The sequence below is a fragment of the Camelina sativa genome, chromosome 1 (genome assembly GCF_030686135.1).
Source record: "Camelina sativa cultivar CO46 ecotype springtype chromosome 1, ASM3068613v1".
In the NCBI taxonomy this organism is placed as follows: Eukaryota; Viridiplantae; Streptophyta; class Magnoliopsida; order Brassicales; family Brassicaceae; genus Camelina; species Camelina sativa.
Window position 1 is genome coordinate 14,636,846 of NC_141880.1, and position 71,581 is coordinate 14,708,426.

General features: G+C 38.1%; 4 protein-coding genes, 2 long non-coding RNA genes, 1 other non-coding gene and 3 pseudogenes across 10 annotated transcripts in view; 3 read left to right on the forward strand and 7 right to left on the reverse strand.

Moving 5' to 3' along the window:
• Positions 1-547: 547 nt before the first annotated feature.
• LOC104792082 (uncharacterized) lies at positions 548-3,451 on the reverse strand. 2 transcript variants are annotated; one of them, XR_769006.3, is made up of 7 exons: positions 3,253-3,451; positions 2,936-2,998; positions 2,526-2,753; positions 2,325-2,416; positions 1,993-2,114; positions 1,093-1,808; positions 548-812 (listed from the first exon to the last, which is right to left on the reverse strand). It is a non-coding gene; the product is annotated as an uncharacterized LOC104792082 (long non-coding RNA). The 2 variants fall into 2 exon arrangements; XR_769005.3 differs by having other exon boundaries at positions 1,993-2,118.
• Positions 3,452-5,353: 1,902 nt separating this feature from the next.
• Positions 5,354-10,442, reverse strand: LOC147949934 (uncharacterized; annotated as a pseudogene).
• Positions 10,443-11,644: 1,202 nt separating this feature from the next.
• LOC147949935 (uncharacterized) lies at positions 11,645-12,303 on the reverse strand. The gene is made up of 2 exons (XR_015596133.1): positions 12,045-12,303; positions 11,645-11,907 (listed from the first exon to the last, which is right to left on the reverse strand). It is a non-coding gene; the product is annotated as an uncharacterized LOC147949935 (long non-coding RNA).
• A 2,151-nt stretch (positions 12,304-14,454) lies between these two features.
• LOC104708548 (putative F-box protein At2g16290) lies at positions 14,455-16,378 on the reverse strand (annotated as a pseudogene). The gene is made up of 2 exons (XR_015596135.1): positions 15,824-16,378; positions 14,455-15,387 (listed from the first exon to the last, which is right to left on the reverse strand). The product of XR_015596135.1 is annotated as a putative F-box protein At2g16290 (transcript).
• A 5,524-nt stretch (positions 16,379-21,902) lies between these two features.
• Positions 21,903-23,796, reverse strand: LOC104792090 (putative caffeoyl-CoA O-methyltransferase At1g67980). The gene is made up of 5 exons (XM_010518136.3): positions 23,389-23,796; positions 23,069-23,154; positions 22,670-22,814; positions 22,454-22,582; positions 21,903-22,316 (listed from the first exon to the last, which is right to left on the reverse strand). The coding sequence occupies exons 1-5, from the start codon at positions 23,443-23,445 to the stop codon at positions 22,023-22,025; spliced, it is 711 nt and encodes a 236-aa protein (XP_010516438.1). The 5' UTR covers positions 23,446-23,796; the 3' UTR covers positions 21,903-22,022.
• A 7,692-nt stretch (positions 23,797-31,488) lies between these two features.
• LOC104708559 (putative caffeoyl-CoA O-methyltransferase At1g67980) lies at positions 31,489-52,833 on the reverse strand (the record flags this gene model as incomplete). Its single annotated transcript, XM_087511419.1, has 7 exons — positions 31,489-31,915; positions 33,695-33,751; positions 40,082-40,321; positions 40,449-40,570; positions 43,031-43,046; positions 44,203-44,281; positions 52,809-52,833. Coding segments are annotated over 7 exons (966 nt in total), but the record flags the coding sequence as incomplete, so codon positions are not given.
• LOC147949936 (small nucleolar RNA Z159/U59) lies at positions 33,386-33,472 on the forward strand. The gene has a single exon (XR_015565605.1). It is a non-coding gene; the product is annotated as a small nucleolar RNA Z159/U59 (small nucleolar RNA).
• Positions 52,834-65,305: 12,472 nt separating the features above from the next.
• On the forward strand, positions 65,306-67,891 carry LOC104792099 (subtilisin-like protease SBT1.6 pseudogene; annotated as a pseudogene). Its single transcript, XR_015562241.1, has one exon. The product of XR_015562241.1 is annotated as a subtilisin-like protease SBT1.6 pseudogene (transcript).
• A 1,441-nt stretch (positions 67,892-69,332) lies between these two features.
• LOC104792106 (actin-depolymerizing factor 5) lies at positions 69,333-70,489 on the reverse strand. Its single transcript, XM_010518159.3, has 3 exons — positions 70,309-70,489; positions 69,974-70,233; positions 69,333-69,763 (listed from the first exon to the last, which is right to left on the reverse strand). Exons 1-3 carry the CDS (start codon positions 70,327-70,329, stop codon positions 69,613-69,615), a joined length of 432 nt encoding a protein of 143 aa, XP_010516461.1. The 5' UTR covers positions 70,330-70,489; the 3' UTR covers positions 69,333-69,612.
• A 71-nt stretch (positions 70,490-70,560) lies between these two features.
• Positions 70,561-71,581, forward strand: part of LOC147949937 (uncharacterized) — a 4,090-nt gene continuing 3,069 nt past the window's right edge. The window contains exon 1 of the mRNA XM_087511429.1: positions 70,561-70,568. Within this exon, the coding sequence (XP_087367555.1) occupies positions 70,561-70,568 (8 nt within the window). The remainder of the gene's footprint in view (positions 70,569-71,581) is intronic.

Consider the following 71,581-nt stretch of genomic DNA (forward strand, 5'->3'; position numbering starts at 1 on the left):
TCAAGTTCTTGCAAAGCCAGATCTTCTTCCTTAAACCCAAAAATAAAAATTTTAGTGAAGCAATATCAAATCAGCTATAAAGTCATACACAAAAACATGTTTTACACCTCATAAGAGATGTAAAGCACAAAGAGAGATAAATAATATATTTTCAAGATATTAAGAAATCAAATATATAATATTTAATAATACTTAAATTTTAATTTTTAATAGAGTTTAAATCTATACTATGAAAGAGTTAACTCTCTTCCTCCTTTCGCCACATCAGCAATAGAAAGAGTGCCATATATGCATAACTAAAATCGTCCAATTATCTCCAAGTTTTATGTGATTTGAATTGATCATCTTCGTTTGTCCTTCCTTTGAATTTTGTATTAATTGCTGCTTTGATCCTCTTCGCATTCGTCTGCCCCATATATTTTCGAAAGAGCTATAAGGACCTGATGGAAGTTTTGTTGGTGTAAGTTATTTTGCATTCATATGATGCGTTGATTGTTCTGTGTGGTAGGTTCTTTGTAATTATTATATATTATTAAACAATTTGTGATTTTTGAGGGAAGGGATTTATTATTAAAACTTTTGACCGGAGAATATTGTATTTATGCTACAAATACAATTTAAGGACAACGTGGAATCTATATTAACATTTTTACAGCATTTTTCATAAGAAGACTTTGAGTTCAGACTTATTTATAGATAATGTCATTCTATTTACAATTAATAAAAGATTTAAAAAATAACACAGCTTTGTTGGCTGAAAATATAGAAAGTATAAGACCTCTTAACTTTTTCCTTCGACTTAGCAAAAATTTCTGCGAATTCAACAATCAATCATAATCAATTACTATTACTTTGATATCAATCTCCAAAGATATCGCACCTATAACATCCCCGTATTCCTAAACATATGCAAATTACCGAACGTAATAATCTAAATCCTATCAGCAAAAAAATCTAAACTTCCCAACAATAGAGAATCCCATATATTCTTTATTTTTGATACGCAATCATAACAATCTCCAATTGCAAAATGTATAAACATAGTCTCACCAATGATAGAATCAAAACAAACAAAACTAAATAAATCCATACCTAAAACAATGGCGACTTCTTTTGCTTTCCTCCGAGACCTTCATAATTGGCGCAGTATAGAGCTACCACAGGAGAAACACTTGAACTCATTTTGGTTGACAAGACTGTGAGTATCACTTTCATATATAATCTATGCTTTTCATAAGTTTCTCTTCCCTCACTATTTTATATTATATATTATAGGGAATGAAAATACACGGGTCCGTGAAAAAAGACTTGGTGAACCGTTATGTCAACCACCTTCCCATTGGCTCATGGAGGTTCATCGAGACCTTTTCACTCACTCATGCGGTTGGACAGTTCCGTCCGACTACTCATTTGTACAAACTTAGTTTTGTCAATAGGACCTATGTTGCTGTTAGTGATCCTAAGTCCGACTCAAACTTCCTAAGCTTGACAAAGTTTGAAAGAGTTGAAGATCCAGCGCTTAACACTAACATGTTGATTGGTAATTGTTATTGATTTCTTATTATATTCTTAAAGTATGGACGATTTAAAAACATTAACTTCCTCTAATGGTTTCTATATGTGGTACAAAATTTACAGATGTGATCGGTCAAGTGGTGAACATTGGTGATATGGAGACAGTTGAAGTTAACAACAGCCACAATCTGTAACTTTGGGACAGATTCACGGAAAGCGAGAGACAGACCATCATTCCAAGGAAAAACCATTGGCTATAATATTCTCTGTTAATGAGGATCGACATATACAACCTGCAAATTAGACAAAAACATACCCCTTTATCTGGTCTGAATTGGTGTTTAAACACAAGCATAAACTCGTGTTTGAGATGCGGGACGAAATGTTACATTTGTCTGCCTAATTCTAAGCCTTTATTCAAAAAAACATGAACTAAAATCATATTTTGATTGACAGGGACGAGAGGGTATCATGTACCTTGTGGGGCTTATTCGCTGAAAAAGTATTCGGAGCCTGCCAGGCATCTAATGGTGTCATTGTGGTTTGCGTCCTCCGGTTTGTCAAAGTGAAAACATAAAAAGGTAATATTCGGCTCCCACCTTCCTTAAAAAAATATACAAATGAAAATATAGATGAATTTATATCTAATATTTTTAAAAATATGTAACAGGAAGTAGATATCTGTCTAATTCTTATGATGCATCACAAGTACATCTCAACCCTGCTAGGATAGAAGTTGATAATTTCATCAAATCGTAAGTACTTATATCGTTGAACTAAATCTGATATATGATAATACTTTTACGAACCTATAACACTTTGTATCTGATGTCATACAACCTTCCAAATGATGGTCTGTCTCTCGCTTTCCGTGAATCTGTCCCAAAGTTGCAGATTGTGGCTGTCAAATCAAAAGACACCAATCAGTATCCAAGGAAAAACCATTGGCTATAATATTCTCTGTTAATGAGGATAGACATATACAACCTGCAAATTAGACAAAAACATACCCCTTTATCTGGTCTGAATTGGTGTTTAAACACAAGTACCATAGATGATTAGTTTTCATTAACATGTTGTCTTTGAATTTAACCTACACAACAAATATGTAAAAGTAAGTTTTATCATATATAAAGTAATGTTTGATCAGATTCAATTTATAAGAAAGACTGGAGTGGATTCTTATCTTCTCTGGCAAAACTTCTATATTATCCATCATTGATATTCAGGTCCAAAACCTGAACAGAGACATATTAATCTACTTTGAATATACTCAAGAACATTATAAACTGTTACTAGAGATGGTCATACTAAACTTCTACTTTATAAGGTATGTTTTTTTGTTTGGAAACCAAACTGACCTTAATGCATCTAAAAAGGAAATAAAAAAGAAATAAAAAGAAAAATTCACTTATCTTACACTATAGACGATTATTTATTTGAGTTTCAGGAACTCTGTTAATGAGAATCGACATATAAAAACCTGCAAATTAGACAAAGATCCGTCAGTTTTACAGAAGTTTTTGAATAAAACACAGAATGCAGTTGGAGTAATAAGAATGTCATTTAGAACTATCAAATTTCTTAGTTAAACAATATCCAATCCTACCTAAGCAAAATTCCCAAAACCCGATTGTAGAAAACATAAAATTGATTGGATCAAATTTCATAGTAGCAAACGGAAAGACTAAAAATCAAACCCCAAGATTCACGGTACAATTTTGGATGAAGAAATACCTTTGTGACTTTATAATTCTGGAGATTATGAGATCTAAAACTGGACAACTTCAATCTCATCGCGCGTTGTATGAACTTTAATCGTTTCAGGGGAAATAAAACGTCAGATTTCGAAGGACATCCAGACAGCCAAAAAAAGATCCGGATATGTTCTTCATATCCAAAAAAAAAAAACGATACAAACAAAAACGAGAGAGAGAGAGTGAGAGAACATGGGTCAGCGTATTATTTTTGTTAGGAACTGGGCCACACAATTTTGGAATCATTAATATTTGATGGTCAATTGGTCTTCTTTTTAATGGGTCTCTATTGATCCAATGTGATTTTTTTTTTCTTTTTAAAAAGGGTGTACAAGTAATAAATTAAGTTATAAAAACATAGATTTTATAGGTTATACACTAACAGTAATAGGAAACAATGTTGGTCTGATGAATCAAAATTAAAAATTAAAATTATACAGTCATTATTCATAAGCGCCAAGAACAAGTAACTGTATGTCTCAAATTAACAAATTTTACTAATTTCAAGATTATACACTATATAATCTTACATTTAATAATTTTAAAGACTTAACCTATTTTTAAATCAATTCATTATAAAATCGGCCCGCGGTGTACCGCGGGTTAAAATCTAGTTAAACTACTGAAAATAGGAGATAATTCCGCCATTGTTGAAAATCAAATGAACACAAAAGTTGTGGCAAATATAAAAATATTCACGAGACTCTTTGGATGGGGTGCGGTTGTTGAAATTCTGTCCTGATCCTACAGCTAAATTGTTGTTGATATTAATTTCTGAACCGGATAGTTGGTCGTTTGGGGATGTATAGAATGAATCTTGTATAGTAGTTGATAAGTATGTTTTCCCAAATCTTTCAAATTTGAGCCTTCAATAGAAAGAATTAGGCCTACTACATCTAAACACAGAAAGAAATAGAGTAATTAGGTGACTGGAAATTTATATGGCATTGCTTTTTAGAAGAATATTAAAACTGATATAATGGTTCTAATGGAGGCGATTATTTTAAAAGGAAATAATGAGACATAAGGTGAGTTTGAGGATATTACAGGGTTATTTGTGTATATATTTAATGGGGAGGAAATGACCAGGTAGCGCTAGATTGGTGTTGGCTACACCAAGTAAGTGGTCATGATTGTAAACCTTGAATTTGTCTTTCTCAATCTTCAAGTAGGAATAGTGTGCCACTGTTAAATTTGATGACAAACGGATGGTCCGTCATTTTGAGGTGTTGGATGGATGGTGCAACTTCAAACCCCTACAATGCCCTCTTTTAAGATACCGTAGTTTCCTTCAGCTCATGATGCATGAATGAAGCAATGGATTACAGAAGTCTAATGAAAAATAAAAGGGGTGAGCTTTTGGTAGAGGATAATAAGGATCTAAGAGTGTTGTAAACATATTTGCACAGTAAACAACAAATACCATTACCTTTTCATCGTGCAGGAGTAGTAATATTCCAAGGAAGTGTCGTCGGTCATGGACGGTGCATATTTCAGAGTGAACTTCCAATATTAAAATTCTACATGTTGCGGGTGATAACCAAGGCGTAAAGCATCAAAGGCCACATATGTACCTAGAATGTGTTGAAAGGTTTTGATGAGAGACATTTTGTTGGTTTAAAAAAAAAAAAATGGAGATGTCAGGGATCAATAGTAAAATATTAGGTGGAATGTTTTGGTGCGAGCAAATGATTATGTATTTATAGGTATAAGGTACTTACGAGGGTGACAATTACTTTTGAATGGCTATGGTGAAGACGAGAGAGTACGGGTAGCCTATGGTGAGTGGCCATTTTCGAAGAACAGTAAATGACACAATTTATGTTAAATTAAAGCACGCAACATAGGTCTTTCGACAGTTACAATGTCATTTGGCAAACGTTTTGAAGAGAAGGAGTTCGCATAAAGGAAAAAGTCTTAGTAAAACCACATGGGTTGAGACTGATTTTTTTTTGTTTTTTTTGAATAAATGTTAAATTATATTCAAATAAAACAATAGCGTGTTACATCAGCGGTTGGATAAAAAATATTTGTTTGTGCCAAAATTTTAAAAAAGTGCTAGCATAATGTAGTCTTTCTCCTTAGTAGCGTGTGGCGAGCCATCTCTGCATACCGAGAGCATAGTGTCGGTCCCCCATACGTTTAATAGCGAGAAGTTGAGCTCTAATTTGCTTGTCAAGCCAGCCAATAAGAGTTAGCTCAGGAGTAGGAACTTCCCCATACCGCCTAGCATTACGTTCCCGCCAGACAGAGTAAACGGTGAGTTGAAAAGTGTAACGAATAAAGAAACCATACACCCGATCAGCTTGAGTGGCAGAGATGAAATCAATAAGCGGAATTCAAGAAGTAGTAAAGTGGGTGTTGTATAGTGTTTGCACTATACCGGACCAAACTGCAGCTGTATATGGACATGAGAAGAACAAGTGTTCTCTCGTCTCCACCTGAGTAGAACAAAAAACACAACTCACATTACTGCCATTACGCCAATAAACCATTCGATCACATGTGGATAGTCGGTTGTGTACTGCAAGCCAAGTACAGAATGAATATTTAGACGTTTCATGAGCAAACCAAACATCCTTATGCCAAGCAACCAGGTTGGAGGTTGTTCTAATATGGTTCCAAGTATCCCTAGTCGAGAATGTGTCCTTATAAACATCCCCTTTACCTCGCCATAAGACCCGATCAGCCCGAGAGGTAGTTCGAGTCTGAAACGCTTGGTGCAGAGCATCTTCAATTTCATTATACAACGCCACTCGGTGAGCCCGTCATCGCCGACCATACCAAGCCTCATGGAGAGACATATGTTCTCTTATCCCCAAGTCAATCATACCTCGTGAACCAACTTTATCCAACAGATAACCATGAGCCGACCAGTTGTCATACCAGAACGATGTGAGAGTTCCATTGTTGACCTCCACTTTTGCAAAAGTTTTAGCCAAGTCGCGATATTTTAGCAAATGTTTCCACATCCAGGAGCCTGAGAGAGATGCAGGTTTAACAGACCAGAAAAAGCCACCCTTAAATAAATTCATGTGTGACCATTTAACTCATAACGAATCCCCACCAGAGACCAACCACCATATTAACTTTAAGCAACTCACATCATTTGTCTCCTTCAATGATCTCAATCCTAGTCCACCCTCACACTTAGGTTTACACACATCAGTCCATGAAAACTTTGCCTTCTTAGCATTCAGAGCCAGGCCAGACCATAAGAAAGCTGAGCATATACTATCTAATTCTCGAATGCTTTCCCGCAGAAGCCTAAAAGCACTCATCCAGAAACTTGCTGTACACCACAACACCGAGCGTATGAGATCGAGACGACATGCAAAGGAGAGATTGCGTGCTGTCCATGTTTTTACCCTGTTACGAATTTGATCAAACAAAGGGGAGAGGTCCGTTGTAGTGAGTCGTCGAGGGACTAAAGGGAGTCCAAGATATCAAACAGGAAGCTGTCCCAATCCGAAACCATACCGATTGCCCAAAAGTGCAGTATTATCCGGGGAGACTCCTCCAAGATACAAAGTTGTTTTCTCCATACTAATGGTTAGGCCTGAACGCTTAGCAAAAATATTCAAAACCTGGACAATACCATCAACAGATCGGACCTTACCATCCGATAATATCATAAGGTTATCCGCAAAACAAAGATGCGTTAACCGTAGATTTTTGCACCGCGGGTGATATCCAATGTCCTGCGAAGCAGTAGCTTTATCCAACATCTTGGATAGAACATCCATACAGATGACAAACAGGTAGGGCAAGAGCGAGCAGCCTTGACGCAGGCCCCTAGCACTACGAAAATAGCCCGCAAGCTCTCCATTTACCTGAACCGAGAATGAAGCCATAGTGACACAGAGAGAGATTCAATGGATAAATGTAGGTGGAAATTGCAAAGCAGTTAAAACATTGAACAGAATAGACCACTGAACGGAATCAAAAGCCTTCGAAATATCCACTTTCACCGCACACCTTGTTGAGATATTATCTTTGTGATAGTCCTTCACCAGCTCTGTAGCAAGGAGTACATTTTCAATAAGTAACCGATCAGCCAAAAACGCGGATTGGTTCCCAACAATGAACTTAGGAAAGATACGCTTAAGTCTGTTAGCTATAACCTTCGAGATAACCTTGTAAAGAACATTACACCAGGAAATTGGCCGATAATCTCACATCTCTTTGGCATCCTTCCTCTTCGGTATTAAGACTAGTATCGTGGCATTGAGTCCCTTTGGTAGGAAACCTTTGGCAAAAAAAGACTGGACCGCAACAACAAACTCAGAAGTAATAATGTCCCAACCAGCTTTATAAAATTCAATTGTATAGCCATCCGGACCCGGTGACTTATCACTTGGCATAGCAAACAAAATCTTTTTTATCTCCTCCCCTGTGATAACCCTATTGAGCCAGCGACAATCTTCATCTGCGCAACGGAATGACAACAAATCAGCAAGACAATCCACTGACATCCCCTCATAGTCAGCATGTATAGTTTGGAGAAAGGATTGAAAGAAAGACACATCCTCCGCTTTGATATCCTTAGTGGTCTTTAACAGTCGTCCATCTTGAAATACAATTTCCCTCATCATATTCACAGCCTCTCGAGTAGCCACGACACGATGGAAAGCCTTATTGTTTCGATCTCCCACTTGGAGCCAGTTCAATTTTGAATGTTGTTTTAAAAACTTCTCCTCAAGAACAGAGACATGGTCCCATCGTGCGTAAGCCTCTTTCTCTTCTTCCGTAGCAGAGACAGAGGGGGAAGCTAGGTTGGCCTCCTGCTTCCGACACAACTCCTCCAACGCATCTTTAGTCCGTTTTGACAAGTTGCTCAGCTTCTTCCTTGCCAAACATCGGATATGCGGTTTTAAAAACTTGAGTTTCTTTGAAAACCGGTAAAGAGATGAGGTTGACAAATAGATCCCTTCCGTGTCCTCCCAGAACTCTTTGACAAGAGGCTTAAACTCCTCCATTTCAGCAATTCCATTCACAAACTTGAAAGGTCTTCGGAAGATACTAGTACCAGCAACCCCACTTAAATGAACTCTACAACGTAAATTATCAGATATTTCTCCAGCCTCGAACACACTGTAAGATTGAAGAAAAGAGGAAGACCAGTTGTCATTGACCAAATTTTTTTGAAATCAAGTTACCATCCTGTTTATTGCTCCATGTAAATAACGGCCCATGATAAGCCAAATCCTTGAACTGACAATCATTTACCAGTGAACGAAAATCATGCATCCCCGGGAAGAGAGTTGGACGAGTGTCCACCTCCGAGTGCTCATCTAGCTCCAAAGTCACATTAAAGTCTCCCAAAACCAACCAAGGCCTGTTACAAACAATTGGAGAAGCACGATGTGCTCTTAAATCTGTCCACAACTCCTTCCTACCTTCAACATTGTTTGCCGCATAAACAAAAGAGCAAAAAAATTCCTCCTCCTGCTCTTCTAGTTTTACTGAACACGTTATAAGTTGACTAATTTTATAGAACGGAGTAACTCTCACATTACCCCTCCAAACAACCCAAATACGCCCCAAAGGATGATGCTCATAATTAGTCAATAAAGACCAGTCCTTGAACACCTTATTCCCCAGTCGCAGAGCTTTTCCTTCTGTTACTCGAGTCTCTAACAAACCTCCAAATTGAAACTTTCCATCATCCACCCACTTCTTTATTACGGAATGCTTTGTAGATTTATTTATACCGCACACATTCCAAAAGAACATGGACATTAATTTGATTTATGAGTATTTTTCTTTCTCTGATCCCTAGGAGGAATCCTAGATGATTGAGAAGAAGCTGGTTGAATCACCTTATGTGCCGTCTTAGAGTCCCGCGGGAGAGAGGGACAAATCCAGGATGCACTGGTTGTATAACGAGTCTTATCCTCTTGCTCTGAGTCCATCGGAAACTTGATGGACTCACCAACGAAATGAGACTGAGCTACAACCTCCTCTTTGTTCCGCCCCATTTCATTTTCCGTATCCTTACTCGGCATCTCTGTTTTCTCTGTTTCCTCCACATCCTCTGCTTTCTCTGTTTCCTCTGATTCCTCTGTTTCCTCCAATACCGCAAAAGTATTAGAAGAGCGAGTTATCGGATCAATCTTTAAGACAACCTGCTTCTTTCCTGGGCTCAAACTAGTATGTGGTGTTATCCAACCCTACTCGTTCTCTACAGCGCCCTTAGCCAATTCCCCAGCTGTGTTGGGAACAGATAGAACTGTAGACAGGTCTACTGGTGCAACCACAACCGCTGACGAAGTTGTGGTTGTCGTTGTAATCGTTACACCCTCCTCCATTGAGGGAAGAGGATCAGAAGTAGGTTTAGCAACAAGACAAGTCGAACATAAATGTCCCCATTTTCTGCAGACAGTACATCTAGGAGACAACCAAGGGTAAGAATATGTCACTGTTGATTCCAACTCACCATCCTCCAACTACAAGAAAATGTCGTAAAGATAGCACATGAATATAGCGTTTTTTTCCTTTATGCTATAGTTAACATACTGGCGTATTTTAGATAGCGTTTGGATAATTGTAAACACTATATTATGTTTTTAGAAGTTACAGTTAAGCAAAATATAACAGAGCTAATTAATATAAGAAAAACAAAATCTGGGGTACAATCAAAATAATAATACAAAACAAATGCTATGAAACAATAAATAATAACGAAGATTAATTGCTATTATAAAGTATACAATAACAATAAAGAAAACACAATATAAAAAATAACTGATATAACATAAGGTAAAACCGCTATGTAAAGTGCCATATCTATTATAACGGGCGCAGACACAACGCTTGTCATAACGCTATGCGATCCTCTTATAACGTTTTCCGGACGCTATATATGTGACATTTTCTTGTAGTGTCCTCTCCCATAAAAATATACTCACGTGGGAGTTCTCTTGTTAAATCCGCCTCAACTAACATTTGTGCTTCGTCAAAAGTAGCGCAGGCTTCTATCTCAGGATGCAAACGAATGGGTTTCTCCACTGCACTAAAGAGATATTCCAATCCTTTCTCCGTGAACATCGTTGGTGGAACATTTCTCAAAGTCACCCAAAGTGGTATGGAGCGCATTGCTGGTTGTGCTTCTTCCGCAAAAGGTGTCCACTTAGACACAAGCATGAGAATTTCCATGATATTCCACATGCCTCTATTAAAGAATCCGACGCCGCATAGCCTCATTACGAATTCGAAACTTAACAGTAGTGTCGTTAACTTCATACACATCAATAAGAGAGGACATGTCACCCAATCTCCAAATCTTATTAACTATCATATGAATTTTCTCCATATGCGGCGCTTTCAAACTCAAAAACTTACCAATCAGAAAGTCTTCCCATAGGGGTTTTGCATCCACAAAAACCTCCTTCGGAACCACTACCCTTGTTTGACCTTTCACTTCAGACAATTCCATAGTTTGCTGAGTAAATTCACGTCGCCGCGAACACTGAGCAGCCCGAGCGTAAGATTTCTTCTTAATTTGAGGTTCTCCAATATCCATTGAAGAGACCCCCTGACTAGATTCAATAGCCCCCGCCAAAGTTTGCGACACCAAATCAATTCTTACACCCTCCAATCGATCCTTGTCAACCTCCAAACCAGAACTGCCCAACTGTGGCAGCCCCTCTTTCTGCGTAGATACACCCCCCTCCCCTAGGAGTGGAACAGTCACCGGCCGGCTAGGAGAAGCCGCCGTCATCGGCCAAAACGTGTTGAGAAAGTCAAAGAAACCCTAGATGAGAAAAATCGCCTTTTGAGTCGCCAAGCCACGTCAGCCAAAATATCCTTATCAACCTCTGTTGAGACTGATTTTACTGTGAAGGGCTGCAGTTTTGTAAGGCCCAAGAATATTTTGTTTTGAAAGGCGAAGTTTTATTCAAATTATTGACCAGAAGGCCAGTGTCAAATAACGATTCAATTTTTTGAAAAGCATAAGATAAACCAAACCAAACACACCAATTACAGGACCACTCTAAAGGAAAATTACTTTGTAGAGTTTTAAGGATCCATATGAGGAAATATATTAAGGAAGGGGAATACCTGGTAAGGATCGTTAAAGTAACAAATGAACCGATGTATATTTACTGATATGCATTTGAATAAGAAAAAAAAAATGATAGAACAGAACCCACCATCTTTGTGAGCAATTCCCGACGGTTTGCCATCCATACAATCTTGCATTTGAATCCATGCTTAAATTTTTCTAAACGCCAATGATTTCGTGACATAAGCAATTTTGTGAATTTACCAGTTGTTGAAGTAGCTGAATCGGGTGGCTTAATGAGCTCATCCTCGTTGCCTAAACTGGCTGGAGAAGGGTCTCTTTTATAGGACAAAATCACAAGCTATGATTTAATCAACGATCAATAATAAAACCTAGGTAAAGTATGATCTTTTTTTAATATATTTTTGATCAATCCAGTAATTAAATTCACCACCACCAAGATAAAGGAAATTGAAGCCAAAGTAATTCTTTAGCAACATGCATCATCAAACCTAATCAAACTGTTTTTTTTTTTTTTTTTTTATTTTGGTTTACCGGAAAATAAAAGATGGTGTGTCGGGTCCCCAGTACTTGAGAACAGCCAGATCGTAGTGTTGTCATATGCTCCTGCTATTAAAAGTGAAGCAGTTGATATTCTTCTTCTGACCAAATTCACCGTCTCTTATCACTCTTGTTTTCAATTTGGTACAAGAAAAACAAAATTACAAAACTGATATATGGTTTTAGAGAATTAGAGAACATACCCATATAAAATGATGAGTAGAGTAAGGATTTGAATGACTGCTACATCACCAGATCTTGTCACAGTGTGAAGATCCGCGGATATAACCCCTTCAACTTTTTTATTTATTTATGAATGACGGTTGAGTCCTCGATGAACATATTCTAGGCTCGACTAAGAAGATTTGAAGAAGAAACACATGGATTATGGTGGTTCGAAGAAGAATAAATCGAGCATGATTGAGTAAACGCACATACACAGTCGGACCATGGTTTAACGACAAAGAAGACATCGACAATTTGGAAAAAATTTTAAAAACTGAATCGAGCAATTGGTTTAGCAGTAATGGGCTGCATTAGAATTAGGTCCAAGTTTGTTATAGTTTGTTTTCTACATAAGTTGTTTTTTAAACAAGTTTGTTTTTATAAATTAGGATAGTACCCACGCTACGTCGTGAGATTATTTTATATTTTGTTTTTATTTTTATTATTTTTAGATAATTTTGCGTTTGTAATTAAAAAAGTCATTATTAATATAGTTTTTGACAATGTTATCGGTAGTATTTTTGGTTTTAGATTTTAATTATGAAGGTTTGAGGAGAAGTACAAATTGTTTGCATGGAGGATGTCCATCTTTATTTTTCCAAGTTATTGCTTCTTAGTGAACCTCACGACATAAAAGGGTTTATTCAAGATCGATTGCAAGTAAACACGATGCAAGAAACCCCACGAGTACACTCTTCCCTTTCAAAAGGTCTGCATACTCTTCATCATCTTCTTCTTACTTAACATATTTGCCACAATGGTTTATCCATCCTAATGACCTTCGCCAACACTTCAGATCCATTCAAATTACTGCAATCACAAAAACTAACAAAAAAGCTTCAATCAATAAATTACAACACCAAAATCCACATAAAAACAATGTGCAAGAGTCATCGAAAAAAGAGCTTCAATAACCAATAACAAGAGTGGTACTTCTTTGATCTTCATAACAGCAAACGAAAAACCCTGATTTACTAGTCCTCTTGTCTTGAATAAGATTGGCATCAACAACTTTATAATATCTACAATTTGTACAAACAAAAAGGCATAAGAAAAACCCATTTAAAGATATATAAACTTCAGAAACACAAACTACACTTACTATATGAGAAGACAACGTGGAGATCACTCTCGGAGGGATAATATGGTAAGCCTTCGCCGTAGCCATAGGCAAAATTTCTGAAGTTAGAGTGCCACGAAGCTTCTTCAGAAATCCCTAAATATGATTCCTTAATATTTATGCTTTTTTTTAGCTTCAACCTGCATGCTCGATCAAGTTCTTCAAGGTGGGTTTAGGTTTGAGTTTAGAGTCCCTAAGCCAGTAATGTCTAATCATCGCTCATTCCTTCAACTCGATTCACTATATATTTCCAAGACCATCCATAGCCTTAAACGCCTGAAATCGGGGATCCATTTCGGGCCAAAATCTCGTTAACTCCGACATGACAGATATCACGATACAACTCGAGATGAGACATCGCTGGAAGAAGTTGAAAGCTTTCGATTTCTAACTTTTATCGACATCTTTGTACAACTAACAAAGGAAGAGTGACTAGGTTTGCTCAAAAGAGAGAAAGTGACATGGAATAGAAAACGATTATTACTGGTTAAAAATGCTGATGTGTATTATTTGTTATAATTAGAGGTGTCAAAAAGGCCAGCCCGCGCCCATATGGGCCATCCGCAGCGGGCAATTTCTATTTTTTGGACTGGAACGGGCTGGCCCGCTAAGCCCGCAAACATAAAAGTTATGTCCAAGCCCGCCCGGTAAGCCCAGAGGGTTAGCGGGCTGGCCCGCGGGCCTAAATAATATTTTAATAAATAAAATAAAATAAAAAAAATATATTAAAATAAAGTAAAAATAATAAATAATAATTTTAAAAAACAATTTTAAGTAAAATTAATGTTTATATTAATTTTTTGTAGATGTTTTAATTTTTTTACATTAAATTCTTTGTATTACCACATCCTTTTAAAATATATATATTTAAAATTATATAAAAATAGTTATGTATCTATATTAAATATTTATTTTTATTTGATATTTGAAGACCACGGGCCAATCCGCCAACCTGTGGATATAACCCGCTAAAACCCGCAATCCGTTTGGGCTAGGCCCGCAAGGCCCGCAAGGCCCGCTTTTTAACGGGCTTAATATTTAGTGTCCATACCGCCCCGCTAAAGTACTATTTGGGCTAGGCCCACAGGTATGGAGTCCGCTTGACATCTCTAGTTATAATTCTATTGGCTATTGATTTTAAATGATGTGTCAACACCAGCTTAAATTTTAAAACTAATGTGTCATCCTCTCGTGAAACATGAATAAAATATTCAGATAGACAACCACAACAAAAAAAAACGATCATATTTTAAGTGGGCAATGAAAACTGAGTCCAAACCAAATTATTTGAACCGAACCTTAATCCGATTCTCAACGATGTCAGAAAGCTTACAATTTTCTAATCTGTTTTTCTTCACACTTATTCTTAGTAAGCCAGATAGAATCACTTATTATATCATAGATGCTTGTTGATGGATTTGGTAAAGTCAAAACTCCACAAGATACGAGAGATTCAAGATTTGCACCAAATGCGCCCATGTAGCCTTTGCATTCACGAAAGGCAGTACTAGTCCTTTTGGTTCTTAAGTCAAATAAAAGGATCGATTCACTGTCATTAATAATACCATTTCTCGAATCAATGAACACAATGCAATTCTCCTTTGCACCCGGAAGATTTTGTACCGAGCAGCAGAGATTGATCCGATCTCCAAGAAAGACCACTCGGTCGTTCAAGTCATTAACTTGAACCCACTTCTTCCTCCCGCCTTCTTCATCCAGCCTAAAGACTCTGAACCATGTATACATATGTTCAAGATGAGACACTTCAAGTGGGAACCCATTATAGATGATATATTCTTCTTGATCAGATTCTCCTGGTGTGAACTGTTGCACTAGCGACAACTCTTCTCCTGACTTCACCAGATTCTCTTTTGAAGACTTGTAAGTCGACCGTGTGACCGATGGGATCTCTGAAACTTCGAAAGAGGGTTCGATTACAAAGACATGTCCCATCCACTTGTATCAACCACATAAAACTTTCCTTTAAAAGAAACTATATCTTGACATCTCTCAGGAGTGACCGAAATGTTCGTCCATCTCAAGTCGAGGCTGTTAAATATGATCATTTCACCGTCTATTTCAGCTAGCAATCTGAAATCTCTGCAATCTTCAGTATTCAGTTCAAGATATTCAACCATTTTGTAATAACTTACCCATTCACCAACGAATCCCAAACAATAATTGTACACCTCCAAGCTTATCTACATCCAAGGCCATGTAAGCTTAATCGAAGACCAATAAAAAAAAATAAAAAAATCGTGTGCATTTATTGATGGGTAATAATATATATCAAGGCAATTTTTATGGCTAATTTAGATCTGGTACCGCTCTTAGATATGAAGATATTATTGTATCAATGTCTAGTATGACTTGGATATTCATTTACTGAATGTGATTTATACAACATTGAATCCCGAACACGTACTTTAGCAAGATTATCACAAAAACGTAATACAATGAATGACATGAAACTCATGCAATAACTAATTAAATTAAAGAGAAGTTCGACATATCAAATTTAACAAACTTTAACCTCTGTTAGATCTGTATTTGGTGTGACACACATTAAAAAAAAAAAAAAAAAAAAAAGAAGAGAACTCATGCTAAAGAAAAAGAGTATTAGGGATCAAAACTAACCTTGTATTGATGGCACAAAGGGATGATTTGAGTTGAAAGAGAGTTGAACAACATTATATTACATTCGGGAGTGAAAAGACTATAACATCCTAATGGCGACGACATCAACATTGGTTTCCCAGAGTTTCGCTCACACATCCCTGCCAATAAATAGTCATCACCAAAGGGAGTCTTGAATCTCACGAGATTAACTGGAACCTTTTTGAATGTCCAATACTTATCATCGCTACCAAACCGAACTTTTCCCCTGAAGGTGTATAAATAGTGGAGAATTGGAGGGATATAAGTTTTATTGACTAAGCGGCCGGGATCACGCGGCGAAGGAACAACAGACCGCCATGAGCTGCAGACAGACCGGAAGACGACAATCTCGAAAGATGTATCAAAACGGCCAACAATTAGTTCTAGTAAGTCTATGGGAAGCAACGGCCAATCTGCCATGGTTAGACTCGATGGGAGAGTGCAAAAATACTTAAGAGGTAAGGATATTGAAAATGAAGACATATAAGTCAACTGAAAATATAAAATCTAAAGATGTAGTAGTTTTTTTATGAAACAAAGAACGATATCTTACTATATATATAAATTCAAGGAAAATGAAGAAACATATCATGGTAGAAAATGATTATTGTTTATTTATATTTATTATTAACCTATTGAAAATATAGTAAAATTAAATATAAAGTAGAATATAATGCAAAATTTAAAATAACATTTAATTTTGTGAAATTGAGTAAAATAATGAAATATGACAGTTATTTGTACATACATTAAAATTTCTAAAAGTTGATATTGTTGGGACACCCTCGAACCAAAACTTAGCGTTTTGGGGGTAGGTGTCGATCGACACTCATGGTGGTGTCGATCGACACTCATGGTGGTGTCGGTCGACACCACTTATTCTGGTTCGACCAGATCGATTTAATTATCGATTTGAACTGGTTTGGTTTAGAAAAAACCATTGGACCGGGTTATATAAGGGAATTGTCGACCAGAAGGGTTTTGGAGTTTTATTTTGTCTGCCGCTTTGTGTTTTTTTGAGAGAAAAAGGAGAGAAACTGTTCTTGAGGTTTTAGAGAGAGTTTGTGAGATTTGAAAGTGTTTTTGGAGAGATCTTGCTGTGAGAGTGAAGATCCATGGCTAGGAACATGGTGGGAAGGTTTTTGTGGTCGTAGCTTCGTCTTTTGGGCTTAGATCTCTTTGTTGGCTAAGGTGAGTGCATGATCATGGCTTATCTAAGCTAAGATCTCTGTTTCTGTGATATTGTGTGTTGTTTGGTTGTTTGTTTTGGTTGTATGTGAGTTTTTCGTAGCTCTTGAGGCTTGGATTCGTTCCTGGGATTGTGTGGGACGAAAAGGAGCAGTTTGGAGGCGAGATTCGGAGGTTCTGTTCGAAGGAAATCACTGCTCGACAGTGGTGTCGGTCGACACTAACGTGAGGACGGCTTGGGAACTTAGTAAGTGTCGGTCGACACCATGTGGAGGTGTCGGTCGACACCGTTAGGGTTTCGGGGGTGTCGAGCAGGTGTCGGTCGACACCCAAGTGGTGTTGGTCGACACTAGATGTCCAGTGTTGTGTTTGTGGTGCAGGTAAAGGCAAAGTGTGATCATGGAATCAAGGCAATGAAGAGGAAGATGTTCTAGGGACTCAATTTGTTGTTGTCTGGCGTTGCTAGGTTGCTAGAGTTGGGTACTTAGAATTTGCTAGGTTGCCGGTTACTTGTTTCCTGTTGTTTGACATTGAAATGGTTAGGTTTGGTTATTGGTTATTTAATTATGGTTTATTATTGGTTATTGGTTTGTTGGTTATTTAATTGGTATTGTTATTTCGCTGTTGTTTGTGATTGTGGTTTGGTGGCTAGTGGATATGGGACCACTAGTCATAGTTATTATTATTATTATTATTTATTATTTAAAAAAAAAATTGGGTCAGGTCGTTTCAAATAATATGTTATTAATTTATAGTGATCTTATAATATTATCTATAAATTAATCTTTAATATTTTAAAATATAAATTAATAATTATCAATTTGTAGGTTATTCTATAACTGTTAAAAAAACGTTTGAAAAATATGAACTGAGACAACTTTACGAACTAAGATTATTTTTTTGGATGTTAAGTTTTTTTTTTTTTTGAATTTGACCTTTCTCTGTAACTCGCAAACCAACTCCATTACAAGTGAACCAAAAACTTAGGAGAATTTGTTATAATTTATAAATACTCTTTTCACTATATGTTTTTCAAAAATACTCCCTTTTGGTCATTTTCATTTTTGCCATTCTATCATTTTTAATGACCATTTTACCTCTATATAAAAAATATTTTTGTCAACAAAATGAAAAACTAAATTTTCCCGCCAAAACATTTTCGGCATATTTTCCAGTCAAAAAATTTCCGGAAAACATTTCTGCCAAAAATATTTTTGATAAAAAAGTTTATGACAAAAACTTTCCAGCCAAAAAAAAATTACAACCTTCAAAAAAACCTTTGAAAAAACCTTCTAAGAAAACTTAGAAAAACCTTAGAAAAAACCTTATAAGAAACCTTATAACAACCTTAAAAAAACCTTGTAAATACCATATAAAAAATTTATAAAAACCTTATAAAATCTTATAAAAACCTTATAAAAGTCTTTTAAACAATCTGTTTCATATCTTTGCTGCTCAGTGAGTTGTCGCCGCTGTGCTCTCTGTCAAATTTGTGGTCTCTCCTCCATGCATATACATCATGCCACCGTCCACCATCAGCTGACCTCCCCAAACACTCAACGATGAGCAAACGGGGCGTTGATGCACGAACATTATAATCAAATTTCTCTACTACGCTTAGAACCTTCAATCTTGCCACCAACGTAACTTTGCTTTCAAACTTTTTCCCAACCGCTATATCACTAACTCCCATTTCTGTTTTGCGAACCTCCTTCTCAATAGCAGAGTTAGTGTTGCGGGTACAATAGTCTTCATCTCCTAAACTTGCACCATCGCTGTCGTCACAATAATCAAATCTCCGGATCTCCTCATCATCTTCTTCTTCGTCTACTACATCATTTCCTACATTATCTTCACCGTCTCCCTTTCGACTCTCATACTCTTCGTTTTTCTTTCCCATTTCCTCTACCTCTTCAACGAAATCATCTAGAACGAATTTTGGGGTTTTGGGTTTAGCCTCAGTGTTGTTCGGTTTAACTTCCTCGAACAAGGTTTCACCAGATTTTTCTTTAATCACCACACATATAGCCGGACGGGTTCACCTCTGCACTGTTTGAGATAATTTTGAAATTGTCGACCATTCGTAACAAACACCGTTGGCATATCACATCCACTTTTTTGAAATCTCTCTAACATATAGCTCATCTATAAAGCGCAAACGGAGATAAATAGGATATTTTCAAGATATTTTAAAATCAAATATATAATATTTAATAATACTTAAACGTTTGATTTTTTAATAGATTTTTAATATTTCAAATATTTTTAAAATTTATATGTAAATTAAATATTTATAAAATTTTAATTTTTTTAAATATTAATGATTGTTAAAATTTTCTGTAGTTTTAAGTATTTATAATAATTTAAATATTAACATGTTTGATCTCGGTTGGTCGTTTAAAGAAATTCAATATAGAAAATTCTGAAAATTTTAAAATGTTAATCAGTGATATTTTAAAATTTTTGTGGAGGTATTTATAATATTTTTAAATATTCTATTAAGTTTAAAGAAAAGTATAATTTCACAATGCATCTCTTTCTCTTAATTAAAGACATCTCACTTGTAAGAAATCTATACTAGTATTTTTGCAGCAGTTTTTGCTCAAAAATATTTTTTTGGAAAGATTTTACATTGAATGCTATTTAATGCTTATATTCATTACCAACCATGTTTAGTTAACTTTTTCTACTATCTTTATAACCAAACACAATTAACATATTTTAAATATCTATATATAATGTTTTATAATTAATAAAGAGATTTAGAAGATTTATTCCAAATTAAAAAAATATTCTCCTATCATCTCTTTTTGATTTTAAAATTTAAATGTAGTGAATCATCACATAATACATAAAATTAATTAAAAAGGTATATTTTTCCTGCATATATTGTGATTTGAATTTTTTTAAACAAACATATATTACTCAATTAATAGAAAAAGTGTGTGTTCAACATACATATATAGTAAATTTACTGTATATAGTAAATTATAAAATTTTAAGAAGTTTATAATTTATAACTAATAAATCTAAACTTAAAAAAAATTTAAAAATTATAAATATTTAAACATATTAAATTTTAAAATTACACAAACGAGTTATATGAATATTTAAACATATTAAATTTTAACAACAGCAATATAAAATATGTCGAATCAAACTGATTTCATTAAGATTGTAGTAAAGAAAAATTATTGTGCGGTATACCATGATTTATATATTAAATCACTAAAATTAACAAAAGAGTATATTAGCAAAATTAGTATTAAAATAGTGCATTAACAAAAAAAAAATTTACTCCCGCGGGTTATAATCTAGTAATAATTATAAAAATAGCATTCTTTTCATTAGAAGAAAACTAGCAAATCTAGAAAAAAGGAAACATGTTTGATTTGGTGGTCAGTTTCAACCACGACGATAACAAATTATATAAAGAGATTATTGGCATTTTAGTATATTTTCCAAACTTAATTAGAAATATTGTACATGTACTATTCTTAATTGGAGAAATAGTCAGGGTCCCAGTTGTGAGATAGAATTTTTGTGAGATAAAATTGTGAGAGAGAAAGAGAAATGAGATGGTGTGTGTGGGAGAGAGAGAAATAGGGAAAACTATTTTTTTATTTTTTTTTATTTTGTCATTACACCCATCATATCTATTTATTCAAATATTTTGGTAATATGACTTTTCAAAACAAAAAAAAAATCAGATATATAAAAATATATATTTTTTCTTTATAATTTGATATGTATTTTGTTTGATGATTTTATTTGATAATGTTAAATTTTTTTTACAAATTTTGTATCCGTACACATTATTAAGTGTACGGATGTCTGTACACCTTATTAAATGTACAAATATATGCACACCTTATTAAATGTACAAATGTTTCTATACATTACTAAGTGTACACATTACATCTACACACTTAATAATATGTAGAGACTTTTGTATATTTAATAAGGTGTGTAAATATCTGTGCATTTAATAAGGTGTACAGACATACGTACACTTAATAATGTGTACAAACACTTAATAATGTGTACACACTTAATAAAGTGTACAGGTACAAAAGATATATATAATATATTTAAAAATTATTAAACAAAATGCATATCAAATTATAAAGAAAAAAATATAGATTTTTTTTGTATTTGAAAAATTCCTAAAAAAGATTATATTAACAACTATTTAAATAATTATCACAATTTTTCAATCCCACAAATGGATCCTACATCACTCTCCTATTTCACATACACACTCACACAAACACTATCTCACCTATTTTGCCAATTATAAATAGTGTTTGTACTACAACACTAATTAAATTTCTAAAATATACTATAATGCCAGTAGACAAGATGTGGATTGTGACAGGACGCTGTGGTGTGGTCAATGATACTGTTGAAGAGAACAATATATAATTCATAGCAATAATGGAGTATAAAAGTTTAGTGTTTCTAAACCAATTTCGACGTGGAAATGTAAAATATTACATTGTTAAGACAAAAAATATTAATATGTGAAACAAAAAAGGCTACGCTATATGCAAATCAAAGCAGGAATACGTACAAATTCAACTATAACTTATGTTTGTGTAAGTAAAGATATATTTACATACAGTAGTATGGATTTAATAATCACACAAAGAGCGTAGTTACTAGTACGTCGAGTAACAAACAAATAAGGAATTAGTACGTATTCCTACTTAGCTTGTGTACGAAGTACCATCACCTTATTTGTTTGTGTACCTTTAATTCCTTATTTGTTTGTTACTCTGCTCTTTGTTTGCATATTGGGTTTTCTGAAATAGATATATATATATATATATATATATATGATTTAAATACATGCATGCACTCATATATATAAAAACTGCAACGTAAGGTACTGATCAAATTAAATGATTCAAATCACATCACAAGAATCACTGGACGATTCAAATCCCAAGCAAAACAAACTAAGAACATTTGGTATTTTGATTTAAGTTCATGCAAGGCGTCTACAAAGAGTGACTCCATCACCAATGGAGACTTGAGAGAGCTCGATGCGAGGATCAGCAGCAAGCCGCTTGTTCAATTCCATAATGGCTGTTCTGTTCTCCCTCATATGCTCTGGCACGCTATCTTCTTTCTCCTCTGCCACAAACCCAAACAACAGTGTGTTATCAAACGCTATGATTCCCCCTACCTTCACCAGCTTCATTAGTCTCTCGTACATGTTGGGATAGTTTGGTTTATCAGCGTCAATAAATGCGAAATCAAACTCCGGTTTTGGATTCTCCTATGCCCAATCATCACGCATAAACCAATTTCATCAGATTAAAATAAAAGCCTAAAGAGAAAAAGAAAAAAAAAATGGGTGATATATGATAAAAATAAAATAAATAAAATGACTGCTAATAATAATGGATTACGTACGGTCAACAACTTCTCTAAAGCCTGAAGAACATCAGATTGGATGAAATTGATCTTGTGATCAACACCTGCGTTCTTGATGAACTCTAGACCCACCTCGTAAGCTTCTTTGTCGATGTCTATTGCAGTAATCTGTGAGTGTCATAGATGTTAGCTAGCTTCCATCATATTTGCTTATTTGATTTTTGAGTAAATCAAGGAGTACTGCTAGGTACATACATGTCCATCATGAGGCAATGCAAGAGCCGTCGTGAGCAATGAATAACCCGTGAAAACACCAAGCTCTATCGTCTTTTTGGCGTTCATTATCTTTAGAAGCATCGATAGGAAATGCCCCTCGTCAACCGGTACCTCCATCTCGCTTCTATGCATACAAAAAATCATTTTTTTCAATAGTAATTTTAATATAATCCTAATAAATGATTCGATTAATATAATCGATTAATATAAATATTCTATCAGTCTTAGCAATGAAACTGTGGTTTGGGGACACAACAACTCCTAGTGAAACTGTAGCTAGTAATCATTGTTCGAAAGTTTTAAGAGTATGATCCTATAAAACTCTTGCAAAATATCAGCACAAGCCAACTTATGATTATAGAGGTAGAGCCAACTTACAAATTGCCATACTTGTGCACCGTAGCTTCTCGTAATTTCTTGAGTTGTTGATGCTCTCTTGGATAAGCCGTCGTTTCAAATATATACTGTCTCACATAAACACAAGTTTGATACACAACCACAAACCGTATAAATATAAAATATGTATTGGTTGATTTAGCATTCACGGAAAATATTAATCGTTAAACGGTAATAAAACTTCATCTCATCGGACAAAACTTAGTAAACTTTAATTTTGCAGATCAAACAAGACTGTGGGTGGGATCCGAAAAAAAAAGAAAACAAGTAGGGAGAAAATATATAGAAAGTGACTAAAAGACCTTTTGGAGAGCCTCGCTCTTGAGAATCCCTTTGCGCGGAAGCAGCTTCTCCTCCATAGCTCTCTCTCTCTCTCTCTCGAGATGCCTTAAGAAATGCTTTTTAACACGGACATGATGAGTATGATCCCATCTTATATATCTTGATTATCTTTATCATCGCACACTAGCTACTGTTATTTTATATTGCCGGTCGCGGGTTATAATGCTTTCATTGGCTTATGTTTATTATTTATATATCCCCCATTCAAACTCATGAACTATATCATCAACTATATATTTTCTTAACGGAGTATTGTTTCATGGAAAAAGGTATTTAATTACTTAATAATGAACGAGAATCAAACTTTTTCTAGTTAAAGAGAATCGTTTGCTCCAAATTGTACATCATTATTATTTCCCAAATTAGTTAATTATAAAAAACAGAAGAACAGTTCGTGTTGTACACTTTTAAGACATTATTTAAGTGAAAATAAGAAACGTTTCAATATTGCTTTGGTTAGGTGAAAAATAGCAGATATAGATGATTTGGTGGTCGTTATCACTGTGATTCAACGGCTGTGGAGGAGCGTCATTAGCTGTACTGCACTGTTGAATAGAAAAAAAAACAATATTGAAAGATCTATAATGTTTGTGTTTTACCAGCCGACTTCCACGAAGAAATGTGAAAACTGTGGAAAAAACAAACAAATCGGAGAGAAGATCTCTTAGCAGGGACAGAGTCCACAATGGAGATTATGCGTATTCCATCTGATGTTTTGGTTTGTTTTACTGACAGGTCTTGGCATGCGTCAGATTCACAAAGTGGACACGGTTAGATTATGACTTTTGGAGGGAGAATGAGGCATTTATGATTGAAGGGCTCGCATAGAAGTCTTTCTCCTATTCATGCCGAGTTGGAGACTCTTTTATGGGCGATGAAGTGCTTATTGACGAAATAGAGCCAATAAATTTCATGTATTGCAGGAGTTTATTTTTTTCGTTTATTATTAGATATATCCCTTGTAGTGGTAATATTTCTGCTGATCATCTTGCGAAATGTGCAAGAGATCACGAATTCTGTTTTTCCCATGTAAGTTCCTCACTGTATCTCTTTATAAGAGAGTTCTCAACTGTGAACTAGTATATGGAATTTAGACGACAAAAAAAAATTAATCATAGAAACAGTAAAAAGCATATGATTGAGGTTTTTATTTAAGGTCTTGAAATTTCATCATCTGAGCTAATATGACTAATAAAATAGTCTCACGTCTATACTTTCTCATAGCATGATCAAAATCTTGAATCTCAGTATCTATTTAGTCTTTAATTAGGGACAATGACATAAGTAAAAGATTTAAAGTCGAAGAAGAGATACAAATATGTAATCCTATTAACATCACAAAGCCAAAACAAACGGGTGAGAACATTTTGATGAGTCTCTTCTTAAATCATACAAGGATCAGAAGCGAGTCACTTGTCAGTAACTCTATATCTTACTAGGTTTTGAATCCACGCTACGCGTGGCTATATTTGATATGTTTTGATGAAAACTATATATGATTGATGACGGTAGTAAAATATTATCTTATAAAAAATTTAATTTAGTATTAAGGAAAAAGTAAAATTTCAGATACACAATTTTTTGAAATATAAAAATCAGTTATGTTATAAAATCAAATCCGACTAAAAAAAATCATGAATTTAACTCGACATCAAGGCCAAGCGAATTAAACTGATGACTTCACATATCCTAAACCATTTCTTTGACCACCAGAAAAACAAAACAATTTTATCATCATGAAATTAACTCGTTTTCATATTTAATTGATCGTTACCACCTATGTTTTCGTGTTTTTTATTCAATGTTTTCTTATTCTTCATATTTTTTCTTGTCATTTCTATTGTCAAATTTTGTGGTAATCGTCATCATTACTTTTACCGTCTGGTTCTTCGCTATACTCTTTTTCTTCTTCATCCTCGTCAACTTCTTCACATTCTTCCACTAAAAAACCTTTTTTTTAGACTATCACACAACTTGTTAATCCATCAAACTCCAAGAACAAAATCATTTTTTTTCTCATAAAAATAAAAAATAATATAAAAAATAAAAAATTAATGAAAGAATATCAACTCATCTATAAAATCATACACAAAAATATGTTTTACAGCTCATAAAAAATAAAAAGCACAAACGTAGATAAATAAGATAATTATGTTTTACATAAATACTTATAATATTTTAAACTTTTAAAAGGTTTCGAAATATAAATTTTGAACCTTTTAAAAAGTTAAAATAATTATAATATTTTAAACTTTTAAAATTTAAAAATTATAATATTTAAAAACTTTTTAAAAGCTAAGAAATTTTAAAAGTTTCAATATTTATAATATTAAAACTTTTAAATTTTTTAAATATTATAATATATTTTTTGAAACTTTTTAAAGTTTTAATTTGATTAAATAAAAAACTGGATCGAACTGAATATACTTTTTAACTTAGACGCCTAATAAATCAAGCTTTCCTGCTCATTCGTTGTTGGAAGCATATTAATCTTATTTATACTGGTTCTGAATCATTGTTTAAAAATTTTCTAGCCGATGTGGGATATTGTACATAGTTCTTTTATTTCCATAAATTTAAAATTTTCCTTTTTTAAAAAAATTCTGGAAATTTAAAAAATGTAAATGAATGACATGTCAAATCCTGATAAGTTGTTGAAAATAATTCTTAATATAGAAAATTCTGGAAATTTTTAAAAAATTAATTAATGAAATATCTAATCTTTATTGGTGGTTTAAAATCCTAGGTGGACGCCTTTAGGAGCTTATAGCTTTTACTTTTTATTAGTATAGATTCTAAGAAATCGCATGGGCTAATTTAGAGAGATCCATTAACAAAAATGCCCATTATAATAAGGCCAGATGACGGCTAGGGTTTAGTCACAACGACAGCCACCCTCTCGTCCAGTGTGTGTATCCATATAAATAGCAGAGTCATGAGATTGTAACATATTAATCACTCGGTTTAAGTCGGTTTTGTTTTTAATTGTTTTTTTTTTAGTTTCTGTATTGAATTTTTTTCACACGTAGTGATTCTTTTATCGGTCTTTTTGTTTTCTTTTTGATTGATATGCTCAAATTAAACCTCTACTCTCTCAAATTAAGAGATCATTGTAATACTTAGGAGTCGATTTCCACAAGGATTCAAGTCTGCACAATAAATTATAAAGTTTTGTTATTACGCTAAACAAGATTATTTAAATTAAAAGGCAAAGCAAAATATTTAATTAAACTGTTGTAAATTCAAGGGATGAAAAAGCTAGGTCTAGGGAATTTCTCAGGTAATTATGAAATATTAAATCAATAAATAAATAGGATTCAAGTAATTAAGATCAGATCTAAACTCTAAACTCTTCTGTAAAATAAATCAGTTTTCACTGCAAATATTATCTAAATTTAAAACCAGAAAATCCAAATCTCTTTGTAAAATTCTAGGTTAAAAACAGCTTTGAAAACATGTTTAGATTGTTCACAAATTTATTAAATCAAATCTCAAGAAGTAATTTTGCTCATCAAAAAGTTTTATCAGAAAAATCAATTATATTCTCATATCAATTTATTTTCCTAAGATATTAATTCTAGATGGCCAATCAAGGATTAATATGAAGAACAATCTATGATGAAGATCTAGAAAGATAATGAATCCTAAATAAACAGATCTAATAAACCATAAAAACCCTATGAAAAACCCTGAACCTAACAATCAAACTACTCAGACATATTCAATGAAACATAAAATATCATCCTGAATAATAAGCAATTGAAATTCAATGAGTAAAGAGGAAGTTTATGAATTCTTCTCTTCAAAGCAATTCAGATCTCTCTCTCCCAAAAGCTCTCAAAATCTCACAGGGTTTCAGAAAATAAAACTTGCTAGAAAATCACTTAAGGGTTTTTAAAACCTAAAAACACTATATATATGTCTAAAAACACGTCAGGAACTTGTCTTGCAATTATGGAAAACTTTGGTAAGTTTGTGAAACTTCCAAAACTGGCTTATCTCATAGACAAGCAGGGGTTTTAACTGATACCAAGGGTGGTGTCGATCGACACCATCACTCTGAATCGAATCCAACTTCTCTTCCTTGATGAATTGCTCCAAAATCTCTCTAAATCCTCCATTTTGCTCCTTTCATGCCAAAATCCTTTAAAACCTGTAAAGACTCTCAAAGAACCTAAAAACACATCAAAAACTCTAAAAGACTCCTTATATCATGGTTAAAAACCACAAAATCCATGATATATCACCTCCCCCAGACTTAGTCTTTGCTTGCCCTCAAGCAAAACATAAACTCATACCTGTGAAAGAGGTTTGAAAACACATGAACTCATTTTCTTTTAAGGTAATGCCATGATCATTCAAACCATAATCCATATGCTTAGCAGACAAATCCAAATCGAACCACCATGTACTTCTTCGTTGACATTCGTAACATCCTAAATTCAAACCAAATTCCACTACTTCCTCCATTAAGCCTTCATCGATGGGTCTCATCAGTTAGATCAATGTCAAGAACCTTCTAGACTCATTCCCGTACTATACCATAACAAGCAAGATATAACTTTACAACCTATGGTATTCTTCCTCTCCCCTAGACTTATTCGATTCTTATCTTCCTTTGAGTTTTGCTTTGCTGTTTTTTTTTAGCAACTTCTCTTTTTTTTTTCTTCAAGGTGTAGGCGAATAATGGGGTCATCGGTAATTTACCTACCCCTCGCTTCCAGACTTTGTGTGATCATTTGACTCAATAATAAAATAATGAGGTCACAAGTAATTTACCTCCCTCTCTAAACTGATCAAAATTATCTCATCTTTTATTCTTTTTTTTCTAAACAAAGCTCTCAGGAATAATCTTTTCAACTTGAATAAGGGAGAGGAGTACCATTTTCTTTTGAAATCTTACTTGTCAGGTATGAACAAAGAGTTAAGCTCTATGAGCATCAATCTCCTTGATGAGGTAAAAATAAAAATGCAGAAGTTACCTCAGGCTTTTATGGATTCAGTTGGAAATTGGGATGTCTCTGGTTTACTGGTCAGCCATTGGATTTTTCATTAGTCGGATTAGTGGATTCAATCTGCAGCATTAATCAGTCAAGGCAAAACACTAAAGAGAAACATCATTGTTCCCAACATAATTTTGAAAAATTTGACTCAATAAAAACAAAAATACGGTTTTGACACACGAAAAACCAAAACTATGTTAGTAGTTAGTACTAACCTCCCCCAGACTTAAACAACACTGTCCCCAGTGTTTTCAAGTAAGAAGAAAGCAAAAAGAAACAAAAATGTATTGAAAATTTTAATGAAAAGATGAACTGATTCTCGGGTTACCCAGTGGTGTCGACCGACACCATTTCAGTGTCGATCGACACTCATCACAAATGGTATTTTTGGCCGTAACTCCTTGTTAGTTGCAGTTAGTTGTGTTGATGGATCAATCCTTGGATGATTATTCTGTTAAGAAACACTCAAACACAAGTTAAAAATAACATGATAGATAGAAAGTTCATGATTTCAAACAAAATTCAAACACAAACTGACTCAATGTCAAAAGAAAAATGACTCAAAAGGAAAAGAAAAACCTAGAAGTGGGTTGTCTCCCACTGAGCGCTTGTTTTCAGTCATTAGATTGACTGCGTTGAAGCTCAGGCGCCCGGCAGATAAGAACATGGCGGTGAATGCCTCCAAGAAAATGTCCTCTTCATCCAAGATGGTGTATAAGCTTTAGAAGAGTGAGGTCTACCAAGGACATGGGGAACAGGACCAGGGCGACACTTGGGTATGGTTTTGCTTCTTTTATGTCCTGCAAAATCATCAACAGAAGAAACAAGTGCTCTACGATAATCTTGTGGCTTGGTTAACTGCAAAACAGTTTTGTATTTTTGAAGGTCTTATTGATGATAGGAGGGGGTTTGGGTGAAGAAAATGCATACCTTTGCCATACCTGCAGACTCTGGAGTGTGGAGTGGTGACATTTCTGTTTGGGAACAACCTTATGGATTGGAGCATAGAGGATGTCCTGCGAGACCTGAGTTCTGGTTAAGGTTCGGATCAGTCGTGGAGGGGTGTCGACCGACACAGAGGAGGTTTTGATCGACACTGAGCCGGTTGCTCTTGTTGCAAAAACTTTCTCAACAGAAAAAATTTTGTCTATCAATAGTAGGAGCTCTCCTCAGCTTATTCATCTCAAATCTCATACTCAAATCTTCTACATTCAGTGTTATGTGTCCCTTCTTCACATCTATGATGGCACCAGCTGTAGCCAAAAAAGATCTTCCTAAGATGAAAAGATCCTTAGGCTCTTTATCATAATTCAGCACCTTTAAGTCTGTGGGAATCATGAAGTTTCCAATCTTGATTGGAAGATCCTCTGAAACGCCTTCAGGAATTCTTCTAGATCTATCAGCTAAGATAAGAGAAATCTGAGTTGGCTTGAATTCTATCATCCCAAGTTTCACAGCAACAGAATATTGCATCAAGTTAATACTTGAGCCTAGATCACAAAGTGAGTGAGCAAACCGTTTTGCAGAGATCTGATAATTTCTCTGCAGTCCTACACTGAACCATTGCACTTACTTCCTTAGAGACAACCACCTCCTACTTTATCTCATTCTTCCTCTGTGGAGGCTGGTTCAAAAGAACTGCACTGACATCCTTGGTAAGCAGTGCTCCTTCTTGAGGGCTCAATCCATTTGATACCATTCTCTTCACATACCGCTTAAGTGGTGGTGAAAGCTTTACTGCATCAATCAAAGGCATCTCAATCATCACCTTTTCCATCATTGCCTTTCATCTAGCTTCCTCCATCTATTGCTTAGATCTTATTGGCTTAGGAAAAGGGACTTTAGGCTTATACACCCTCTCAACAGCTGCTGGAACCGGAGATTTTGTAATTTCAGGTTCTGTCTGAGATGAGTGTCGATCGACACCATCATCTAGTGTTGACATCTCCGGCTCGGATTTGGCCGATTGCTCTCCCAGTTTTGTAGAAGCAATTTCACCATCATCTTCACCTCTCACTGATATGATATTACAAGAATGTTTGGGATTTGACTCAGTTCTTCCAGGAAGAAAACCCTCTTGTCATTTGACAGACCCAGCAGTCTGTGCAACTTGACTCTCCAGATTCTTAACATGAACACTCAGTGCATCAATCCTTCCAGTAAGCTCATTGTAGACATTGTCGACTTTTCCATTGAATGTCACTGTCATATTCTCCTGTCCCTGAAGAATCTGATCCAGCATGGCTTCCATTCTACTCTCAGAAGGAGTCTGTGGAGGCGGAGACTGATAGGATGAGTTCCCATAAGTTCTTGTATAACCATTGTTTTGTTGCTGCTTTTGGTAATCCGGTTTGGGAGTATAGCGTGAAGAGTTCCCACTGTAAGGTTTGTTGCTTTGCTGATTACCGAATCTCTAACCCTGATTTTCATAGACAATGTTGGCATCTGCTTCTTCATTCCTTGTCTCAGGTTGTGGCTCAAATGTCTCAACTTCAGCAGCAAAATGAACTGACTTTTTACCTAAAAGAAGATTGTGAACTGAATCAAGATTACCATTGACAGAAGCTAGCTGGTTTGCATCAAATCCTCCATGCAATCTCTTCCTCTCAGCATCTGCTCTCTTAGTGCTATTGCTGGAGGCCAGATTCTCAATCAAATCCTCAGATTCATCTGGATATCTTGTCTTGAATTTGCCATGGCTTGCAATATCCAAAGCTAACTGATACTCCCAATCGCACCCTCTGAAGAAAATTCTCAGCAATTGAACTCTTGAGAAACCATGGTGTGGACAGTACCTCTGATAAGTCTTGAATCTCACCCAAGCTGCCATGAAAGCTTCATCTGGTCTTTGCTTGAAGGAGGACAGCTTGACTCTCAGCTCATCTGACATTGCATCATCATAAAAATAATTTAGGAAAGCCACCTTGATGTTCTGCCAATTTGTCAATGAATCGGGTGGCAACTGCTTCAACCATTGAGATGCCTCTCCTGCAAGTGAGTATGGAAAGAGCTTGCAGTAGATGTAGTCTTCAGTCACTCCATTGGCCTTAATACTGGTCACCAGATCTTCAAAATGCTCAATATGATCCAGAAGCTTCTCATTTGGCAGGTTTGAGAAAGGCTCTGCCCAACTAGCTGGAAGTAGGCGGGCTTCAGCTCAAAGTCATTCCGCTGGAATGGAGGTGGAACAATAGCATCGCGGTTCTCATACATCAATTCAGCTCTGTTGAAGTCCGCAATGGTCCAGATCAAGTCCCGGTTTTGATCATGTCTTCGAACTGGGTTGTTGTCGGGGTTGGCAGCTCCACATACGTCTGCTGGAGGAAGGTGTCGATCTACACCAAGTTGGCGTCGATCGACACCATCGGCTTGTTCTTCGTCAACGACAATCTCAGCAATCACATTCCCCTCAGCATCAAACTTTTGGCCCTTCTCATTGTGCAAGTGGCCCTCTTGATCTCTCAACACACCAGCTTTATCAACTCTTAGAATGACCAGATTGACAATCTACGCTGATTTAGCTGCTTTTCGGTTCTCACTCTCAAGTTTTCCTAGCTCTTCGTTCGAAAGCTTCACAGTAGGACCAGTCTTGTTGCTCCTTGTGTGAGGTCTAGGAGGCATGCACCTGAAACACCAAAGAGAAGAAAAACAAAACGTGTAAGTAGAAAATAAAAAGAAAAATTTAGACGAAATTAAAAACTCAAATCTAATGGTAGATCAAAGAGTCCTCGGCAACGGCGCCCAAATTTGATATGCTCAAATTAAACCATAGAGCTACTCTCTCAAATTAAGAAATCATTGTATTACTTAGGGGTCGATTTCCACAAGGACTCAAGTCTACACAATAAATTATAGAGTTTTGTTATTATGCTAAACAAGATGGTTTAAATTAAAAAAGGCAATGTAAAATATTAATAAACTGTTGTAAATTCAAGGGATTAAAAAGTTAGGTCTAGGGAATTTCTCAGGTAATTATGAAATATTAAATCAATAAATAAATAGGATTCAAGCAATTAAGATCAGATCTAGAACTCTATACTCTTCTGTAAAATAAATCAGTTCTCACTGCAAATATTATCTAAATTTAAAACCAGAAAATCAAAATCTCTTTGTAAAATTCTAGGTTAAAAATCAGCTTTGAAAACAGGTTTAGATTGTTCACAAATTTACTAAATCAAAACTCTTAGCAAGAAGTAATTTTGCTCATCAGAAGGTTTTATCAGGTTCTCATATCAATTTATTTTCCTAAGGTATTAATTCTAGATGGCCAATCAAGGATTAATATGCAGAACAACCTATGATGAAGATCTAGAAAGATAATGAATCCTAAATAAACAAATCTAATAAACCATAAAAAAAAACCCTATGAAAACCCCTGAACCTAACAAGCAAACTACTTAGACATATTCCATGAAACACAAATCATCATTCTGAATAATAAGCAATTGAAATTAAAAGAGTAAAGAGGGGGTTTATGAATTCTTCTCTACAAAGCAGTTTGGATCTCTCTCTCCCAAAAACTCTCAAAATCTCATAGGATTGCAGAAAATAAAACTTGCTAGAAAATCACTTAAGTGTTTCTTAAACCTAAAAGCAATATATATATGTCTAAAAACACGTCAGAGACTTGTCTTGCAATTATGGAAAACTTTGGTAAATTTGTGAAACTTCCAAAACTGGCTTCTCTCGTAGACAAACAGGGGTGTCGACCGATACCAAGGGTGGTGTCGATCGACACCATCACTCTGAATCAAATCCAACTTCTCTTCCTTGATGAATTGCTCCAAAATCTCTCTAATTGCTCCATTTTGCTCCTTTCATGCCAAAATCCTATAAAACCTGTAAAGACTCGTAAAAAACCTAAAAACACATCAAAAAAAAACTCGAAAAGACTCCTTATATCATGGTTAAAAACCACAAAAACCATAATATATCATTGATTAATTAAGAAATTGCCAGCGATGATGATCAAATCATAACTTTCGTTCATCCGAGATTTTAAATCATGCGGAGAAATTATGGAGACCTGAGCTGAGCTTTGAGGCAATTTATTATTAATTATCTTTGTTTTCGTTGTTTTTTTTTTTAATTTCTCATAAGTTGCTGATTAATTTCTTGGAATTGACGCATTTTGCATAAGTTTTGTGTGGTCCAACACCTCACCAAAATAGAACTTAACCAGATAATCAAACCGGAGATGGTTTTAAACACTTATTGAAACAAGAAAATATTGCGATAGATAAAAAGATAGAGATGGATGGACTGTGATTTAGTCTTATCACTGCAGAGAGTGACACCATCACCAAAGGAGACTTGATGAGAGAGCTTGTTATAGGAAAATGAAGAGTAGTGAATAGTAGCTGACATGAAGGGATGGTGAAAGATGATTGGCTAAGAGGTCAATGATGTGTTGGCAGAAGCTTAGTGATTGGGAGGGTTTGTTAGAAAAGAGGATGAAATCGAGAGATATATAGAGAAAAAAGAGTTCATTAATTGTGAAGTTTATGCAAAAACAGAATCTGAGATTTTTAGTTTGTTTTATTTTTGTAACATTCATGTTTGGGGAATAAAGTTCGGATGTGTTGAGTAAACCAACAGAGTGGATTTTTAATTAATTTTTGGTTTAATTAAATTATGGTTTAATCAAATTAAACCAAAAACATTTAATCTCCCTCAAAGTCACGCTTCCTTTCTCTTCTTTTGTGCTTTTGTCGACATTGTCGTCAGAGGGAGGGAGAGATTAAGAGATAATTCTAGGTTATTTTGTGTAAATGAGAAGGCACAGGAGATCAACCTTTTCCTTAGAATAAGAGAGAAACAGAACTGTCATAGTTTGGTAGAAGGAGGATCCGACGGGTAAAATCCTTTCCAAAGGTACTGATTTTTGGTAGAGTTGTAGCTAGGAGATTTTCGTACACTCTCCTTTTTACAGAAATTAATTTCTGTTAATATTCTAGGAGATATTGGCAGTTTAGTGGGTCGTTTCGTCTCAGTCGCGGTGTTTCGGGATCGATTACGGTTTTACCTGAGATCTGATCGTTCTGAAATTTTGTGGGAAGCTTCAGGACATGTAGACCTTGCTTCTCACCGGAGCAATTAGAAAGCTAACAGTTTGTTTTGATTTCGTAGTTTCACTTGTTAGGTTGTCTTTTTCTGTTTTCTTTCTAGCAGTTTGTTTTCATTGTTTGTTTGTCGTTGTGATTGGTTGTAGGAGCGAGTTTGGTTGTTCTTGGATATTGGAGAGCCTCTCATTTGGTTGTGGTTATTTTCATGAATTACTTCTTAAGGTGAGTGCATGACCATGGCTGATCTAAGCCTGTGATTCCTTGTTCTTGCTTGTTTGTTGTTGTTTTGTGTGTTTTTCTTGTTGGGATTGGATGCTACAGGTTCCTACGGACGTTTATTGCTTGGGTTTTGAGTATTGGACAATTTGGTGGAGTTTGAGAGCGAGATTCAACTCTCGGCTTCGTGCGGATCATAATTGTAGAGATAGTGTCGATCAACACCAGTTGGTGTCGGTCGAAACCAGTAAAGCGGCATCGATCGACACTGTAGGGTAGTGTCGATCGACACCAAGAGCTAGTGTCGGTCGACACCTCCCTTCCAGCGAGATGATGTTTGCTTTTCCTTATTTGTATGCTTTGTTTGTTGGTTGTTTGGAACATTGGTATCACAGTTGCTTGTGTGTATAGCCCAGTAGATGGGAGGATTGCCTCACTGAGTGTTTATCAAATACTCATGCATCTCAATGTATGTTTGTGGTGCAGGTAAAGGCAAAGTGTGATCGTGGAATAAAGAAATGAAGAGGAGGATGTTCTAGGGACTCCATTGATTGTTGTCTAGCACTGCTAGGTTGCTAGAGTTGGGTCATTAGAACGTTGTTAGGATTTGTTGGACATGGGATGTGTCCATTATGCCACTCGGCCCAACAAGACTCATTAATTGTGATTTCGGCCCGACAAAATTGGGAGCAGGTCATTAACATTCCGCAGAGGGTAATCTCGGCATTTCGCGTTGAGAACCCTAGGGAACCTTAGTTCTACAATCGCCTATAAATAGCATCATATATTTATTGAGATGATGAGCTGGACCCCTGGACAAGATCTAGAGAGCAATACTTTGCATCGAAAACTGTTATTCTCTTCTGTAAAATTCTTTTCAGCTTCCGAGCTCGTCACTATTAGCTGGTTAGTTCTCCTATGGACTGACGAGCTCAATCTTGACTCGTGCTAAGTGACGACCTCAGGTTTTTATCGTTAATAAAAGAACCAGCTTCACTCTTTCCCTAAAACCTTAATTTACTTAGTGTTGTGCAAATTCCCGGTACAAACAGGATTGCTAGTTCTACGTTTCCTGTTGTTTGGTTATTGGAATTGTTACACTTTGAATATTGGTTAATTAATTATTGGATATTTATTGGATTATTGTTATGGTTTATGTTATCCGCTGTTGTGTGTTGTGGATAGGTGGCTAGTGAGTATGGGACCACTAGCTGTAGAGTATTTATTATTATTATTATTATTATTATTATTATTATTATTATTATTATTATTATTATTATTATTATTATTATTATTATTATTATTATTATTATTATTATTATTATTATTATTATTATTATTATTATTATTATTATTATTATTATTATTTATTATTTTAAAAAAATGGTTCAGGTCGTTTCAGTTTGGTACCATAGCCCTTACGGTTCTAGGTTTGGGTTCACTAGGTTTCTGTTGTTGATGTTGGGATTGCATGCTTTGATTGATTATGTGAGTTAGTCAATTTTGTGTGGCATGGAGTCTTAGAACATCCTCTTCGAGCCTACAGTATGATTCCATGGTGAATTTATGTTTTTGTGGTTTTGTGTTATGTTAAGATTGCTTGTTAGCCTCTGTTCTTGGAAATGCAGTGGTTAAAGGTGTTTGAGTTGTTGGTCGTTGACGTGGGCGATGTCGTGGTCATGGCTGGGCGGGTTTCCGAGGCCAGCAAGTGTGAGGTTAGAGTTCCACGAGGAGGTACGTCGTAGGATCGTAAGCGTATCAGGAGGGACCAGAGGGGATTAGCCGGTGAGCGTGCCAGGGTGTTGGGAACCCAAGTGTGGGGTTGCAGCAGGTGGAGCCCAGGGTCGAGATAATCGCTTGGCAGATCTGTTGGTGTGCTGTGGGAGCGGTTACCTAGAGCGGTACCAATGCAGATTCCAGTTGTACTGCATGTTGCGGGGTGCAGCTGAGGGCTGCAGATGTTGAGGACTATCCATATTTTGTAAGGAGGATGGAGCACTTGTAGATGACCGATACGAGATTCTTATCGAGAGGTATCGAGCCTAGAGGGGCAGGTAGGTGATCATATGTAGTTGGATGAGATACTTCTCTATTTGGTGGGTAATCCATGTTGATATGAGAATTTGAGGGGGCAGGTGTAACATTGCAATGTTATACTCGGACCACTGGAGGTACTTTGGTCGAGAGATGTTTAAAGTTGTTAAGGATTGTTGCTCCTGAGGGGATGGTGATTCTCTTGAATACCGATAGCTCGAGGGGCTGAGGGCTCCGAGAGTGGCAGAGGGGATGATGTTCTCCTGAGGGGATGAGTAGTTCCCCTCATACCAATATCTTGAGGATTGTGGTCCAAGAGTGAGATCGGTATGGCTCGAAGGTTGCGACCTAAGGGTGGAGGTTTTCGGAGCAAGCAATACCTAGGACGTGAGTATAAACAAACCGATTGAATGTAGACCTCGAGAGATTGATGGTGGTTTAATATCGGGTTTTGGATGTGTTGACCAATTGGTCAGGGTTTTGTGATCGGAGCGGTTGTGAATGTGTGGCTGTTGCGCCAGGATTGTGAGGCCGGTGGTGTTGGACTCCCGGGAAGGGGAGTTGCAGCAGGTTTGAGCCGGGAAAGGCATGTTTTCCAGGTACATAAGTTCACAAGAAGCCTTCATGGCAGGATAATCTAATCGTTGCGACGATGTTGAATTAAGTTCATTGGAGATGGACAAGGTTGCTAGATTCAAGGTTTTGGTAGCTGAGGGAAACAGGACAAGTGGTTTGAGTTGGCGGCTTGCAAAGCATTTGAGATGGTGAATCAGTATATGCGAACGTATGGTACTTTTTTGTTTTATTACGCTCGTATTGATGATTTGATGTGGAGAATTTCTAAGTGGAACGTTAATTTTGTAATAAGCTATCTTGTGGAAGTTTCCCTAAGAGATAAGTTACTAGAGGTTCTTGGGTGGACAAGAGGTGTTGATATCCGGGTGAGGTATTCCAGTGAGGGGATATGTGGTTGGTAGGGCATTGTGTTGTTCTACGCAAGCCATGGGAAGGAAACGTGGTTAGGGATATGACTCAAACATGTTCAGAATTGTTTGCTCACGACTCTTGGAAGAGTTCGGTTCTCCTAGTACTGATATATTCTAAGACTTTGTGGCTTGAGAGTATAGTTGGTATATCGACTTCGGATGACGATCTGGGGGCGCGCTGCAGGGTGGCAACCCGAGAGACGAGTATTGGACTTCCTTACATTACAGCATGCGGGCTTAGGCCCGATGAGGAGCCAATATTATGGCATGCAGGTTTCAGCGTGATGAGGAGCGAATATTATAGCATGCAGGCTTCGACCTGATGAGGAGCTAATATTATGGCATGCAGGCTTCGTCCTGATGAGGAGCCAATAAAAACTCAAGGTTTAGGCCTGTGAGTAAAGGAAAGTCCAAAAGTCGAGAGAATATTGTCTGGAACGTGAGTCTATCGCATATAGGGGACCTTCTGTAGATCGTTCAGAGGAGTGTGGGCCGTGGAAACGGTTGCACAGGAGTTCTTGGCTGATGGTTATTCGAGATTCGAGGACGAATCTATGTTGGTGGGGGAGAATTGTAACATCCATGTTTCAGGAATAAATTTGGGATGTGTTGAGTAAACCAACAGAGTAGATTTTTAATTGATTTTTGGTTTAATTAAATTCTGGTTTAATCAAATTAAACCAAAACCCTTAATCTCCCTCAAAGTCACGCCTCCTCTCTCTTCTTTTGTGCTTTTGTCAACATTTTCATTAGAGGGAGGGAGAGATTGAGAGATAACTCTTGGTTATTTGGTGTAAAGGAGAAGGCAAAGGAGATCAACCATTTCCTTTATAGTAAGAGAGAAACAGAACTGTCAGGGTTTGGTAGAAGGAGGATCTGACGGGTAAAATCCTTTCGAAAGGTACTGAATTTTGGTAGAGTTGTAGCTAGGAGATTTTCGTACACTCTCCTTTTTACAGAAATTAGTTTGGGTTAATATTCTATGAGATATTGGCAGTTTAGTGGGTCGTTTCGTCTCAGTCACGGATTGAGACCAGCGGGTGTTTCGGGATCGATTACGGTTTCACCTGAGATCTGATCGTTCTGAAATTTTGTGGGAAGCTTCAGTACGTGTAGACCTTGCTTCTCACCGGAGCAATTAGAAAGCTAATGGTTCGTTTTGATTTTGTGGTTTCACTTGTTAGGTTGTCTTTTTCTGTTTTCTTCTAGCAGTTTGTTTTCATTGTTTGTTTGTCGTTGTGATTGGCTGTAGGAGCGAGTTTGGTTGTTCTTGGATATTGGAGAGCCTCTCATTTGGTTGTGGTTATTTTCATGAATCACTTCTTAAGGTGAGTGCATGACCATGGCTGATCTAAGCCTATGATTCCTTGTTCTTACTTGTTTGTTGTTGTTTTGTGTGTTTTTCTTGTTGGGATTGGATGCTACAGGTTCCTACGGACGTTTATAGCTTGGGTTTTAAGTATTGGGCGATTTGGTGGATTTTGGGAGCGAGATTCGACTCTCGGCTTCGTGAGGATCATAGTTGCAGAGATAGTGTCGATCGACACCAGTGAAGCGGCATCATTCGACACTGTGGGGTAGTGTCGATCGACACCAAGAGCTAGTGTCAATCGACACCTCCGTTCCAGCGAGATGATGTTTGCTTTTCCTGGTTTGTATGCTTTGTTTGTTGGTTGTTTGGAACATTGGTAACACAGTTGCTTGTGTGTATAGCCCAGTGGATGGGAGGATTGCCTCACTGAGTGTTTATCAAATACTAATGCATCTTAATTTGTGTTTGTGGTGCAGGTAGAGGCAAAGTGTGATCGTGGAATAAGGCAATGAAGAAGAGGATACTCTAGGGACTCGATTGATTGTTGTCTGGCACTGTTAGATTGCTAGAGTTGGGTCATTAGATCGTTGTTAGGATTGCTGGTTCTATGTTTCCTGTTGTTTGGTTATTGGAATTGTTACACTTTGAATATTGGTTAATTAATTATTGGATATTTATTGGGTTATTGTTATGGTTTATGTTATCCGCTGTTGTGTGTTGTGGATAGGTGGCTAGTGGATATGAGACCACTAGCTGTCGAGTATTTATTATTATTATTATTATTATTATTATTATTATTATTATTATTATTATTATTATTATTTATTATTATTATTTTAAAAAAAAATGTGTTAGGTCGTTTCAATCTTCTTCTTCGTTTCTTCTTCGTGTGAGACTATGGTGTTGTACTCATCTTGATTGAGATCTCTCCGTAAGATCTTCGTCATTTGAGATATCGGCTTGCGTTTTATGAACGTTAGCTCGATTGGTTACGGTTACGATTAGAACTGAAGTATTGGTGGTTTATTCTTTATCAGAGCTCAATGCGAGGATCAGCAGCAAGCCGTTTGTTGAAGTCTATTAGGGTTTCTCTGTTCTCCCTCATGCGCTCTTGGACGCTTTCCTCTTCCTCAGCGACGAACCCAAACCACAATGTGTTATCAAACGTTATAATTATAACAACCTTCACCATCTTCATCAGTCTCTCGTGCATGTTGCTGTAGTTTTGTTTATCAGCATCAACATATGCGAAATCAAACTCCGGTTTGTGGATTCTCCTGATGGTTCCATCATCATACGTATACGTACATACATATATAAACGAAAACAAATAATCAGGGAAGTGCGTACGTAAGAATATTCTAGAAACATGATTCATGATGTAAAGGATCATGTACGCTTAACATCTTCTCTAAGGCCTGAACACCATCATATTGGATGAAAGTGACCTTGTGATCAACACCTGAGTTCTTGATGAACTCTAGAGACATATTGTAAGCATCTTTATCAATATCTATTCCAGTAACCTGTATAGCATATCTAAAGAGTTGATAGATGTTAGCCCTTATTATTATTTTCGCTTATTTGATTTCGAGGAAAATAATTAAGGAAGGTTGTAATACATGCCTATGGATGTTGTTGTGATGGGTAAAAAAAAATCCAGCCCGACCCAAACCCGAAAAATATCCGCCCAACAAAATCCCAAATTCAAAAAACCCGAATGGATTTTAAGTCTTGTGGGTAAACCCAAAAAAAACCTGACATATATCAGAACTATCTGTGGTTACCCGAATGTTTTTGTTTGATATTATGTATTTTTCATACCAAAAACAAATATGATTTCTTTTTTTTTTTGGCTAAAAAGGCCTCACTTGGAACAAAGATAGAGTTCTTTAGGGAAGTTATTGCTAGCGCATCGGCTTCCCTGTTTTCTTCCCGAGAAACATAGCGAAAATCACAAAAAAGAAAAGAAGAGGATAGGATTAGGATATCTTGTAAAATCCCGTGGAGCTCCTTCTGTGGAGTCACCAATTTTATGGCTTCGATAAGTTGAATTGAATCAGAAGCTAGAGAGATTTTTGTGAAACCAAGCCTTGAGGCATGTTGGAGCGCATAAAGAGCAGTCAAACCTTCAGCCATTAAAGGCGATCTAACATGATCTGCTTTGCCTGAATCTTCAAGGTGGTAGTTCGATCTGCAATTGGAGAAAACCCATCCCAGTCCAGCCAGTTTCGATGTCCCATCCCACGTCGGTTCTGACTTGCACAATACTACTTCAGGTCGAAGAGGTTTGAGCACTTGCTTAATTCTAACTGGTTGTAAATCGACAGAGCTAATCTGTGCCGCTTGTCATTCCCGAGCTAAGGTAATTGCCTGATTAATTATTTCACATGGTGTCGCGTGTTTTTTGTTGAAAACTTGACTGTTTCGTCTGTCCAGATCTTCCACAAAATCCAGGGATGAAGAGGTCCAGCTACAATTCCAACCGGTGGTAGACGGATGTTGTGGTGGAGACTTTCAAGATTTGCTCTGGTGGTAGTGAAATGATCTGGATCCATCAGGTCTTTGAAGGGCATTAGATTCCATACCTGTCTCGCAAAGTTGCAAGTGAAGAACAGGTGGTTAGTGGTTTCAAAATCTCCACAAAAAGGGCAGCGAGCTTCCTCATTGATGTTCATGTTTTTAAGTTCTTCTCCCACTGGTAATGCCCCTTACATCATTTTCCACATAAAGAATTGTATCTTTGGTGAGACCAGAGATTTCCATATAAGGGAGTTCCAATTGAAGTCTTTGTTTATGTCTTGGTGCAGGGAGGAGTCTTGGTTCCTTGTTACGCTTTTATAATAGCCCAATTTGGCAGAGTAAAGTCCGGAGTTTGTGGGGAGCCAAGCGAATTCATCATTTCCACCAAGCTTGCTAAGCTTTATCTTCAAGATCTGATCCAGGTAATCTGGAAGGGTTTGCAAGATTTTCTCTTTATCCCAGTCCAGAGTGACAAGCGAGATAAGGTGAGAGACAGTGAGTTACCAAGTCATTTCTGTAATTGGCCATGTTAGTGTGAGCGGAGAGGTAAGAAAGATCCATGGATCTTTCCAGAGATGGGTATTAGTCCCATTTCCAATTACCCTTCCCAATTGAGTCTTGATCAGGTCCTTTCCGATGCATATTCCTCCCCAACTGTGTGATGTGGTTGCAGGGGCCACACTATCAAGGAAGGAGGTTGTATGGCAGTATTTTTCCAAGAGGACCTTTGCTAGTAGACAATTTGGATTTACTAGGATTCTCCATCTGATATTTCCGAGAAGAGCATCATTGAAGTGTTGTAAGTCTCTGAACCCCAAGCCTCCTTCTCCTTTAGAATGTGTTAGTTTTTGCCAGGAGACCCCACACATTTTCTTCTTTTCCATACCTGAGTCCCACCAAAATCTAGTAAGCACAAATTGGATTTTTTTATACAGAGAGGAGGGAAGCTTGAAGCAAGTCATGGAGTATGTTGGCATTGCAGCCAATACTGATTTCAGTGGTGTGGTCATTCCTGCTGTGGATAGAAACCTTGAAGACTAGTTGCAGGCTCTAATTCGATCCACTATTGCTTTGAAGAGGTCTTTCTTTTTCCTGCCAAAGAGTTCAGGAAGCCCCAGATATTTTCTCGAACCTCCTTCCTTTTGGATCCCTAATTTTTCTTTGATACTGTTTTTGATTTCAGGAGGAGTCTTTGCAGAGAATGGTGATGGCTGATTTTGAAGCATTTATCATTTGGTCAGTTGCTTCTTCATATTTTCTCAAGATCTCCGTCAGAGTGGAGCAGTTTTGTTGATCAGTCTTGCATAAAAACATTGTGTCATCAGCAAAGAGGAGGTGACTAAGTCTTGGGCCTTTCTTGCCAACTTTGATCCCAGTAAGAGATTGATCCAGTTGTGCTTTTTTGGAGAGACCCGTTAAGACTTCACTGCACAGAATAAACAGATATGGGAAGAGTGGGTAACCTTGCCGGATTCCTCTCTGAGGATAGATCAGACCCTGTGCAGAACCATTCAGAAGGTATGAGTAGCTCACTGTAGTTACACATTGTAGAATCCAGTTTATCCAAGTTTGATGGAAACCCAGTCTCTTTAGAACATCAGCTAGAAACTTCCATTCTTTTCTATCATATGCTTTACTCATGTCAGTTTTAACTGCCATATAACATCTCTTTTTCTGTAGAAGAGTGGAGGTAATGGAGTACCTCATGGGTGATGAGGACATTATCAAAGATTTCCCTTTGCGGCACAAAGGCTGATTGATTCTCTGACAATATGCAATGGAGAATACGTAGCAGTCTTTTAGTAAGGATCTTAGCTATTATCTTGTAATAGACACAGCATAAAGCGATTGGCCTATAATCTGACATTTTCTTTGGACTTTGAATCGTTGGTATCAGCCTAACATGTGTATTATAGATCCGTTGTGGTAGGACGCCTGTTGTGAAAAATTGTTGGATCTCTTGGGAATGTTGAGGACCCACTGTTTGTGAATTGGATTGGAGGAAGCTGGCTGAGAAGCGATCAGGTCCAGGAGCCTTATCAGGATGAATGGAGAAACAAGCTGCTTTTATCTCCTCTGGTGAAAGTAAGGCTATTAACTTCTCGTTTGTCTCATCTGAAATACATGGGGTGAGGTCTTCTTGAACTGTGAAACTGTTTGTGTGGCCTTTTGTCTTGAAGAGATTTTGGTAATAATCTGTGATGACTGTTAGGATTTGATTTTCTTCATAGAAAGCCTTTGCATCATCATCTTCAATAGCAGAGAACTTATTCACAGATTTTCTTCTTTTGGTGACTGCATGGAAATAGCCAGTATTTTTATCTCCCAGTATTAGCCATAGTTGTCTACTTTTTTGCTTCCAAAATTCTTCCTCCTCCTTGTAGGCCTTTTTTAGTTTGTCATTTATGAAAGCAATCATGATAGTAGTGGAAGAGGGGTCTGCCATAGCCAGCTCCAGTTCTGACTTCGCTTCGTCTATAAGTTTTTGGTTATTTTTATGGTTTATATTATATATTTTTGTGTTTTTTATTATATTAGATAAGGACCCGTCCGATGTATCAGTTTTAAAATTTGTAAATATTTTTTTTTTTATTAAAATGTGTTGTACATTATTTATCAAAAAAAATTGCATGACAATACAAGAGCTGTCGTGAGCAGTGAGTAACCCGTGAACACACCGAGCTCTAGTGTCTTCTTGGCATTCATTATCTTTATACCATGTTTTTGGCACCAAGGTTTGCTTTAGTGTCATGGCACCATGCTTCAGGAATTTTCAACGAGTACCTCCATCAGGCTCCTTCGCATATACAGACACAAAAACATTTTTCATTATCTAAAATCCTTGAATTAGTTGTTTTATTTTTTTTATCTGTCCTAGAATAGAAAAAAAGATTTGAAAAAAAAAAAGCAATATTGGAGTGTTTTACCAGCCGACTTCCACGAAGCAATACTGGACTTTCACGAAAGTTTCAATAATTATAATCTTCTAACATTTTAAAAGTTTTAATAATTATAGTATTTAAAACTTTTAAACCACATAGTTTTAATATTGTTAAACCACATAGTTTTAATATTGTTAACATTTTAAACTTTTCAAAATATTATAATATAGTTGGAAGCATATTAATTTTATTTATAATGATTCTCTACTATAACACCCGCGAACCAAAACTACGCGTTTTGGGGAAAATGTCGATCGACACCATGGTGGTGTCGACCGACACCATGGTGCTGTCGACCGACACCACTTGATTTCTGGTTCAACCAGTTCGATTTAATTGTCGATTTTGGTCGGTTTGGTTTAGGGAAAACCATAGAACCGAGATATTTAAGTGAGAAAACGACCTAGGTCGTGTTCTATTTTGTCTTGGTCGCCGTTTTTGAGAGAATACAGAGAGAAAAGGAGAGCAAAAGTTTCTTAAGGTTTTGGAGAGAGTTTGTGAGATTTGAAGGCGTTTTTGGAGAGATCTTGCTGTGAGAGTGAATATCCGAGGCTAGGAACGTGGTGGGAAGGTTTTTGTGGTGGTAGCTTCGTCTTTTGGGCTTAGATCTCATTGTTGGCTAAGGTGAGGGCATGATCATGGCTTATCTAAGCTAAGATATCTGTTTCTGTGATATTGTGTGTTGTTTGGAAGTTTGTTTTGGTTGTTTGTGAGTTTTTCGTAGCTCCTAAGGCTTGCATTCGTTCATGGGATCGTATGGGACGAATAGGAGAAGTTTGGAGGCGAGATTCGGAAGTTCTGTTTGAAGGAAATCACTGCTTGACAGTGGTGTCGGTCAACACCAACGCGAGGACGGCTCGGGGACTTAGCGAGTGTCGGACGACACCATGTGGAGGTGTCGGTTGACACCGTTAGGGTTTCGGGAGTGTCGAGCAGGTGTCGGTCGACACCGAAGTGGTGTCAGTCGACACCAAATGTCTAGTGTCGGTCGTGAAATAAGAACTTTTTCAAGTATCTACTTATGAATGAATGAATGATGCAATCAAACAAACAAACATAAGTATGAATGATCATAATGTAATGCAAGGTGTTTCAATACCCTTATGATGTTGTAGCATAAAGGATGTCAATCCATAAAGAGTGTGATATGTAAGCAGTCAAGATGTGATCAATGCATTCAAGTTAAGCCAAATATCAAGTTGATTTGTTTCTAACAACCTAATGACAATAATGAAATGCAATGAACTAAGGCAACTTAAGACAATACTAATGCTGAATTAAACTGTAGAACAAGTGCAATAAACAAGACTAAGCAGAATTAACTAATAAGCAGAAGAAAACATGAACAGAACAATACATAAGCAAGAAAGTAAAATGGAGCTCGACCTAGCACTCGGTCGAGTGCATGGTCGAGTGGGAGGTCGAGTTGACAAGCGAATGAACAGAAACAGAGCAAATAATGAAAACAAAGCAAACAGCAAGCAATTAACAATACTTAAACAGAGAAATCAATAAATAAAGAAGGTCCTAAGGATGGATTCATGGGATGGACTCAAGCTATGGCTATCTAAATTGGTCAACAAACCTCAATCAACAATGAGCTATCTCTAGACAATGATCTTCTAATACATGTTAATCCATTCTCATGACAATAACAATCAAGCCAAGATACTTCTTAGACCTAGTTCTCACTAGCTATTACATATCAAAGCAGGCATTAAAACCCAGATCATCAATGTCAAAAATCACTTTAAACATCTAATCTCTTAGCATGCTTCATGATAATCTCTAGCATTAGCCTTATCTAACAACTTAGACATTGGTGTGATGCTAAGAAGCTTAAGATCTATCCTTACCCTCTCAGTATAAGAATAGCATAGAGCATATCTAATCTAGAAGAGATGTATAAAAATAAAGCTTGATCAATCTAAACAACCATAACCCTTGTCCAACCTAATTCATCCCTAAGATCCTAAGCCACTAATAAGATCTAAAAATCATCATGAAGAACACAAACCCTGAAATTAATGAAACTATCATGATTAGAAAGATGAGATAAAGATGAACAATTTAATACAAAGAAGTGAAAGCAAATATTCAACAGATTCAAAGTTATGAAGGTTACAAATCTATGAAAATCTAGAGAAAAGATAAGAGATGATGCAATAAAGTAAAAGAAGCTAAAAAATGGCAAAAACTAGGTTATGAGGTGTCTACATGGTTTCCAGGGTCTCTCCTTTCGGCCACAAGTGCCAGTACACATATATATAGTAAAGAGAGAGAAGCCCTATTTAGCTAGAGGACAAAACAGAGAGGCGGCGGTCAGCTCGACCATGTGCTCGGTCGAGTGCATGGTCGAGTGGTTGGTCTGTCACGTAGCTCGAGTCTTCGATCTGGGATGATATCCGTTCAGTAAAATCGGGATAACTCTTGAACTATACCTCTGATTGCCTTTAAACCACCGGCATTAGAAAGTTATCTCAATTTCCTACAACTCTCATGAAGGATGCGGAAGCTGAATCGCAACGGAAGATCTTCATGTGGATCGATCTTTGAGGAGCTCGTTATGAATCCGACTGAGTACCTGACCATGTGCCTGCTCGAGTGCTGTGGTCGAGTTGCCTTGCGAATCCACTTCCTGATACTTTCAGTCCTCTTGTTTAGCTCCAGAAATAACACCAAGTCCTTCTTTACCCTTTTAGAGCTCCATATCACCTAATAATACTCCAAATGCACAAATGTATGCAATGCATGCTTCTAAACATCCTAAGTGTATATTTGGACATAAATGGCTATAAAACCTAAGGAATCATTTCTATATGATGCAAAACATGAACTAAACAAGGCCTTAAATATGGTCAAATATAGTAACATCAGGTCGACACCTTCAGGTATCGGTCGACACCCTTCTGGCAGTAACCGGATTGAGTCGGGTCACTTGTGCATGTTCCTGGTTTATTTTATTGTTGTTGTTTGTGGCATGAGAGATCTTATTGCTTGTGTGTATCCAGTAGATGGGAGGATTGCCTCACTGAGTATTTATCAAATACTCATGCATCTCAATTTGTGTTTGTGGTGCAGGTAAAGGCAAAGTGTGATCGTGAAATCAAGGCAATGAAGAGGAGGATGTTCTAGGGACTCGATTGGATGTTTTCTGGCATTGCTAGGTTGCTAGAGTTGGGTCATTAGAAACATTGCTAGGATTGCCGGTTTGGTGTTTCTTGTTGTTTGATATTTGGATATTGTTATGATTATGATATTGGTTTATTATTGGTTATTAATTGGTATTGGTTATTCCGCTGTTGGTTGTGATTGTGGTTAGGTGGCTAGTGGGTATGGGACCACCAGTTGTAGTTTATTATTTATTATTATTATTATTATTATTATTATTATTATTATTATTATTATTTATTATTGAAAAAAAAAACGGGTCAAGTCGTTTCAGTTTGGTATCAGAGCTCTTACGGTTCTAGGTTTGGGTTCACTAGGCTTTGTGTTGTAGATGTTTGGGGATAGCATATCCTGATTGATTATGTGAGTTAGACAATTGTGTGTGGCATGGAGTCCTAGAACATCCTCTTCGAGCCTACAGTGTGATTCCACGGTGAGTTGTTGTTTATGTGTTATGTTAATTGTGTGCTTAGCCTTCTGCTCATGGTAGTGAAGATGGTTAGAGAGGATGCTGTTGCTGGTCGTGGTCGTGGACGCGGACGTGGCCGTGGACGCGGACGTGGTCGTGGTAGGGGCACATTCCCAGTGGTTAGTGAGACTACGGACCATAGTGTGACAGCAGAGGGTGTTGGCGAGTCGCACGGTGTCCAGGGGGATTCCATGAGTGTGGCCGGAGGGGGCGGTGTTGATGTTCCAGTAGCCGGTGATGTTAGGGCCCCGGGTGCGGGTGTCCCAGTGGGTGGAGTCCCGGGCATCGACCTTGCGGGTTTGCTGGCATAGTTGTTAGAGCGGTTGCCACTAGTGGCACCGGCTCAGGCTCAGGTAGTGCCACCAGTGGTGGCGGCGGAGCGGCAGCCAGTGGCTGCGGATGTGGGGGTCCATTCTCGTTATATCAGCATGCTGACAGAGATGGGCCGTATTGGTACCGAGCGGTTTTCGGGAGGTACAGATCCTATCGCTGCGGATGCATGGAGGAAGAGTGTGGAACATAACTTCCATACTCTGAGATGTCCTGGGGAGTTTTGGGTGGACATTGGGGTTCACTACTTGACTGGTGATGCTCAGTTATGGTGGTGTTCTGTGGCAGCCAGGAGAGTGCAGAGGGAGATGTCTTTGGCTGACTTCGTCTTGGAATTCAACCGCAAGTATTTCCCTAGAGAAGCACTAGATAGGTTGGAGGTGCAGTTCCTTCAGCTAGCTCATGGGACTCGGTCAATGCGGGAGCTTGAATTGGAGTTCAGTCGACTTCTGAGGTACGGGGGTCGGGATATGGAGTCTGAGGAGGCTCAGATCAGGAGGTTTTTGAGGGCCCTACGTGATGACTTGAGGGTTCACTGTAGGGGGCGGAGTTATGCTTCGCGTGCAGAGCTGGTTGACACTGTAGCAGGGATTGAGGAGGATATCCGGGCACAGTCAGTGGCGGCTAGCTCAGTAGTTCAGCCTAGTAAAGCTCAGCATCAGGTAGGTTCTAGCTAGGGTGGCAAGCCTACGCTGGGAACCAAGAGGAGGTGGGAGGCTAGGCAGACGTCGAGTGGTGCGAGTTGCTTCAAGTGTGGGAGCAAGGATCACAAGATTGCTAGCTGTCGCAAGAGGAGTGCCCGTCGACAGCAGATCGTGTATGCTACTATTGCAGGGAGTCAGGGCACATCAAGCCCTATTGTCTCACGTTGCAGCCGATAGCAGTGGCACCGTTACAGCAGGTGCAGCCGGGAGGGCAGCAGGTGACACGGATTGAGCAGGCGCCACGGGTTTGCACGACTGCAGAGACTGGTGGAACCAGTGCCGGGGCTATCACATGTATAATTTCTGGTACTGTATCTTTGTGAATTCTTAGTAAGTTCAGATTTTCTGTTGTCTTGTGATAAAGAGTTAGGTTCTGAACACATGAGGTTTGTGTAGGGACCTTGTTGGTGGGAGGGTTTAAGTCTCATGTTATGTTTGATTCTGGAGCTACTCATAGCTTCATTACCCCGGAGTGTGCAGAGAGTGTGGGTATCGTGGAGGATCCCGGAGAGCGTGCAGGAGTTGTCAGAGTTGTTGGAGGCAAGTTCCTGAGGGTCATTGGTCGAGCGAGGGGTATTGATATTCAGATCACGGGGGAGTCTTGACCTGCGGATTTGCTTATCAGCCCAGTGGAGTTGTATGATGTTATCTTGGGGATGGACTGGTTGCATCGGCATATGGTTCATCTGGATTGTCATCGGGTTAGAGTGGAGTTTGAGCGCTCAGCCTGGGAAGATGATCGAGAAGGGCCGTGAGGCTTATTTGGTTACTATATCGATGCCAGAGTCAGTGAGGAAGTCTACAGTTAGCGGTATTTAGGTTGTGAAGGATTTTGAGGCTGTGTTCCAGTCATTGCAGGGATTACCACCTTCTCAGTCTGATCCTTTTACGATTGAACTGGAACCAGGGACGACACCGTTATCCAAGGCTCCTTACAAGATGGCTCCAACAGAGATGGCAGAGCTGAAAAAACAGCTAGAGGATTTGTTGAGCAAGGGATTCATCCGTCCTAGTGTATCACCGTGGGGAGCGCCGGTATTATTCGTTAAGAATAAGGATGAGAGTTTCTGCTTGTGTATTGATTACAGGGGTCTCAACCGGGTCACTGTGAAGAACAAGTCCCTCTTCCGAGGATCGATGAGTTGTTGGATCAGTTGAGAGGTGCTAATTGGTTCTCCAAGATAGATCTGGCGTCGGGTTATCATCAGATCCCGATAGATGAGGCAGATGTGAGGAAGACTGCTTTCAGGGCGAGGTATGGGCATTATGAGTTTGTGGTGATGCCGTTTGGGTTGACTAACGCGCCAGCAGCGTTTATGAGATTGATGAACAGCGTGTTTTAGGAGTTTCTGGACGTGTCAGTCATCATTTTCATCGATGACATCCTGGTCTATTCTAATAGTCATGAAGAGCATGCAATGCATTTGAGAGCAGTTCTGGAGAAGCTGCGTGAATAGAAGTTGTTTGCTAAGTTGAGCAAGTATAGTTTCTGGCAGTGTAAGATGGGTTTTTTGGGTCACATTGTATCTGCAGATGGGGTTTCTATAGATCCGGAGAAGATTCAGGCTATCAGGGATTGGGCTAGACCGCAAAATGCCATGGAGATCAGGAGTTTTCTCGGGTTCGCAGGTTATTACAGGAGGTTTGTGCAGGAGTTTGCGAGCAGAGCATGCCCTATGACTAAGTTGACAGGGAAGAATGTTTCTTTCTTTTGGTCACAGGAGTGCGAGGAGGGCTTTGCAAGCCTGAAGGAGATGTTGAGTACTACTCTGGTGTTGGCTTTGCCTGAGCAGGGAGAACCCTATGTGGTGTATACAGATGCATCCAAAGTGGGTTTGGGATGTGTGTTGATGCAGCATGGGAAGGTGATTGCCTATGCTTTGCGGCAGTTGCGGAAGCATGAGGACAACTATCCTACTCACGATTTGGAGATGGGTGTTGTAGTTTTTGCCCTGAAGATTTGGAGATCTTATCTTTATGGTGCAAAGGTACAAGTGTTTACATATCATAAGAGCCTAAAGTATATATTCACTCAGCCCGAGCTGAATTTGAGGCAAAGGCGGTGGATGAAGCTCTTGGCGGATTATGATTTGGAGATAGCCTATCACCCTGGTAAGGCTAACTTGGTTGCAGATGCTTTGAGTCGGAAGCGGGCGGCTTCGGCTCAGGAGCAGGATATAGAGTCTCTGGTATGAGAGATCAGTGCGTTGAGCTTGTGTGCGGTTTCTCAGGAGCCGTTGGGTTTGATTGCAGCGGATAGAGCAGACCTGTTGAGCAGAGTGCGGATGGCTCAAGAGAAGGATTTGGGGCTGGTGAATGCCTCAAAGGATGTTGATTCAGAGTATCAGGTTTCGGCTAATAGTACTATTCTTGTGCATGGGCGGATTTGTGTGCCTAAGGATGAGGAGTTGAGGCAGGAGATCCTGAGAGGCTCATGCGAGCACGTTCTCTATTCATCCAGGAGCGACTAAGATGTACCGTGATCTCAAGAGGTACTATTACTGGGTTGGGATGAAGAAGGACGTGGCTAGTTGGGTTGCGAAGTGAGATGTGTATCAGCTGGTGAAGGCTGAGCATCAGGTACCAGTAGGGTTGCTGAAGAGTCTTCCTATTCCAGAGTGGAAGTGGGATATGATTACTATGGACTTCGTGGTTGGTTTGCCAGTGTCCAGGACGTTTAATGCTATATGGGTCATTGTGGACCGGTTGACTAAGTTGACACATTTTCTGGCCATTAAGAAGACTGATGGAGCAGCGGTCTTGGCTAAAAAGTATGTGAAGGAGATAGTCAGGTTGCATGGGTGCCAGCGAGCATTGTGTCTGATATGGATTCCAAGTTCACATCAGTGTTCTGGAGGGCATTTCAGGCAGATGGAAACTCAGAGAGGACGATCCGGACGTTGGAGGATTTGCTGACGATGTGTGTGTTGGATTGGGGTGGCCATTGGGCAGATCACTTGAGTTTGGTAGAGTTTGCTTACAACAACAGTTACCAGGCGAGTATCGGGATGACACCTTATGAGGCTTTGTATGGGAGGTTGTGTCGTACACCGTTACGCTGGAATCAAGTGGGGGAGAGGAGCATGTACGGGGCAGATTTTGTTCAGGAGACCTCGGAGAAGATTCGGGATCTCAAGCTGAACATGAAGGAAGCTCAGGATCGGCAGAGAAGTTATGCCGATAGGAGGAGGAGAGATCTTGAGTTTCAGGTTGGAGATAGAGTGTACCTCAAGATGGCCATGTTGTGGGGTCCGAACAGGTCATTGACTGAGACTAAGTTGAGTCCGAGGTATATGGGTCCGTTCAGAGTGATTGAGCGAGTTGGACCAGTGGCAAATAGACTGGAGTTACCTGAGGTTATGCGTGCATTCCATAAGGTTTGTGTCTATGTTGCGGAAGTGCCTCCGTGAGGATGATCAGTTGTTGGCTAAGATTCCTAAGGATCTTCAGCCTAACATGACTTTGGAGGCAAGACCAGTGAGGGTTCTCGATAGGAGGATCAAGGAACAACCAAAGAAGAATATTCCTTTGATGAGAGTCATGTGGGACTGTGATGGTGTTTAGGAACAGACTTGGGAGCATGAGGCGAGGATGAAGGCAAGGTTTAAGAAGTGGTATGAGGTGGCGATTAGGGATACAAAGTTTCCGCAAGGCAGTGTTTGGGAGGAAAGATTCCCGAATTAGAAATTTTTATAAATGGAAAGTTCCAGAAGTGGAAAATCTAAAAATGGAAGGTTTTATGTGAGTTAGAACGGTTAGAATTCTTCCATTTTTTAGCGACAGAGAGCCTTGGAGGGGCTAGTGTGGCCTTTGTGGCGGGCTATTTAGCCATTGTGTGGCCTTTGTGTAAGATATTAGGGTAATCTTCGTGAGGAGGATCATCACATATATGACAACTATATATAGTGTGTACAACTAGGGTTATGTATCGAGAATATTCTATACAATGCAATATTAAGAATGTTGCCATATATATATTCTATCACTCCCCCACAGTCGGAGCTTTCGGAGCGTTGGGTGGACGAATGCTCAGGCTGGACCGGAAGTCAAGAAACAAGGGAGAAGGAAGACCCTTTGTAAAAATATACGCAGAAGGAACATGAAGAACGCGGACTTGACCAAGAGCAACCTTTTCCCGAACAAAGTGAATGTCAATCTCTATATGCTTAGTGCGTTGATGTTTGACGGGATTAGAAGAGAGATACACAGCACTGATATTGTCGCAGTAGACCACGGTAGCTCTGTTTAACGGAACACGAAGCTCAAGAAACAGATTCCATAGCCAAGTAGCTTCGGAGACCGCATTAGCCACGCCTTTGTACTCTGCTTCCGCACTAGAGCGAGACGCGGTGGGTTTCCGTTTAGACGACCAAGAAATAAGATTATCGCCCAGAAATATGCAGAACCCCAACGTAGAACGTCGGGTAGATGGGCAGCCTGCCCAGTCGGCATCGGAATAGGCGGTGAGTGAGTCGGCAGAGTTCGGTGAAACATAAGCAGCATCGGAATAAGCAGTGAGAGTAGCCAGTGATCGAGAGTTCCCTGAAGATACCGAAGAATGCGCTTAAACGCATTGGAATGCGACTCTCTAGGATCATGCATGAAGAGACAAATTTGTTGAACAGCAAAGGAGATATCAGGTCTTGTGAACGTTAAGTACTGCAGTGCTCCAGCGAGACTACGATATAACGTTGGATAAGAAACAGGAGGCCCATTGTCTTCAGCTAACTTACCATGCGTATCAACCGGAGTAAGACAAGATTTTCAATTGCTCATGCCAGCGCGAGCAATGATATCTGTGGCATAGTTATGTTGATGAAGAAAGAGGCCAGTGCTACTACGGGTGAAGGTAATGCCAAGAAAGTGATGTAGTTGGCCAAGATCCATCATTTCTAACTCCTTGCTTAGAGAGTGAATAATCATATCAAGGAGAGACGTGGAGGAAGCAGTGAGAGCAATATCATCCACATACAAGAGTAGATAAGCAATATGAGCCCCATGATCATAGACAAACAAGGAAGCATCAGAGATGCTCTGTTGAAAGCCAATGCTCTTTGCATAGTTGGCAAACCTGGTGTTCCAAGCTCTGGGCGCCTGCTTGAGACTGTATAGTGACCTGCGCAATAAACAAACATAATCGGGTTTCTCGGGATCCACATAGCCGGCCGGTTGGTGCATGTAGATGACCTCGTCAAGGTCGCCATTGAGAAACACGTTCTTAACATCAAGTTGACGAAGCGGCCAATCTCGAGTAACAGCAAGATGAAGAACAGATCGAATAGTTGCAGGCTTTACCACCGGGCTAAAGGTTTCATCACAGTCGACACCAGGCTCTTGAGATTTGCCATTAGCCACAATTCAAGCTTTATAACGGGCTAAACTCCCATCTGCATGATACTTATGTTTGAACAACCATAAAGAACGAATCACATTAACGTTAGGGGGGCGCGGAACAAGGTTCCAACTCCCACTCTTAATTTGAGCATTGTATTCCTCATCCATAGCATTATTCCAAAATGGATCTTTTGCATCCTGAACATGAGATAAGGGAATGGGAGAGACAACATTAGCAGTAAGACAAAGCCGAGTTTGAGGCTTATATATGCCATTTTTGCTGCGAGTGGTCATGGGATGAGTAGCTTGCGGAGGAGGCAAGACGGGAAGAACAGGTGGGGGACCAAGAGTTGTGTTTGAGGAAATATGAGGAATAGGCGGTATGATAGGAGATAGGGGAGACAGAGTTTTGTTTGTGAGAAGAGTGGAAATATTTGGCTGTGTAGAAAACGGGAATTTCGTTTCATCAAAGATAACATGGTGAGATAAAATGATCTTATGTGTAGAAAGATCAAGACATCTGTAGCCACGATGATTAAAGGGATAGCCAAGAAATATGCAAGTTGTGGACCTAGCAGCTAGTTTGTGAGGAGAAGTGGGTAAAAGATCAGGATAACATAAACAACCAAAGACTCTAAGATGAGAATAAGATACCGGTTTTTGAAATAGTTTAGTGTAGGGAATCTCATGACCAATTGTTGGGGATGGAGCGATGTTCAGCAGATAAACCGCCGTGTAAAGAGCCTCGACCCAGTAGGAGTAGGGTAAGCTTGCTTGAGCTAATAGTATGCGAACAACGTTGTTGATGGTCCGCAGCATTCGTTCAGCTTTCTTGTTTTGTTGGGATGTATGGGGATAGGAGAACCGGATCATTGTACCCTCCGACGCCAAGTGAGTGAGGAGCAAGTTGTTGTTGAATTCTCCCCCAATATCACATTGAAGAGACTTGATGTTGCATCGGAATTGAGTCTTCACATAATTTGAGAAATGAAGATATCTGCTGAACGTATCGCGTTTGTGTTTGAGTGGATAAATCCAGGCAAACTGAGAAAAATGGTTAAGAACCAAGAGATAATATTTGATCCCACTGAAACTGAGAATAGGAGAGGTCCAAATATCATAATGAATAATATCAAATGGTTGTGAAACAATTGTTTGAGAAGACATAAAAGGAAGTCTTGTGTGTTTGCCAAGTTGACATGCATGACACACATTATTTTGCTGATGAAATAAAATAGAAGACGAAGAAGAAGCTAAAAGACGATGATTCGCACTACTAAGGTGACCAAGACGTTGATGCCACACATCGCTAGTCGGTGTAGTCACCGTGAGAGCATGTGGGGAAGCAAGCGACGTGGGAAGAGACACCGAGTAGAGCGGACCTGGGCTGTTACATCGGAGAAGCTTGGTCCGAGTTTGAAGATCCTTAATAGAAAAGCCAAACGAATCAAATTCAAGAGAGCAATTGTTGTCAATAGCAAAACGACGGACAGAGATTAAATTCTTAACTATGGAAGGACAAACAAGAATATTTTTGAGCTGAAAAGGACGAGAGGAAGAAGTGAGAGAACCATGACCAACAGTAGTGACAGGCGCAAGAGATCCATTACCGACTGTAATCATTAGAAGTATGCTCAAATTATGAGTAGAACTTAGATTACCTTGGTTGTTGGTGACGTGAGTGGTCGCACCGGTATCCATGACCCAGCCGCCATTGTGTGGGTCTTGCAACGTCATAGTATTGAAAGAATGAGCGAGAGCAGAAGGCACATATGCAGATTGATCTGGAGCTTGACCTGGTGGGAGGGAGGTTCCTTGAACAAGATGAGCAGCTGCTTGTGGAGGTTGAGGATGGGAACCAAGGATGCCAGATGCAGCGTGTGAGGGATGTGTCGGGAAGTGTTGTGGAGGTCGAACAGAGTGCTGGAAAGGAGTAGAAACGTAGTATGGTGGTGGTGTCGGACTGTAAGCGTGTGAGTATGGAGCTTGGGGAGCGCCATAATTCCAATTGTTCGATGAAGGGGGCCAGTAGTTGTTGTAAGAACGACCACGTTCGCCAAGGTTATTGCGTCCGCCGCGACCGTGGCCACGGCCGCCACCACGATAGTTAGATCCCGATTGTTGTTGATGACGAGGGTGATGGTCCGATGACGTGAAGAGTACGTCTTGGGAGAATGGATGATGAGATGTGGTAGGGGTCACACGATTTTTCTTGGAGAGATGTTCCTCTTCCATAATGAGCATCGAACGAGCAACCGAGAACGTGGGAAAAGGCTCACGATGTTTGATCACATTGATGATGCTATCAAACTTATCTGTCAAGCCGTTGAGAAGATGGAGCACAAGTCCACGATCGGTCACCGGGGAGTCGATATTCGCAAGGAGATCAGAGAGATTCTTCAATTTCTTGCAATATTCATGAACACTCTGGTCTTCAATCGTGATCGTACGCAGCTCGTTTTCCAAATGGAAGAGAGCCTCGATGGTAAGCCACAAGTCACGAGCAGAGCACTTTGCTTTGAGAACCGTGTCAAGAATCGATTCTGAGATGGTGCCGTAGATCCACATCTTCACCAGCCCATCATGTTCTTTCCATGTAGTCTCGGTGGTAGATGACGGTCGAGAAGAACCGTCGAGATGACCGAGAACACCGTAACACAGGCAGTGAGTCTCGAAAAGCTCATGCCACTTGTCATAATTCAGTTTCTCCATCTCAAGCACAATAGGCACGTATGCTCGGATTTGGGAGATGCCAAAAGGCTTATCATTAGAGGAAACAGTTGGAGCGGTCATGGAGAGAGGACAAAAAAACAGAGCAAGAAGCGAAGAAGAAGAGAAGAAGGAGATCAAAGAGAGGAAAAGAGCGGAGTTGGATCAGTTGTGCGGCTAGGGTTAAGATGAACCTATAGCTCTGATACCATGTAAGATATTCGGGTAATCTCCGTAAGGAGTATCATCACATATATGACAGCTATATATAGTGTGTACAACTAGGGTTATGTATCGAGAATATTCTATACAATGCAATATTAAGAATGTTGCCATATATCTATTTTATCACTTTGTGGTGGGCTGTTTGTGTGGCCTTTGTGTGGCCTTTGTGGCGGGCTGTTTAGCCAATTGTGTGGCCTTTGTAGCGGGCTGTTTAGCTAAAGTGCCTGTTTAGGCGGTCTTTCGGGACAGATGGTCTTTGTGACGGTCCTTTGGGACGAGTGGCCTTGGTGGCGGTCCTGTTTAGGACATTTATTTGGCCTTAGTGGCGGTCCTGTTTAGGACAATTGTTTGGCCTTGGTGGCGATCCTGTTTAGGACATTTGGTTGGCCTTTGTGGCGGTCCTGTTTAGGACATTTGTTTGGCCTTCGTAGCGGTCATGTTTAGGACATTTGTTTGGCCTTTGTGGCGACCCAATGGGCAGTAGATGATCCTTGTGTGGTCATGAGGTATTCCAGTGAGGGGATATGTGGTTGGTAGGACATCATGTTGTCATACGCGAGCCACAAGAAGGAAACTTGGATAGGGATAGGACTTAGACGTGTTCAGAATTGTTTGTTCGCGAATCTTGGAGGACTTTGATTCTCCTAGTACTGCCATATTCAGAGACTTTGTGACTTGGGAGTATGGTTGGTATATCGACTTCGGACGACGATCCGAAAACGCGCTGTAAGGTGACGACCATAGAGACGAGTATTGGATTTTTTTTATACATTATGGCATGCGGGTTTAGGCCCGATGAGGAGCCAACATTATGGCATGTAGACTTAGGTCTGATGATGAGCCAATAAAAACTCAAGGTTTAGGCCTATGAGAAAAGGAAAGTCCAAAAGTTGAGAGCAAATAATGCCTGGAACATCACCTAGAGGTGACCTTTCGTAGAACGGTCAGAGGAGTGCGGGTCATGGAGACGGTAGCACGGGAGTCCTTGGCTGAGTGATGTTCGAGATTTGAGGACAAATCTATGTTGGTGGGGGAGAATTGTAACGCCCGCGAACCAAAATTGTCGATCGACACCACTTGATTTCTGGTTCGACCAGTTCGATTTAATTGTCGATTTTGGTCAGTTTGGTTTAGGAAAAACCATAGAACTGAGATATTTAAGTGAGAAAACGACTTAGGTCGTGTTCTATTTTTTCTTGGTCGTCGTTTTTGAGAGAATAAAGAGAGAAAAGGAGAGAAAAAGTTTCTTAAGGTTTTGGAGAGAGTTTGTGAGATTTGAAGGCGTTTTTGGAAAGATTTTGCTGTGAGAGTGAAGATCCATGGTTAGGAACGTGGTGGGAAGGTTTTTGTGGTGGTAGCTTCGTCTTTTGGGCTTAGATCTCTTTTTTGGCTAAGGTGAGTGCATAACCATGGCTTATCTAAGCTAAGATCTCTGTTTCTGTGATATTGTGTGTTGTTTGGTTGTTTGGTTGTTTGTGAGTTTTTCGTAGCTCCTGAGGCTTGGATTCGTTCCTGGGATCGTGTGGGACGAAGAGGAGAAGTTTGGAGGCGAGATTCGGAGGTTATGTTCGAAGCAAATCACTGCTCGACAATAAACCAATATCATAATCATAACAATATCCAAATATCAAACAACAAGAAACACCAAACCGACAATTCTAGCAATGTTTCTAATGACCCAACTCTAGCAACCTAGCAATGCCAGACAACATCCAATCGAGTCCCTAGAACATCCTCCTCTTCATTGCCTTGATTCCATGATCACACTTTGCCTTTACCTGCACCACAAACACAAATTTAGATGCATGAGTATTTGATAAATACTCAGTGAGGCAATCCTCCCATCTACTGGGCTATACACACAAGCAATATGATCTCCCATGTCACAAACAACAACAATAAAACAAACCAGGAACATGCGCAAGTGACCCGACTCAATCCGGTTACTGCCATAAGGGTGTCGACCGACACCTGCTCGACACTCCCGAAACCCTGACGGTGTCGACCTTTGTTTGGCCTTTGTGGACATTTGTTTAGGACATTTGTTTGGCCTTTGTGGCGGCCAATTTGTGTTTGTGGTGCAGGTAAAGGCAAAGTGTGATCGTGGAATCAAGGCAATGAAGAGGAGGATGTCCTAGGGACTCAATTGGATGTTGTCTGGCATTGCTAGGTTGCTAGAGTTGGGTCATTAGAAACATTGCTAGGATTGTCGGTTTGGTGTTTCTTGTTGTTTGATATTTGGATATTGTTATGATTATGATATTGGTTTATTGTTGGTTATTTATTGGTATTGGTTATTCCGCTGTTGATGTTTGTGGTTAGGTGGCTAGTGGATATAGGACCACTAGTTGTAGTTTATTATTATTATTATTTATTATTGAAAAAAAAAACAGGTCAGATCGTTTCATCATCTACCGTCTAAAATTTTATAGCCAATGTGGAACATTATCCATAAACTTATTTATAAGTATTTTAATACAAAAATTTAACATATTTTCAAAAATGGGTTTCAATGTCAAACCAACCCAATTTTTGGGTTAGGCCTGGGCATATTACCTTGAACCCGAAACCCAAACCCGAACCCGACCCGAAGTAGGGGGTTTGGATCGGGTTCGGATAGTGTTTAAAACCTGATCGGGTTTAATACCTCTGAAGTTCGGATACCCGATCGGGTTCGAGTAATATCCGAACCCAAATGCCCACCCAAACTAATCCGAATAAAATGTTAAAATATGCATCTAAAGGGATTTGAACCTAGAACCTTGAGCATTTAAGGGTGCATCTTTAACCATTTTGTCATCTTAGTTTCTCTGTCCTATTGTGGAACGTTAAATATTTATATATATACAAGTGTTCTAAAATTTATTAACAATAAAAATTAGTTTCTTTTTTTTTGTTCATTGTTTGTTTGAGTTCGGGTATACCCGAATTACCCAAACCCGAACGAGTAATACCCGTACCCGACCCGATAGTAGAAAAAACCTGAACGGGTTCTATATGTCTAAACCCGAAAACCCGAACCCGAATGCCCATAGCTATTTTGGGTAAACGAATTATAAGTTTTTTTTTTAATCACGTTCTGGGGGTTTTTTTTTTTTTGCAATCAAGTTCTTTCCAAAAACTTTTGGGGTTTGATGTTGAGTTTTCTGTTTATGATGTAGTGATAACCAGCTGGTAAAACTCTTAATCCACTATGGAGGAACGATGAATAAAAAAGATGATGGTTACAACTATATTTGCGAATTGGGTTGTAAGAGTATTGATAGTAGGATTTTCACCCAGGGTATCAATTCCCTATGTAGTTGTAGTACAAAGGGTTATCAATCCAAATGGTTGTCTATTGTTAGCAGGAAGGATATGATCAGAACAATACAAGTCAAGCCAAGCAGATAGGGTTTTTGTTCTAACAGTCCTAAAATAAATAAAAGAAAAAAATATAAACAAAGAAACCACACGACCTAAGCACTTGATGCAAGCAATCGAGTACAGGATTGAGTGGGGTGATCGAGTAAGCAAATGAGATATGAACAGCTCGAGGTATTACTCGATGCACGTTACCGTGTACCTGATCGGGTAAGTAGTCGAGTAAGTGAAGAAAATGTAAACAAATAAAATTCGAAAGCTCCTAAGGATGGGGTAATCGAATCCTAAGTATTCTAGACCAGTACAGATGCCTTACATGCCTCAAGCAATTATTTCCTAGACAATGAATCTCTAAATCCTTATCACCACACTCTCGCACTAGCAACAATCAACCTTGATCACTTACCACACTCTCGCACTAGCAATATGAACAAGAAGGCATTAAGAACGATTCATTATTGTCAGTAAACTCAAACTCATCTAATCCCTTACTCAGAGTCAAGTAAACCTCTAGCATTGGCTAATTCACGCATCTCATCTACACCTCTCGGTCGCTGAAACGCCCTAGATCTAATCTCAACCTCTCAGTCTGTTGACAGCATTAAGAACACCAACCTAGAAGGAAATCTATCAATCATTTACAATCAAACTAAGGCATCCTAACCGATCAAGAACACAAAATCATCTATCCCATCCCTAGAAACTTTACTACACTACTCGGACATGATAACAAGGAACAAGATAACAAAAATGAATGAAAATTGCATTGTATTAAAAGATAGAGTAGAGTAGAAAAAATACAAGATAGAAATCTAAGAAAACTATAAAAACTATGAAATAAAAATGCAAAACGAAAAGGAAAATGTTTGAGTCGCTATGTTCTCTCAGAGAAGCTCTTGCTCTCTGGTTTGAGGGTCTGCGGCGTGCTCCTTTGCGAGCTAGGAGAGGAGGGGGTTTATATATGGAAACCCTTTTGACCTAGTTTCCCAGACCTGCCCGATGGTCTACTCGAGGGGGTACACGAGGGTGAAGTCGGGTTACTCCTCGGGTGGATCTTCCGGTTGTTCTTCATGCTCTTGGATCCTCCTCGATCGTGTTGGGGTTCGGACTTGTTCTTGCAGCTTGATGGCTCCTTCGGGTACATGCTCGGATTGTCCTTGTTTTTCCCCATTTTTGGCTCTTTAGCACCTGTTTTCATCCAAAATATGCAAATGCAGAAATGCAACACCCTAAATGGTCTAAAAGTGAATTCCTACAGTTAATGACCTAAAAATGCTAAGTTAGAGGTATGAACAATGCAAAATATGGACAAAAAAAAGATGCTAAAAACATATAAATTAGAGAGTTATCAAGTATTTGCTGGAAAATTTCAGAAAACTCAGAAGATGATGGCTGAAGTTTGAAGACTTCATTAAATCAGTAAACGTTCCGACACCTATAAGCCTAATTTGGTTTAAAGAAGCAAGTGAGGAGACTAAGATGATGAAGTATTTGTTTGATAAGACTAGTGATAACATGGTGGAGCTGCGTTTGTTTGCAGAAGCATCCAGTGAGATTGATGTGTATATAGGACATGATTGTTCAGAGCATGTAATTGGTGAAGCAAATGCAGAAAGCTGCAAATGGGAAATTGATGGTGGATATGAACCTGATGAGGATGAGAATAGAGCAGAAGAAGGAAGTGAATATGGTGATGACAAAGGTAAGGAAGGTGGAAAATATTCCAAGGGGAGTTGGAACAGTTTGGAGCCCTTTCACGGGTCGACCTTTTGAAGTATTTGGAGACAGAGTGATAGGTCTCAAAATGACCCTCAACCTCCTCTTTGAAGTCTATTACGTTCTTTTGTAAGTTTTGTGTAGATGTTTTTTTGTTATGACTCTGAAACAATTTTCTAAGACACGTTTTTTTGTTTTATGGAATGAGTTATAATTTTTTTTTTTTTTCTGTTTTGCCTCTTTTATCATTAATAACGTTTAGCAAAACTAATAAGAATATGCACATTACGTGATTAAAGTAACGGAGTATACTAATTCTGTTTACGGAGTCATTTGTTCAGTTAATCTTGGTGGGCCTGCAAACGCCAAAACTAATATGAAGGTTTGATTTAACAAATTTGTTCGGTTGATGGTTTTAGTTGGGAGTACTAAAATTTGGAGGTTTAAAGTGGAAGTGGATGTCATTTTGATGGTTTTTTATGGGATTTTCCCCATATTATTTTGTAGAAAACTTTAAATTACTATCAAGGCAAAAAAAATATCTTAGATATACAATTTTTAAAAAAAATCTTAAAATCACTTGTGTTCAAAGAAAATCTGATCAAAAAAACAGATTTAACTGGACATTGAGGCGAGGCGGACTGAACATTCGAACTGGTGATGTTGCATATACTAAATCATTTGACCACGGGACAAAGGAAACATTTTTAGAATAATGAATTAATCTCATTTTTTCATATTTAATTGACCACCATCTATGTTTTTGTGTATTTTTTCACTGTTTTCTTATTTTTCATATTTCTTCTCGTCATTTTTATTGTCAAATTTTCGTGATAATTGTCATTATTATTTTTCTCTTCCGGTTATTCGTTATACTCTTCTTCTTCCTCTTCTTCCTCAGCTATTTCACATTCTTCCACTGAATAATCATTTCAATTTTTATTTTAAACTACCACAAAACTTGGTAACCCATCAAACTCCAAAATCAAAATTATTGCCTCTTTTACGTAAAATTTGTGCAATTCATGGATCATCATAATCAACACATGAACTCAATTATTATTTCACTTGTATACTTACTCGGTTATATATCGATACGCATTGAAACTTTTATAATATTTTAAACTTTCTATGGGGTATTTATAACATTTTTAAATATTATATAGAGTTTTAATATTTATAATATTTTTGAACCTTTTAAAATTTTATAATTGTAATATTTAAAACTATAATATTTTTGAACCTTCTAAAAGTTTGTAATTGTAATATTTAAAACTTTTTAAATTTTTAAATCTTTATATTTGGACGCTTGTAAAATCAAGCTTCCTGTTCATTCGTAGTTGGAAGCATATTAATCTTATTTATAATGGTTCTCAGCTATTGTCTAAAACTTTTCTAGTCGATGTAGAACGTTGTACATACACTTATTTATAAGTATTTTAATATAGAAATTTTACATAATATAAAAAATATTAAATATTGAGATCTCTAATTTTGATTGGAAGTTTAAAAAAATCTGAATATACAAAATTCTAGAAATTTTTAAAAATGTTAATTAATAACATGTAAAATCTCTATTGGACGTTTTAAATCCTATATGGACAGCTTTAGGAGCTCCTACTTTTATTTAGTATAGATGCCAACAACTATCTACTACCATTCCAACGTCGAAGTATGAAACAACTTGTTTTATATCACCCATTCCAAAAGGCACGCATAGAATTATTAATTATACATACAGTAAAATCTCTATAAATTAATAATATCTTTCGGTCTTGAGTTAGGCCGATGTGAAATATGACACATTTCGATAAAATAATAAAATAATAATTTTTCTAGAAATCTTATATAAAAATATAATTTCATCAATATCATAAATTAATAATCAAATAAACTAATATATATATATATATACATATATATCTAAAAAAACTATTGAGATATGACTTTATTGTTGTTTACCTATCTACGAAAATCTATTGAAATATGACTTTATTGTTGTTTGCATATTCTTGAATTTAGATTTTTGTTGAAGCTTATCTCTAATCTTTTTCATTGTTATCTTCTCAAATCGGATCCAAAAATTATGGAGAATCGTAGATTCGATAATTGCTTATTTACTAATTGGTTCTAAAGGTACTGCAATATCTTCTTCGACTTCTTTATTAACATAAAGGATAGTAGTAGCAATTTCTTCTAAACTCTAATATTTATTATTTTACCTAGATAATCTAGTAAACAATTGACATTCATCCTATTACGATAGTCAAGATTATAAATTAGAAAAAATTTTAAAATTTTGAATGATATAATTTTGTAATAGAAAGTTTTCATAATTCTAAAAATGAGAAAATCTTTTCTATAGATAAATTAATAATTATTAATTTATCGATAATTTAAAATCTCTATAAATTAATTAAATTTCATGGTTCACGCTTTATTAATTTGTAGATGTTTTATTATTTCAATTCCCATGTCCACATCCCTCAAACCCAAACAAGGAAACAATTAGAACGACACGACAACAGCATTATACAAACGGCAGCGTTTAAAGCCTCTCTTAAATCAAAACCAAATATACGTATCAAACAAATCATGCTTTTTCCACAATCAATTTGCAGCTAATTCTCTTACATAAAAAAAAAAAAAAAAAAAAAAAAAAAAAAAAAAAACTACATTACTTTCATAAAAGCATGACTTTCGTAACACACTTTTGCTTCACTTCACCGAATTAAAAAAAAAAAAAACAAAATCATTCAACTGACGTGAAAGATCAAAAATAATTAAACTAGTTACAAAGTTACAATTAGTCATAAAAGTAACAATTATTTTTCCATTAAAATTTTCAAACCACAACAACACTCCACTATCTCCACTAACACACAATGGACTCTTTCATCTTCCTTCTTCTCCTTCTCTTCTTCTTCTTCCTCTGTTCTCCGGTCACTTCTTTTCAAACAGAGAAGAAGACTTACATATTCCGAATAGACAGTGGATTAAAACCCTCTGTATTCTCAACGCACTACCATTGGTACACTTCAGAGTTCACAGAAGGTCCACGAATCCTCCATCTTTACGACACAGTCTTTCATGGCTTCTCCGCAAGTATTACCCCCGAGGACGCTCAAACCCTCCGTAACCACCCTGCGGTTCTCGCTGTTTTCGAGGATCGTCGTCGTGAACTTCACACCACTCGTTCTCCTCAGTTCTTAGGTCTACGTAACCAGAAAGGACTCTGGTCTAACTCTGATTACGGATCTGATGTAATCATCGGTGTTCTCGACACGGGAATATGGCCGGAGCGGAGAAGCTTCTCTGATCTTAACCTTGGACCGGTTCCGAAGCGGTGGAGAGGTGTTTGTCAGACAAGAGTTAGGTTTGACGCTAGAAACTGTAATAAGAAAATCATCGGCGCTAGGTTTTTTGCAAAGGGACAACAAGCCGCTGTGGGATCAATAAAACGGTTGAGTTTCTTTCTCCGCGTGATGCTGATGGACACGGAACACACACGGCCTCAACCGCGGCGGGTCGTCAAGCCTTTAGGGCTAATATGGCTGGCTACGCCTCTGGTGTTGCTAAAGGTGTAGCCCCTAAGGCACGTATAGCTGCTTACAAAGTGTGTTGGAAAGACTCTGGTTGTCTTGATTCTGATATCCTCGCTGCTTTTGATGCTGCTGTCTCTGACGGAGTCGATGTTATCTCTATCTCCATTGGAGGAGGAGATGGGATCCCATCTCCGTATTATCTCGACCCCATCGCTATAGGTTCGTACGGTGCGGCGTCTATGGGAGTCTTTGTCTCTTCCTCCGCTGGAAACGACGGGCCAAATGGGATGTCGGTGACTAACTTAGCGCCGTGGATAACTACTGTCGGTGCGGGGACAATAGATCGAGATTTCCCGGCTGATGTTATTCTTGGAGATGGACACCGTCTTCGAGGTGCTTCTCTTTACTCCGGTCTGCCACTCAAAGGTCAGATGTTTCCGGTGGTTTATCCTGGGAAGAATGGGATGTTAGCTGCATCTTTGTGTATGGAGAACTCTCTTGATCCAAAGCTTGTGAGAGGCAAAATTGTTATTTGCGACCGTGGAAGCAATCCTAGAGTAGCTAAGGGACTTGTGGTGAAGAAGGCAAGTGGTGTTGGGATGATACTCGCTAACACAGTCTCTAACGGTGAAAGCTTAGTTGGATACGCTCACCTTATCCCTGCCTCTAACGTAGGGTCAAGTGCTGGAGATAGAATCAAAGCATACGCTTCAACTCATCTTAACCCTATAGCTACTATAGATTTTAGAGGGACGGTGATTGGAGTTAAACCGGCTCCGGTTGTGGCTTCGTTTTCCGGTAGAGGACCAAACGGGCTAAACCCGGAGATTTTGAAACCTGACTTGATTGCTCCAGGGATTAACATCTTAGCGGCTTGGACAGATGCCGTAGGACCTACGGGTATAGTTTCTGATAGTCGGAAAACAGATTTTAACATTCTCTCTGGTACTTCTATGGCTTGTCCTCACGTTAGTGGAGCGGCGGCTTTGCTTAAGTCGGCTCATCCGGATTGGAGTCCGGCAGCTATAAGGTCAGCCATGATGACTACAGCTAGCTTTGTGGATAACTCGAACCGCTCGTTAATAGATGAGTCCACTGGAAAACGTTCGACACCTTATGACTTTGGTTCGGGTCATCTTAATCTTGGTCGGGCTATTGATCCAGGTCTTGTCTATGACATAACCAATGATGACTATATCGCGTTTCTTTGCTCTATTGGCTACGAGATGAAAACGATTCAGGTGATCACAAGAACGCCGGTGAGATGTACGAGGAGGAAACCGTCGCCGGGGAATCTTAATTACCCCTCGATCACGGCTTTGTTCCTAACCTCAAACAGAGGTTTGTTAAGCAAGACTCTGTTTCGGACAGTGACAAACGTTGGACAGTCTGAGGCAATTTATAGGGCGAGGATAGAGTCGCCTAGGGGAGTGACGGTGACTGTGAAGCCGTCAATGTTGGTGTTCACGTCGGCCGTTAAGAAACTAAGCTATGCTGTAACAGTGACTGTGGATACGAAGAATCTTGCGCTTGGTAAGTCAGGTGCGGCGTTTGGGTCCGTTACTTGGTTTGATGGTGGAAGACATGTGGTTCGGAGCGCCGTTGTTGTAACTCAGATGGTCCCATTGTGAGTCGGGTTGGCTCTGGCCGATTATGACTAACGAATGAATCTTGTTTGCCAAGTAACCGTAGAAGTTTTAAGGTTCTTTTTAGTTTTTGCCTTTTTTCTTCTTAGTGGTATTTATATTTGCCGTTTGTCTTTTTAACTTTCCTTATATGTGAAAGAAGAAACATATAAAAACTCCATATATCTCAACTGAAATGTGTTGCTTAGTACAATAGTACTATGTGTCTGAATTTGTACGGTAAGCTTCTTCTCGCAGCCTTAGTACAAACACAATAACAAGAAGTACTCTCTTTCTCTCCTTCTCTACTCTGTTTACTTTTTATAACAAACATGAATGAACCACTTTTATAGCACCTCCAACGCCAAGTTGCTGCATTTTTGAATCTGCTCAAACTTAAACTTCACATCATACACATAACCTTCTTTTGGGGTCACTCCTTCGGCCCATATACAACAACTTGAGAGTTTTAGACCCAATCCTCATTTTTGAAAACATGCAAAAGAAGTGGGAACTCTAAATCTTGCATGATTGTCTCGTTGGAACGTTCATAAAATTGGTGAGTTTGAAAGAATTTAGCTACGATTTAGACATACTTGTAAGCACATGAAAAACTTAAAGCGGTGAATGGATTGCCAATAATGCGAGAAAATTGAAATTTGAAGTGAGCCAAAGAATAAGTTTGTCTTTGGCGAAGTTTGAAGAGTTATATAAGGACGCATGAAAAGTAAAAAAGAATTATCCTATTTGAAAAGTGTGGCTCTTCGAAGTTTTGCTTGGGTATATAGTATGTGAAGAGAAGAGCCAAAATGAAGAAAAATTAGTTCGTTCGTTTATATTTTTGAATTCAATAAAAAAAATAATGGTCGCTCTCTTTCTTTCTCCGAGATGGTGTGATAAGATATGCTGATTTGGTATGTCGGTGTCTATTAGAGAAGCAAAAATGTAATTGACATGTGTAGGGATTTTATAGGAGAATATGGACTACGACTACATAGATCCAAATCAAAAGTTATTTTTGCTAATTATATTTTGGAAAATAGTTTCACGATCTAATACTTGTAATAGTAATACACAAAAACTATGTCGACATAGATTAGAAAACTAAAAAAAACCATCCGAGTAATAGTTTAGTTGGTGAAAAAATAGCTCAATCAGAATGTCAACAATGGTTTTACTGTTTTACATAGAAACCATATTAACTGGTCTAAATTAACGGCCGATTAATATATGTATAATTATTTTTTATTTTCTCTGTAGTACCCAAAGGATAAAAAAAATATACTGGAAAATATTTTTAGCATTATGTAGAAAAGCCTCACAAATGCTTAAACACGACGCAGAGGCAAACCTGACCATACTAGACTACAAAATAGAAAAGTTGACTTTAAAAAGACTATCGTCGACATCGTTAAAGGTGGACAAACAAATCTCTTCTTCATACGTAATTTGTTCGGAGTTATCTTCTTACCAACTGTACGGTTGTCAATCTCAGCTTTCAACATCCCAATAATTCCTAATTTTGAATCCTAATCTATGATATTTTTATACACAATAATATCTCAAACATGCCCATAATTTGGTCGAATTCGGACTTGAACTAACCATTCATTACAAATTAGATAAATGATATTTTGAGCCAAAGATACATTTCTCATAGACGTATATATGTCGTTACTTAAAGACAAATTCGTAGCTTATGTTTGCTTAACCGACAAAAAAAAAGATAACTATAAACAAGTAAACAACACAATCAAAAACACAAACAAACGTCCATAATTAAAGGGTAGTGCTGGTAAGACTGAAAGGAAAAAGTAAGCACTAACCCGCAATAATTAAACATTAATCGATACCTAATTAACGTTAATTATTGACAAAGTGAGTCAAATCCATACTCTCTTAGTTAATATTTTTACTTAGCACGGTCTTGGATGATATCGAAACCCATCTCCGTCGGATCAGTGGCTTGAAGCTCATAGTGAATCCCTTCCAATACTCTCCTCAGCCCTGCCTTTGACGTCGCGTACAATATCTTCGCCCTTATCCTCGACGCCTCCGGCGACCTATTACAATTACCATTTTACCCTTTTAGCCCATACAAATAATCATGGACGTTATCGTAAATTTTCATACAAAGAGCATTGGAAAATCCATATAATTGCTAGTTTTTTACCCTTTAGAGCAATATTTAGCGTTGAGTGTTAAGAAATATCTTTTTTACCCTTGGTTAAGTGCATGATTGAGAGGGGTAGAAAGGTAAAAATAAGACTAACCATGCGATGAAGAAGATCTTGCTCTTGCGGCAGTTATCGACGGTGACAAAGTCGAAATCGAAGACGGCGTAGCGACAGTCGTCAACAGGTAAAGAAGCGGTGAGATCGTGGTAGTTTTCGCCGGCGCCGCCGACTTTATCGACGGTGACTTTACGTGACTTCTCATCGATCTTGAAAACTATGTATCTGTGTATTTTTTTCCATTTCATCTCCATGAATGAGCTCGTACACTCATCCGTCACGCGTATCCCTGTCGTCGCCTGCATGAACCATCATCATCATCAGAATCAAGAATCTTTAAAACGAAGAAAGAAAGAAAGTTTTCTGAGTTTTACCATCTTGAAAGCCATCGCCATTGTTGCTACTTGCTAAAGGTTGTAAAGTTTGATTCTTCTTCTTCTGTCTCTTTCTTTTATTTTTTTTAGGCGTGGAGAGCCTTTTTTGGTTCTGTTCAAATGGTAAAAGACTTTGAGGTCTTCTTTATATAAAAACTAAAAAGTAATGCATATACCAAAACTACTCTTATTACAAGATTACCCTTGTCAACTTTTTTCGTTAGTGGGGAATATATTTGATTTGTCGTCGGCATGTACACGTACGTCATTGTGTGTTGTGCACTAACTAAGTGATTCAGTACTTTACATATTGTTTTGTTGTCTAAACATGTTCGTTTGTTATCAATATATTTTTGGCTGTTTTACAAATCTAACAGTAGATTCAAACTCAGATCAGATCTGGTATATATCACTTACACTACAACAAATATGTACATTGATAGCAGACGGATATAGCTCATTTTCCGTCACTGCTATGAAAGATGAGATTTTTTTTCGCTTACTTTTTAATAGCATCTTATTAACGCTATGATAGGAAAATTATGTAGCGGGAAACAAAAGTGACTTTTGTCCGCCAATACTTAGTGAAATTATTCACTTAATCGCCAAATAAAAAAAAAACCCAAAAACTCGACACACTCTCTCTCTCTCTCTCGTTACAACCTAAGCTCAACCTAAGAAGATTTCTTCTTCTAAATTCTCTGTGTGTGCTCAAATTCTTCTAAATTTCTTATCAATTCTTCAGTTTTATCGCCGTTTGTGAAAAGCCCCAATTTCGCCGTTTGTGAAAAGCCCCAATTTCGCCCTAAATCTCCATATCCATCGCAATTGATAGCTCGAATCCATTTTTGAGGCATGTCTTTCTTCTTCCTCCTAATTTCGTTATTTGTTTCGATTATTTGTGATTTCAAACAGCTTTTGATTTCGATAAGGGTCAGATTTAGTTATCTGTTTTGTTAGGGTTCGATTTATCTAGATTTATTTCGTTATCTGTTTTTTAGGGTTCGATTATTTACAGATTTTGAGAATGTGGAGTTTCGAATCCATCTGTTTTGTTAGGGTTCGATTATTTACAGATTTGACTCAAAAATAGCTTTTGGATTTGAGTATTTGCGCCTTCATAAACTGAACGATTTTTTTTTTTTCCCAAGTGTTGGTGATTGAAATGTTGGGGAACTGAAGCTTCTCATTTCTCTGTACTCACACAACAGGTTAGTATCACTCAACCAATAGTTAAACATTATTATTACACACGAATATTGGTGATTGCTAT

Coding starts and splice junctions, on each gene's coding strand:
- LOC104792090 (XM_010518136.3), bottom strand. CDS start 23,445: ATGGAGGAGAAGCTGCTTCCGCGCAAAGGGATTCTCAAGAGCGAGGCT. Junction 23,155..23,388: donor AGAGCGAGGCTCTCCAAAAG/GTCTTTTAGTCA, acceptor TATGTGAGACAG/TATATATTTGAAACGACGGC. Junction 22,583..22,669: donor CATTGCCTCATGATGGACAT/GTATGTACCTAG, acceptor TGACACTCACAG/ATTACTGCAATAGACATCGA.
- LOC104792106 (XM_010518159.3), bottom strand. CDS start 70,329: ATGGCGATGGCTTTCAAGATG. Junction 70,234..70,308: donor TGGCGATGGCTTTCAAGATG/GTAAAACTCAGA, acceptor TGGTTCATGCAG/GCGACGACAGGGATACGCGT. Junction 69,764..69,973: donor AAGATCTTCTTCATCGCATG/GTTAGTCTTATT, acceptor TAATTGTAATAG/GTCGCCGGAGGCGTCGAGGA.